The sequence below is a fragment of the Nuphar pumila genome, chromosome 16, assembly GCF_984573655.1.
Source record: "Nuphar pumila chromosome 16, dmNupPumi1.hap1.1, whole genome shotgun sequence".
Classification (NCBI taxonomy): Eukaryota; Viridiplantae; Streptophyta; class Magnoliopsida; order Nymphaeales; family Nymphaeaceae; genus Nuphar; species Nuphar pumila.
In genome coordinates, this window is record NC_143264.1 from 84192554 (window position 1) to 84264642 (window position 72089).

The 72089-nt window shown below is 38.1% G+C and overlaps 2 protein-coding genes across 4 annotated transcripts; one reads left to right on the forward strand and one right to left on the reverse strand.

Moving 5' to 3' along the window:
• The first annotated feature begins 8536 nt into the window (after window positions 1-8536).
• On the forward strand, window positions 8537-9557 carry LOC149813919 (ethylene-responsive transcription factor 1A-like). The gene has a single exon (XM_089991339.1). The coding sequence runs from the start codon at window positions 8582-8584 to the stop codon at window positions 9299-9301; it is 720 nt and encodes a 239-aa protein (XP_089847465.1). The 5' UTR covers window positions 8537-8581; the 3' UTR covers window positions 9302-9557.
• A 1031-nt stretch (window positions 9558-10588) lies between these two features.
• Window positions 10589-51955, reverse strand: LOC149813920 (COP9 signalosome complex subunit 7-like). Of its 3 annotated transcripts, none has more exons than XR_016428233.1 (9): window positions 51614-51955; window positions 45581-45656; window positions 34427-34515; window positions 16097-16186; window positions 12673-12717; window positions 12509-12579; window positions 11955-12019; window positions 11696-11833; window positions 10589-10869 (listed from the first exon to the last, which is right to left on the reverse strand). XR_016428233.1 is itself a non-coding variant. In XM_089991340.1 (9 exons), exons 1-9 carry the CDS (start codon window positions 51770-51772, stop codon window positions 10848-10850), a joined length of 768 nt encoding a protein of 255 aa, XP_089847466.1. In that variant the 5' UTR covers window positions 51773-51955; the 3' UTR covers window positions 10589-10847. The 3 variants fall into 3 exon arrangements, 2 of the variants coding, with proteins under 2 accessions (XP_089847466.1, XP_089847467.1); XM_089991340.1 differs by having other exon boundaries at window positions 11696-11778; window positions 11887-12019; XM_089991341.1 differs by having other exon boundaries at window positions 11696-11798; window positions 11887-12019.
• Window positions 51956-72089: the final 20134 nt, after the last annotated feature.

The following is a 72089-nucleotide window of genomic DNA, read 5'->3' on the forward strand; positions in this document are numbered from 1 at the left end:
TCGGTGAGCTTCCGGTGGGTGAGCTTCCATGGAAACCCATCTTGACCGTTTAGCATAGTGACAAGTATCGTGAGATTTATGAAAATCTCAAGACAATATCGCAAGAAATTGCCTGAAAGTTTAAAACGGCAATTTCTCGTGAGATTTTTTAAATATCACCAGATTTATGAAAAAACATAAATACCATGATTTAAATGCGATATTTATGTTTTAAACAGCTATTTATCATGAAAAATCATGTATTTTTATTTTTAAATAATTTTTATTAATATTTTCTTATAAAAATATATTTTATATTTTTTAATTTATTTTTTATTGCCAAGATTTTGACAAAAAATGCGAGATTTATGAAAAAGTTTCAAATTCTCGCGAGTGTTTGAAAAACGAGATTTTGCCGTTTTTAACGTTTGTCACTATCCCGTCTAGTCAAGTGACTGGATAATAAATGAAACCTACAATTGTGATCCACATAATTTCTTTAGTAAAAGAAAGGCTTTAGATGATGAGAAAGCGATTGATAAAGATTTTCAAAGGGTTAAAAAATACTCAAGCTAAAAGAGTGGCGGTAGTTAGACAAATTGATGTAGATTTGTGCTTTTCAATTCTTAAGTAACATCCTCCAAGGATATGTTTGAAAATGAGATACAAGATAAGAACAATCTTATGATATGGTCCTAAACAACTGTACGATTTCATATTAGAAATTATTTCACCTAAATTGGCGGAGAAGTTTTTCACCAAACTTTCCATATGATATATAGGAAATTGTTTGTTTTATGTCATTTTTTTTGAGAAATTGCCGAGCTGACATCCCTTTCCTTTCCTTTCTTACAATGGATGAAACAAACACCCAAACAAACACCCAAACACCATGGTGGGAAACTTTCGGGCTAACAAACAAGCCCCAGTTTTTTCCATCACCTTCCACTTTTCATGTGTACATTTCTTCATACTTTTTTTTTTTTTTGAAAGGCAAGCTGGTGTTAGGCAGACCTTCACCAGTTATTATTCAATCGTACCACTGGGGTTTTGAACCTGCAACGTCCCACCAAAGGGAGACGTGTACTGACAGCTCCTACCAACCACGTGGAGCCCGGTACTTACTCTCATATAAGAACAATCTTCTTATATTGTCCCAAACAACAGTACTGTTTCGGGAGCCAAGTTATTGTTCAAGGTCTGCTTAGGTACTCAATAAAATCTGGTAGGCACATTTTTGTGTTTGTTGCGGGGGACACACCAGTCCTTTTTTTTTCATAACAAAGCTGGGGAAATTAGGACTCCTTCCTTTTTACACATTTTACAAATAACATTTCTATTCATACTACCAGGCAGTTATTCAACTACCAGTGGGGTTTGAGCGTGCAACATCCCATCGCATGGTGACTTGCACAAACTGTTCATACCAAATGATCGGGCCCCCGTTGGTAAGACCACAGCAGTCCTTGCTTTGAGGCATTCTAGTGGGTGACCAAACTCTTCTAGCCGAATTTACAAGCTAAAGCAATACACATTATTATGTATTTTTAGCTAGGAAATGGTTTGGTGGACATGAAAAATCCAAATGAAAATATAGTAATGCATAAAAAAATGTCATTTTCATTTACTTGGAAACCAATAATAATAAATGATAAAAAGGGGTCCACAAGGGCTCTGAACACCTGGCTAGGTAGGTCAGCTTTAAGGCAAAATTAAAAGATGTCATGAGTTTGATACCCAGAGTGTGCATCAAAATAGCAGGCTCCCCAATGGCCATGTCTGTACAACCACAATCATTCTCAAACCCCACCATCTTTTTTTCAATATTTACACGAAGAAACCACCTCAGGATCAGACTTAGCCCACTAGGCTTTGCCTGTTGTACTTATGGTCACTGTCCTGATAGCGTAAAAACTCTGTGAGCTTGCTCCTTGCCCCAGTCGTTACTGCTCCAGCTTGCCAAAGGGGTGATGCTCATGGGATTTGATCCTAGACCAGATACCTAGGGCCTCATCCCACTGTGCCAAACCCCTTTGGGGCTCAAGCCCCACCACCTGATCTCAATAGATATTAAAAGAAAATGATGGAAAGGAATGTCATCATTTTAGCCTTACGACAAACTTGGTTACATCAGCGAGCCTAAGTCCTACATTTTACATAGGACAAAGTCTTGAAGCACATTGAAACTTGGCTCCATCAAACCAAATATCCAAATGGGACCCATAACTCACCACAACTATTTCCTTCCCAATGAAACGTCAATCGATAATTTTTGGAGCGTTTGGGCACAAGTGAAGAGATGGCTTTTTATGCCCTTGGATTCAGCACCAATACCATGTAACAAATATGGCCCGTGTTTAGAAAAATTCAAGTTGAAATCACAATATTTTTAACAGCCTAATAAGGACCAAAATATGTGGTATTTTCAAAATATCACCTGTTTTTAAGTCATCACGATATTAATGAGAAAATTATAGTTTACTATACGTTTCAAATTTTGTACTCCTGGCCCTATTTTTTCAAGATCTTTTTTGCGAAAAAAAAAATCAATACATTATTTTCCCTCACTAAGATTTGCTCGAGAACGGGGCACAAAACACGAACTCTATATCTGGTTAGGTGAGTCAGCTTAAGGCGTTCAAGTTGAAGGATGTTGCAAGGTTGTGTGCCCCTCGCCACAAGGCTAAAGCAGCAGGCTCCCTGGTGGGCAAGGGAGCGGCCTTGGGATTTGATGCCATCAAGTGTGGCAACCATAGCTCGGCAGGATTTTGTGCTCTTAGCCACAAGGCTAAATCAGCAGGCTCCCTGATGGGCAAGGGAGCGGCCTTTGGGATTTGATGCCATCAAGTATGGCAACCATAGCTTGTTAGGATTTTCTAGCACAACAGGTGTCTTAACCCGGCATCAGTTTTCTGCGGGCAGGTTATATGTTTCCCCTAAAAACATGCACTGTAGCTACAGTACGTGTTCTTGGGTCTCCACTGAGCGCCGCATGGTGCTCAGTGGAGTGTACGGGGGAGCCGTACACCGCCATATATCCTGCAGGCAGATGTACAGCGGTGTACGGCTCCCCCGTACATCCCACTAAGCGTCACGCGGCGCTCAGTGGAGACCCCGAAATATGCACTGTAGCTACAGTGCATGTTAGGGGGGTGCACACGCAACACCCTCTCCAATTTTCCTGTGTAATCAATTGATAGAAAAACACCTGACAGGGTTGCTCAAATGGTAGCAGGCTTGGAGAGAAGGTCCCAGGTTTAACATGTTGGTGACCTGGTTTTCAACGAGGGCTCCTTATCATCAAAAGGAATAAATTGAAAGAAGGAAAAAAAAGTCAAGCGGAATGAAAAAGCCGCATCCCTCCAAACGCCATCAAAACCAAACAGGGCGTTCTCAAGAAAATTGGGCAAAGGAACACCTCAGTCACTTTCAGGTCACAAGGGTGGCCTTTCCTGTCATTTCCTCTCATAATTGCGGCCACACGATAAATTTTCCATGGTCAAACCCTAACAATATGGTCAAATATTCGTATTTGACAATTACCTAGAGGATTTTCTTTTCAAACTTCAAACCTCTTTTTTCTAGTGAAACAAAATTCCCACCGTTCACCATCCCCGTGTTATATACACATACGTAGAAGATTGGATTTTGTTCTTTTCCTTGGAAAATTAAACATGATAAAAAAATATATTTTGTTGACAAAACTGTTCCTCTCATACTTGGGTGTCATCATTCAATCAATGTGAAGACTCCGCTACAGGCCTTGAACAGCAATGGTCTGCGTTTAGCCATTTAGGGTTCTGTTTTGGATGCACCCACTTGTCTCTTTTCAATTTTCTCTTTTATATTATGCCAATGTTTACCAAAGATTTCAATGTTAAAACTTTTATTTTTAAGTTATTGTGATATTAACCCCCAAGGGTTTTGGTGCAGTGGAAGGGGCCTTGGCCGCTAGACAGGTAGTCAGGGTTTCATTACCATGAATGTCAATACTCTTGCATTAATGAGGGCAAAGGATAAGCTTTTGCTCAGGTAAAATAAAATCAACCGACTCTTTCTGAGTGCAAGGGGTGTGCCACAGGTAAGGTAACCGCAGGTTGAGCCAGCGTGACTAGGTCTCTGATCCCAAGAATAGTTTTTCCATCTTTTATGAAAACAAAAATTATCGTGATATTTACACACTACAAAGTCCTGATAATGAGATATTTGACAGTTTTCATTTTTTTAGATAATTCAAGAAAAAACAACCCTCCATTCTTGACTGCACATTGACTAGCTAGCTTCCAGTTGATAAAACTCTTGAGGTCTCCCTGTCCACTGGAGAGTACACCGAGGTTCGACCTTATGGCAAGAGACGCTGCCCATGGTTCATATTTTATAATACCAGCTAAGAAGATGGTTTGTTTGGTGTATAGAGTAACCAACCAACTTGTTCCTACTCCAAAAAGGGGCCTAATGAGTTCATAAATCTGGTCACATTCTACAGAAAGATCAACAGTACTCATAAAAGACGCGCTGCTGGTAGGGTAGGCCGGCTGGAACCTAGCGTAGAAAAGTCACCAAGGTCAGTATGACATATATTGGCGATATATTGAAAAATATTGAGAAAACCATGATATCGTCGTTCTAAAGTCCAAAACATTATGATAACATTGTGATTTTATCATTATATTTATGTTTGTATCAACTCTTTTTTTTGTGTGTGAAAAATGGGTGGATTTCTTTTTATATGTTTTTTGTTAAAATATAATATATGTTTATTTTTGTTGTTAGTTTGCTAATGAAAAATGCAAGAAATATGACCATTAATTTTCAATTTCTCAGATACAGTTTCCGTCATTTTTTATTTTAAAAGTTGGTCACTATGAACAGTGCATGCTTCGCACCTTAGGCAATTAAAGGGCTTCGACCCAATCGCCCATTACAAACTCCACACACCTGACTAGGGTTGGGTCAGATTCAGGATGAAAGTTTTGTAATTTTTGGCTGTTTCGGATCTGGCCCAATTCGACTCTCTATATATTTAGTTGTTCTGGATCTAAACCATTTGCAGGGCTGGTAAACGAACCGACAAACTCAGGGCTGGGCTCCGTTTGGCTTGTTAAAATCCCGACATAAATAAATTAAAAAAAAAAAAAGTTGTTCTACCCAATGACACATTAGGAACGTAGTTATTCAACCTCTTTTCTCTATAGCCAAGCTGGGGTTGGGCATATCCCTACCCATTCTGTTTTGTGCTAAGGGAAAACAACCATCACCTACCGCACATTGGTGGGCACTCCAGTTGGTAAAACCCATGAGGTCCCTCGTGTGATACATTTTTTCAGTTCATTAAGGGCGTGTTTGAATCACAGGATGCACCCGAACGGGGACCGACCAGCCCCTACGAGGATGCTGTTCCGCGTTTGATACACGGGAACCAACTGATCCGGCAGAGACTCATTGCTTCCCCCACCCGTATGTATTTAAAATGGGTGGGATGGACAAACACCACCTGGCATGTCATGCGGTATTTTTCCAATGAAGCAAACACGCCCTAAATGATAATCCTACAGAACTGTTTTGGATGGCATAATTTTGATAGAAACCAGTCTCGTGGTTTGTCCTTTCATATTCTGTCATGACCTAGCACAGCTAGCTTTGTCAATCGTCTAAATAGATTATTACATGATTTAAGTACAAGGCAAACTTGAAATCTATGAAATCCATGGGAAAGATCTACGCTGCCACCCATGCAATGCCAAGATAAATAATCCACTAAAAAAATTTTATTGGCTACAGTCAATTATAGCATAGTCTCTAGTAAAATCCACACGTTTTTTTTAGCTTTTTTTAGGTAGGATGACACCCAAAATCCAGTTATAGGTGTAAAATGAGTTTTATGCTCAAAACCCAGGTTTTGGTGTGTTTGGATTAGGGGTGTCAACGGGCTTGGTTTACCCGAACTCGACCTGAACCAAACCCTATAGGGTCTGGGTATGGTGATAAATAAGAAAGACCCGATTAAGATTCGGGTCTGGACCTGATGGTCTGATGAATACATGGACCCAGGTATAGTTTGTGAAATTTTATACCAGACCCAGACCTAATCCGAGTTACAATTAAAACCTGCAATTTTTTAATGTAAAAATGATAAAAAATATTGTTTTACTGAGTATGGTTCGGGTTTGGTTTCATGTAGTTCTTATAGAGTCTGGGTATGTTTTTTCTTATAGTGGACCTGATTAGAATCGGGTTCAGACTCAAAACCATACCCAAAAAATCTGGTCCATGTCTGGTTTCGCCTGGGTCCGAACCAAACCTGACCGGTTGACTTGACACCCATAGTTTGGATGACACACCAAAATCTGGTTTCAAGACAGGTTTTCTAAAAAACCAGCTAAATGAAAAAAGGCCCCCTCTCCCAGGTTTACAACTTGGTTTATCAGGAGCCCCTCCCCCTCACCTCAACTCTCCCTCGTGAATCCAGCCACCTCCCGGCTGGTCACCGACCGGAAAGTGGCTGGAAGCATGTACGTTTTATTTCTTTTTAGAAAACTAATCTTCCGGTCATTTCCCGGCCACCCACTGGTCGGCAAATGGCTGGGATGTCATAGCTTGGTGTGGGCGATGCCATCCTAGCCATTTCCCGGTCACTGGGTCGCTGAGAAATGGCCGTCCAATTTTCATTTTTATTATCAATTTTGTTAGAAAAATTGTTGGCTGGCCGTTTTCTGGCTCGCCACCGACTGGGAAATGGCCAGCCTTGTGTCGCTTCTGCTGGGCGATACCAAGCCGGCCATTTCTTGGCCGGAAAATGGCCAGCCAACCATTTTTCTTTTTTCTTTTTTATTTTTTTCTTAAAAAATGAGGGCTGGCCATTTCCCGGCGGGTGGCTGGACGGGAAATGGCCAGCCTTGATTTATTTATTTTTATTTTGGGTGACCAAAAACCTGAAAACAAGGTTTTTGTCACCCAAACAGCCTTTTCCAGATTTGCTAAAAACCTGGGTTTTGAGCAAAAACTAGGTTTGCACCCTTGTCATCCAAATAGTCCCTTAATTTTTTTGTGTGTATTAGTAACATAAATAGTTTTTTTTTAAGTGTCAAAAAACAATGGCTCATGATGCACGAAAATCTTAAGAGAACAAATCCAGTTCTTATGTTGAAACCACTTGGAACAAAATGTGATCCATAATAAACAAACTGCGCCAAACACATTAGTGAGGTCAAATTGGTGATATAATGCACACATCTACGAGCTTTTTTGCTAGAAAACATGGTGGTATCCAATACTCTCTCTCTCTCCTCATATATATATATATATACTAAATGAGTTTTTCAGCTTTTTTAGGTATTTTTTAGTTACTTCTACCGGTAAATGTATTCAGCACGGTAGATTTACTAGGGAGCGACACCTAGATCATGTGTTTTCGATAAAAAAAACAAGAATTAGAGCTTCAAAAATTTACAAAAAAATTCAGGCTATTGATTTTTGGAACCATATGAAAACCTATTTATATGTCAGAATTGAATGCTTCAAGAGTTGATCCCTATTGAATCAAGCATATAGTTGGTATCTATACAATTAGAATTCAAAAATAAAATGAAAAATATCTTTAAAACACATTTAACATGTTTGCATCAAAAATCACATTTTTTTAAAAAAAATACAAAATCTAACAGTTGATTCCTAGCAAATTTACCATGAAGGCACGTCTACATGGTTGGATTTGCAAAAAAGTGTTGAAAATACCTCTATTTTTAGTTTTCTTTATATATATATATATATATATATATATATAGAGAGAGAGAGAGAGAGAGAGAGAGAGAATCACCGGAATATATGAAAAATATGAGAACTAACGTGTGAACCACTATTTTTATGGATTTTTTATTATTTTCTCTTGAATCTAACCATACGAATGTGATCTACGTGCATGGATTTATAAGAACCCGCTCTCGAGTCATCCAATTTTGACGCATAAACATGATTTTTTAAGATTTTAAAATCAATGACTCATAATCTTCATATATATAATATGTGTGTGTCTTTGTGCACGCATTATTATTGTGATAATTAAAGTAAATTTTCTTAATCACCACATTGAGCTCCAAGACTCGAGGTGTAAAGCTGAAAGCATCAAAGGATCCCAGACATATGATGGAACCCATCATACATTCAATCTTAACCGTCCAAACCAATGGTTAAAATTGATTCACATTCTCACTTGTATGCGGACTGATGGTAGCCCATAAGTTGAACGGTCAAGATCAATGCAGATCGGCCTGACATCATATGTTGGAGGATAAGATATTTTTAGCTGAAAGTTCCCGAATCAAAGCCAGACGTCGGCCTTAACCGTCCCCGTCAGACGAAGGCGGCGGGGCAAATAAGGCCAAATGGGACGGGCCCACAAACCTAGCGGACCCGTGGGTCTACCTCATCTTCTGGCTGACGACAGATCTGATTGCGTAAGCAAGATGGACGACTCCTCTAGTCGCTTCAAGGGCATGACCGCACGTGCTACCTTATAAAACGCACTCCGCCTCCCTTGAGCTAGTTCAGCCTCACCCCCTCTCTCCCTAGCCCACCTGAAACAAAACCGCCGATCACCGGCCAGATGATGTACGGTTGCACCACCACCACCAGCAGCGGAGACCAGGCGGTGCTCGACTCCATCCGGAGGCACCTCCTCGATGAGCCGGACCCCTTCCTGCCGGACTCCGTCGCAGCGACGCCCTTCCTCCGCTGCACCAGCTTCGGCTCCCTCTTCCCCTGCCTGACCGACGGCTGGGGCGAGCTCCCCCTCAAGGAGAACGACCCCGATGACATGGTTCTCTTCGAAGTCCTCCCCCATGCCGTCTCCGTCGGCTGGGCGCCCTTTCTTCCGGTTACGGCCGCTGCCGTCAAGCCCGAACCCGTCGAGACGTCGCCGTCTCCGCCCGCAACGCCAGCGCCCAAGGGAAAGCACTACCGGGGTGTCCGGCAGCGGCCGTGGGGGAAATTTGCCGCTGAGATCCGCGACCCGACCAAGAACGGCGCCCGCGTCTGGCTCGGCACGTACGAGACGGCGGAGGAGGCCGCGTTCGCTTACGACCGTGCGGCTTACCGGATGCGCGGCAGCAGGGCTCTGATCAATTTCCCGCTGGAGGTCGACTCTCTGGCGGTGGAGCCGGCAAAGAGGTCGGCGTTATCGTCGTCTTCGCCGAAGCGGCAGCGCCGGAAGCAGGTCTTAGCCGGCACCGGCTCCGGCTCTGCTCCAGCCCAGACCGGTCCAGACTTCGGCGGCAGGCAGGAAATGCTTCCGGCGAATCTCAGTGGGGCCACCTCTCTTTCCTGAGCGGCTAGCAGCTATTGGTGAATTAAAGAACGACGTCCCCACACGTCAACAAGAGGGGGTGAATCTTTCCTACGTGGCAAGCATGTATTGGTGAAGTAGGTCCACCGTGTGGATACTGGTAAAGACACGTGGCTTACAAGTGCGCCTCCACCTCGTGGGGAGGCTCAGAGAGGGCGGGGGGGCTTTTTGTAAAAGTGTCGCGTACGTTCTGGGTCGTTTGATAAAAATATATATACATGTTTAATTAAATTCTCTTTCCTCTAAAATGCCCTTCGACAATGCTCAAAAACGACACCGGGGAACTCAACAAAGAACAAGACTCGAGCAAGTACGGGGAAAAAGTGCACACTGCTAAAGGACTTTGTGCACTTTTTCCCTTAAAAATAATATAGAACGGCCAAAAGAGTAAATAGCAGTATCATTGTGACAGGTTTCAAAGCCCGGAAAGGTTCGACCTTTCGAGCCCACTGTCGGCTGAACCAACCAACTCATAACATCATTTTGTAAGACCAAAACCAAGCGGACTTCCAGTAAACATGCTAAGCCTTGCAAAATAAAGCAAAAGATTAAGAATCGAGTGAGATAGCTGAATGATAAGGTCGCACTATCATAACTCAGGGGGCTAAGGTTCAAATCTCACGGTCGCGAAGGTTTAGCCCACCACTTGCGACAAGGTGAGTACATAATGAATTGGTTAACGGCCATTGCCAAGGAATTTTTCCGAAGGGGCCAAATAAGATTGTTGAATTGTTGACATTATCAATGTCTTTCCCCAATCCTCATACTGGCACATTATGGCTCAAGAGTTCTCTATGAATTTGCGAAAGATGAAAATGCCACCTCCATTCACTATTAACTTCTCACAAAACCGTTGAAAAACATCACTTTGGAACCAGTCATGCCACTGCTAAGGAACTAGTTTTAGGCCGTACAGTGAATCAGCTTGTAAACCTCCTTCTTTCTCATTTCAGGAGTGACTAATCCTTCAGGCCATTACATCTCTTTTTCCAAATCACCGTTTAGGAAGGCTTTTTGCACATCCTACGATTATTCATCATAGGTAGCAGCCAAGGCAATTAACAGCCGTATGGAAGTGATCCTCGCTACAGGAGCAAAGGTATCAAAGTGAGTTTTTTCCCTTTAGCTACTAATCTGGCCGTACACTTGTCCAATGATCCAAAATAGAATTTTATCCAGATGAGCCACTTGCAGTTAAGTTGCACAGTCATAACCGGAGGGTTCTCAGGTTCGAATCCCACAGGATCTATCCCACCAGCACGACCATCCAAAAATAAAAGACTTTTCATATATATAACATAAAAAAAAACTTTTTTTAAGAAAAAAATTGTCAAATATAACTTCAAATTTCTTGTTAAGAACAAAGTTTCAGAGCTTATAAATGGTAAAACCATCGCCGTATATTTGAGACTCAGCACGAGAAGACGACAGATGTCAAACTGTCACCGGAATGCCATCAACAAAAAGAGCGAACCCGATGACACACTCAGATAATTCGCCCACAAAGAGCCCACTCGCACCCAGCATTCTACACCAATGGCTGCCGCCTCCTGCAAAGTTTCCACAATTTCGTGAAAATCAGTAACTCTGGATTTCGTGGTGCATACATGACTGTACAAGCATACAAGGGCATGTCAACCAATCACGAAATTGTGATAAACACCTGAATCATGCAAAAAGACCAGGCTAAGCAGCGCACGGACAACCAGGGGAGGAGCTACATATGGGCCAGGGTGGGCAAGTGCCCTCTCTCTCTCTCTGCCAGCGGGTCCATTGCCACACACACCTGGGACCACCCTAATTTGGATATCTGGCTCCACCACAGGATCAACAAAGTCCCTTGAGAACTACCAGTCTAGGGACGTGCATATCCAGATGTTTTTTGTGTACTACATGATATGGGAAGTAAATGACAAGATGCAAATGGGCCACAACCAATGAGGTTGAATCCACATCAAGACTACTCGAAGCAGAGCCAAGATTGCCCAAGTTCCACAGCAACTTAGCCAGAGAATTCCATTAATCTATAGTTCTATGAGGCTTAACATGAACAAGTTACTGATTCCATCCCATAAACCTTTTGGTTTAGAGAAGTAAACCACCCATACAAACAGAGGTACTTATAGGATGCATCAGTGAGCTAAGAAATTCAAATATGTACACAACCATATTCATAGCGTGATACATACAAACCAAGCAAATAACAGTTTGTGACCAAGTGATGACTACCAACCCTACATTATGTGCAAACATGAAGTTATGTACACAAAACTTAGATTTGTACACACTACTTGCATGGGTGCATTATGCATATATATACATGAAGGAGAGCTCGAGAATTTTTCAGTTCAGCAAATCATATCACAGCAAAGTTACCTCTTGGGTCGAATTCGGTCTTCATCATAATCCATCACTCCAGGCTCAGAATACTCCTCATGGCCTCGGAAGTCCATGTCGGCCTGCTTACAGTTTGTAACTTCTGCCATCAAGTAAGATGCTTTCGACCAACATATCCTGCACCCCGTAAGTATACTCTTTTCTTAAGATAGCAGATGAGTTTTACTGACCTTGATGTTCTTCTTTACTTCATCAATCTTATCATCGACCTCCTTTCGGTGTTTTCTTTCCTGCTCACCCATGGTATCAGCCCATCTGATTTTGTCTTGGATCGTCAATAACAGATTATCTGAAGTAGCTAACCTACAGAAGAACCCATGCAATTAGAAACTTCATCAACTGACCACAAACCAGCTTGTCACATGCTGCTTCGTTCAGATTCTTATTATGTATTCAAGAGCACTAAAACCTGATCCAAAAATCACTGCTTGGATCAAACTGCTAACCCTGGATCACTATACAGAATACTTAGCCAATGCAGCAACACACCAGATGGGTCAGTCTGGTTTTTTCCTTTGAGTCACTTGAGTGCTTTATTAGTTTTCTACAATGATCATGTTTCAAACATGGATTCAAGATGTCCATTAAACAAGAGACTACAGGCCACCATTACCAAGGAGTACATCATTCTTACATAGGGAAATACTCATAAATAGTGAAGGCATTTGGTCAGATTCAAGAAGCTTACACTATTCATGAAATGAGCAGCATATTTGGCATTTCTATAAGTTTATGATTTCTAAGAAGGCCTTTTACCACAATTTCTCATATGAAATCCACAAGAAAATTTACCAGCTTGACAGTGTCTGTATCATGCTATCAAGCTGTGCAGGTCGCAGATCCCTCCCAGCAGCAAATTGCACCTGTGTCAAAACCCAAAATTTAAACGCAAGTGTAAAGAAGCCGTTCTTTTCGTTTTCCATCTTCAAGACAGTTCCTGTAAAATCAGTCTTCACCTCAAAGTATCTACGCCACTGATCGAGCTTTCCTCTAACTATACCCTACAAAAAGGAAATAATATCAATATCCTTTATTTGTATAAACTGCAATAGCAAATAGTTAACCATACACAACATCAGGATGCAGATTGACATGCACAGCATGAATAAAAGAGACTGAACACCAATATGCAAACACTTAAGGTGCTCAGTCAGCGAATGCCTGTACTCACTAAAACTTAGTTTGTAGCTATTGGAGAAGGCCGCTCATCCCAAGCCCTCAAAGCAATTATGGAGTCAACCCCATTCATCAAGTCATTAGCAACCACACCATGTCACGTGACGCATTGCAATGACTTGTTAATGATGTAAAGCAGTGTTGTTAAAAACGCGTCTCAAGGCGCAAAAAGCGCGCCTCGCCTCGAGGCGAGGCCCTTTTCGCCTTGAGGCGCACTTAAAAAGTGCAACACCGTTAAGGCGTACGCCTCATGCGCCTTGAGGCGTACGCCTTGAGGCGAGGCGCGCCTCAAAGTGAGGCGCGCATTAAAAAACGGATGGCCCGGACCCGAGTTCGACCCGGATCCGGGCCCGTATTCTCGAAAGATCGAAGCGCCTGTGTCTTTAAAAAAGACACAGGCGCTTCAGGGCGAGGGAAAGCCCTCGCCCCTTCTCTCTCCACTTCGTCCCCTCTCGTCCCCCACCACTGTTGTCGCCGGCCACCACTCGCCGCCGGCCACCACCCGTAGCCGATCATCGTCGTGCGACCACTCGCCGCCGCCGTGCGACCACAGCCACCGCCGTGCGACCACTCGCCAGCGACTCACAGCCGTGCCAGCGACTCACAGCCACCGCCGTGCTACCACTCGCCGCCGCCACTGTTGTCGCCGGCCACCACTCGCCGCCGGCGCCCTCTGCGTTTTCCGGTAACAATTTTCTGGGTTTATCACCTTGGGAAGGATGAAGCGGTTGCTCCGCTCCCTTGGCAACCCTCATCTCGAGTTTAAGGTGCCACTCGAGATCAGAGCACCACTATGTCTAGTGCTTCCAAAAGAAAGCTTTTTCCGATTACATCCAAAGGCTGATTTTTTCACTCACCCACATAACGATTGTGTCTTATGTTCTTCTCTTCATCGATGGAAATACATTGGCTCATTGTTGTCGCTGAGATTATTTCTTTCTCGAGAAATTGTTTGATATTTTTGAAGACCAATTTTCACCATATTACATGCTAGGCTGCTTGAATCTTTATGTGCAATTGCTTGAAATTTCTATTTATGTTTGTTACAATAGTTGACATGAATTTGCTGAATTTCTCTCCCCTCCTTAAACTCACTCATTTGATTCGTTGTGCGTTTAGGCTGTCCACATTTCTGGTACCAAGGGAAAAGGATCAACGGCCCAATTTATCTCTAGTATATTGATGGGACCTTTCTCTTTTACTGTTCTCTTGTTTGTAATGTTCAGTGGACTTCACCTTCCAGAGTTCTTGCTTTTATGTTTGTGTGTTATTTCCTTTTGGTTTTTCCAACTGTAGCTATAGAAAAAGGCTCAAGTGGATGTTTATTGTTCTTTGCCATTTATGTTATATATTTCTTCTCTTCCATATAGGAAATAAATGTCTATTATGAGTTTATATCATAGTCACAAATATGGGTATCGGCTACACCTACGAGAGGCTATTTCTCGCAATATTATCGGTTTGGTGATAAATCCTGGGAAAATATGGGGACTTAAAAAATAAAATAATAACAAAAATAAGTAAAAAAATTTCGTTGGTGTTTTATTTGTGTTTTTAAGGATATTTTTTTGTCTTTTGTTGGTGCTTTTTTGTGATGGTATTCATTTCAATCGATGCAAAATTTGTTTGGAGTGCCTTGGAGTTGGTTGGTGTTTTCTTTTTGTTTTTGAGAAGAAATTTGGGATCCAAACCACTCCACTCTATCTCTACTATGTGTGTGTGTGGCTATAAGTGTTGCATTAATGTTACTTTTACATGTTAATCTCATATTTTTTTCGTATTTATTTGAGATTTTTTATTTCGTGTTGGTTGGCGCTTCATCAATAAAGCATTTCTTATTTATTTATAATTTTAGATCATTTTTATAGTTTTTTTTAAGTTTAAAAAAAAATTTTTTTTGAGGCTTACGCTTTGCGCCTCAAGGCTTACGCCTCGCCTCAGATTTTGGTGGAGCGCCTCGCTACGCCTCAACGCTTTTCACAACACCGATGTAAAGTCACATTTGTTTTTGAAATACCTGGGCACAAGTTATCTTAATAGCTAACAGCTGAAACAGTAACCAGAAAATCATCATAGCTCGTGATATCAAGAATCCAAATACTCTTGCAGACAGTAAAGGAGTAACTCTCCTATATTGAGGATACCAAAAGTTTCAGACATTCACACAGATTATAAACTATGACATATGCAAGATTTCATGTGAGTATGCAACATGTAGAGCTACCCAGTATACCACAATACACAACTATTGATGCATTAAAAAAAAACAGAGTTTTTAGGAGCATCCATTCATTAAAGGGCCATTGCTTTGGAATAAAGATCACTTATGTGTTAGTAACAAAAAAAACAAGGAAAACACATGCAAAAATTTTCACAGTTCCAAAACCAACACATGAGGACTCAAAAGCACCTCCAATAACTAAATTCTATGTCACATGGGTGCGGGTGCGGGGGTGCGGCACTTTCAAAAACCTTGGGTGCGGGGGTGCGGCAAAAAATAATATATATATATATATATATATATATATATATATATATATATATATATATATATCGGGGGTTCCCCTGGTGCGGGTCCCGCTGCACGGTCAGCGGTCCAGGGGGGGCACCCCTGGTGGGGGTTATAGGGGGGCAGCGCCCCCCCCCCCCCCCAATTTTTTTTTTAATTCCGCAGCCCATTTCATAGGGCAAAATTTAAAAAAAAAATCCAAAAATGGACCAAAATGACCCTGGGTGCGTTGACCGCATCCAGGGTCGGGTTGACCACACCGGGTGCGGCACCTGTCTGGCCGAATCCTTGTGACATAGACTAAATTACAAAATTCACATCTTTAAGGTTTGTTTATGACATTTAGGGTAAGTTTGGTTTGCTGGGCCTCATGTGATTCCAAATCAAATTTGATTTGGAGTCATGAATCAGAATCACAAGAGGCCCCTTGTTATTCTGATTCTCGTGTAAATGAGAAAACAACTCTCATTTTCAAAGGCAAATGAGTGTTAGTTTTTCACCACTCATTTTCTGATGTTTCTTTAGCCAATGCCAATGAGATTCATTCTCTCATTTGCATGAGATTCCGAATCGCATGAGCCATTAACAAACATGCCCTTATAATTCTCAGTCCCTTAATGTCCTTGGTACCATGCAAAAGGTGAATGATCAGAGATGGGAAACTCTGGTTAAATAGCAGAGTAGAAAGTGCTTACCGCATACATGCACTCATTGATAAGGAAGTCCTCAAGTTCGCGCACATTCGAAACATCTAGTTGTTGCATCAATTGATCATAAGGAAGAACCTGAGTTCAAAGGAAAAATAAAAGGATTGCCAACAAAAGGATTTGATAGATGATCTACCAACCATCCACTGATAAGCTTACTTCACAAATATGCACATGCTTCCTAAGGAACTTTATCAACAGTTTCTTATCACATGACGACTGAGAGAGCATCAGAATACATTAAAATAAACAATATGAAACATTGTAATACATGAGACAAATAAAAAGGACAAGGTAATAAGAAAATGGAAGAGTTTCACAATTGTAAGAAAAGAAAAGAACTTGAGGGTAAAAGAAATGCCTAAACTATCGGACAAATGAACAAATAAGTCCCATCAGTGTGTTACAACACAATATTTACAGCTCAGTTCCAATAGGAATATGAAACAACATAAAAATCAAAGAGCTTATCACAAATACCAAAAAGACAATCATAAGATATAACTTCGATATGTCCAAGACCAAGTATGTGCATGCAAGCATTGGAACCTTTTTAGCACAAGAAAAAATGTGATGTGAAAAGCAACTATTCGTCTTATTATAGCCCTGTTGGAGGGATAGTACCCAATGGGATTCAAAGCTGAGATGCCTCAATCAAAGATAAAGCACCTCTAGCAAGTCGATAAGATCCATTAATCTATCGTAATATCATAACAACACTACAAATATGAAGTTCACATATTATGTGAAAATTTTGTTCTTAACAAAACATAATGGAACCCATGTGGTGTGAAGTATGAACCAAAACTACAGAAATGCTATAAATGGTATCAGGAGTCACCAAAGTGGGCCATTATAGAAAGACGTGGTTGATGAGAAGAAACTGATAACTTAGGCTTGAGTTACTGGCAGAAAATCAAATGAAAAATTCAGCCCTTTGTACAAAATCCCTATGCCTACCATAAGACTGCAGCAGGTATCTATCACCTTGCCAAATTGGCAAGGACATTTAGATAAGTGACACCACCAAGAAGGGATAGCTACTTGTGTTTGGTAAACACTTTAGTTTTCTGGAATCAAATCCAGATGCTCCTCACTCCTGGTATAGCATATCTTTGCTGTTGAAGTTTGTCATTCTTTAGCAGCAAGAAATCTACTGACAATTCTAAATTGCTAATGAATGTAAATAAATTATTCTTCTTATTATGGCCAAAAATTGGGGGATAGCACCCCATGGGATTCAAAGCTGATCCCTCGGTTAAAGATAAAGCAGCAAATATCATGACAAAACTACAGTTTTGAAGGTCACATATTAGACAAAATTAGTTCTGATGAAAAACTTACTATTAAATTCCACCTGTTAGTGTCCATTGTGTTGCTACCAGCACCTACACTGGGATCTTACCATATCAGCCTTCCCAAGCAGATTCACATTCCATTCCTGCATTGATAACTATCATGTTGAACTCAAGCACTATCGATAAAGCCTATATCATCGGACACTGCAATTTAGCCTCTTCATCAGATTAGACGCCCTTAGTGGGTTGGTCACAATTTTCAAAGCCTTCAGCTTGTCAACCGTCAAGTATTTCTCACAGTTAAACCAGAAAGGCCTCAGGCAATAAACACTGTTAAAATGTAAACTGCAATATATATATATATATATATTATTTAATATTATTATATTTTCTTTTATTATTTTATTTTTCTATTTTTTATTTTCTTTTTTAGCATCTAGTTCAATAGAAACTAGATATTTTGATCCAGTCAAGTTCCTGTTGGAACTTGACTGTGCAAGTAGCTGTTGGACTGTAGTCCAACAGCTATAATAAATGCTGTTGGACTATAGTCCAACAGCTATAATAATAAATGCTGTTGGACTGTAGTCCAACAGCTATATTAAGAGACGTTGGAATCCAACGTCTCTTTTTGGAGAGCTCAAAATGAGCTCTCCTCTCTCTCCCATTTTTTTGTATATATAGGGGTGAACCCCTTCAATGTAAAGTACTATGCTTCTTAAGCATTTTGTTCATGAATAAAGTATTATTTATTTTTCAAGTGTTCTTCCCTTTATACCCTTTCAAGGGTCATGCTTGTAGTGTCTCCAATAGACACTTGTTTGTGAGTTATTTGTGCATTTGTTGAAGACCACCATTTTATTACATGGTATCAGAGCTACGAAATCCTTAGATCTTGAAGTGCTTCCGCCTCGATTTCCGTGCCACATTTACAAAAGGTGTTTCATCACCTTGTTCTTGGCTCAAGAAGATTGGTTTGAAGAAAGGCGAACTTGTGCTACAAAAAAATTTGGTTTTGTATCCTCTCTTATTCCTTTGTCTACTATTTTTCTTTTCTTTTTATTTTTCTCTCTCTCTCCTCCTATTTATTCCTCTCTTACCCTTGTAAAAGATGGATGACAATGATAAGATCACCATCATTCCTATGAAGCTAAATGATACTAACTATGTAATGTGGGCTTCGATTATGAAGCACCACATTTGGGGAAAAGGTTTATGGGGTATAGTGGATGGTTCCGATTTGGAACCTAAACTATCTCTTACCAAGAAAGAGGGTGATAAAGAGGTTCCTCTAACGGAAGAAGAGAAGAGTAAGGCGTTAGCCACTTATGAAAAGAAATGGAAAGAATGGAGGATAGGGCATGCAAAAATTATGTCATGGCTCATCAATAGCATAGACATTAAAAAATGCTCTAGTCTAGCTAAGTTTGAGCATGCCGATAAGGCTTGGGAATACCTCAAAAACATGTATTCCCTTAAAGATATTGCACATGTATGCAATTTACAAGATAAAGTTCGGACAATGACTCAAAAAGATAAAACTATTCGAGAATATTATAATGAGTTGTCCGAACTTTGGGAAGAGTTAGCTCTTCTTGAACCCAAATGGCATTGTGCCGAAGACATCGAGCTTCGCCAAAAGCAACTCGATATGGAACATTTCTATCAATTTGTGAATGGTCTAAGGCCGGAGTTTGAATCCACCAAATCAGCCCTTTTACATCGTGGAAAAATTCCTTATATTGTTGATACTATAGAAGAGCTCACTATGGAGGAAAATAGACTTAGAAAAAGTACTCCAAAAATTGATGATGGAGAACTTCTTGATGATCCTACTCCTTATAGACAACTTGTTGGAGCTCTTTCTTATCTTTCCATTACTAGGCCAGATATAACTCATGCGGTTTATACAGTCAGTCAGTTTCAGCATGCTCCCACCTCCGTGCACATGGGAGCGATTTTGCGTATTATTAGATACTTAAAATCCTCTCTTTCACGAGGACTCTTCTTGTCTGCTTCATCTTCATTAAATTTAATTGCATATACTGATGCTGACTGGGGAGGTGATCCCAATAATAGACACTCAACTACTGGTTTTTGTGTGTTCCTAGGTGAAACCTTAATTTCGTGGAGGTGCAAGAAGCAGCAGAAAGTCTCTCTTTCCTCCACCGAAGCTGAATACAGAGCCATGGCAACCACCACTATGGAGGTTGTTTGGCTCAGACGATTGCTAGCGGATATGGGAGCTAAAGCAACGCAAGCTTCAAAGATGTGCTGTGACAACAAAAGTGCGATCTACATTGCAAGCAACCGGACATTCCATGAGCGCACTAAACACATTGAGATGGACTGTCACTATGTCAGAGAGGAATACTTACATGGAACCATTGATCTGCCATATGTTACATCAGAATATCAATTAGCAGACTTCTTCACCAAGCCTCTCGCTGCTCCCAGATTTCACTTCCTCTTAGACAAACTTTCGCTCATTGTACCGTAAGTTTGAAGGGGAGTGTTAAAATGTAAACTGCAATATATATATATATATATTATTTAATATTATTATCTTTTCTTTTATTATTTTATTTTTCTATTTTTTATTTTCTTTTTTAGCATCTAGTTCAATAGAAACTAGATATTTTGATCCAGTCAAGTTCCTATTGGAACTTGACTGTGCAAGTAGCTGTTGGACTGTAGTCCAACAGCTATAATAAATGCTGTTGGACTATAGTCCAACAGCTATAATAATAAATGTTGTTGGACTGTAGTCCAACAGCTATATTAAGAGACGTTGGAATCCAACGTCTCTTTTTGGAGAGCTCAAAATGAGCTCTCCTCTCTCTCCCATTTTTTTGTATATATAGGGGTGAACCCCTTCAATGTAAAGTACTATGCTTCTTAAGCATTTTGTTCATGAATAAAGTATTATTTATTTTTCAAGTGTTCTTCCCTTTATACCCTTTCAAGGGTCATGCTTGTAGTGTCTCCAATAGACACTTGTTTGTGAGTTATTTGTGCATTTGTTGAAGACCACCATTTTATTACAAAACACATCATCAAAATTTGTGCCCTTATGCACACTAACATCCAGCATATGCTGATACACCAAACAGCATCTTAAAGGTCGTACATGAACAAGAAGACCGACAGATGGTAGTATAGAGTAGTTCAAAGCAAGGCAAGAAGCTAAAATCTGCAGTCAAGGGTGTATTGGACATTTGGACCACATTGGATCTTTGGTCCAACAGTTAAGTTGAGAATCACTCCATACCTTTCTCTTGCCATCAATAATTTGGTCTTAAGAACATACTAGATACAGCTCTAACGAAGAAGCTTATATGATACAGCTCCCTTCCCACGCTATATTGCATGGATCCTATTCTGGTGTTGCATAGCTCTTTGTTATTTTCTTAGCGCTCATGGTACCACAGTATTCTGGTTGCATATTGATAATACTTCCCAGACAAGAAGTGCCAAAACTCATATTGAACAGATCATCAATCACGCTCAGTCATGATCTATGAATTAAAGACCCTGGTCCTATGTCATATTCGTATTGGTATGAAGTGCCAAAACTCTCTCTCTCTCTCTCTCTCTCTCTCTCTCTCTCTCTCTCTCTCATACATATATATGTATGGTGGTCATGTACCATGACACCATATGGTGGTTGTATGGATCTAGCCACCAACTATGTAACATAGACACGCCATTTGGGGTGTTGTACCCGTGTCGACACGGCAACACATGGGTACGGGTACTGGTACTGGACTTGGGTATGCCCTGGGTCGGTCCCGCATTGATTCGGGTCGGGTCCAACTCAAACTAGAGCCAAACTTATGTTTTTTAGGGTTGTTGACCCTGGTCAAACCAAGGTCGAAGGGGCAGGGCCATTTTGGTCCTTCCCTCACCACGATACCCGACCCCCCACCCCCCTCTCTCTGGTTTTCCCTCTTGTTTTCACCTCTCTCAGAGAGAGAGAGGGAAGAAGAAACGAGAGAGGTGAAGACCAAGAGAGAGAGCGAGAGGAAGGAGAAGAAACGGAGGAAGAAAGTGGTGAGAGAGAGAGAGGAGGGGGGAGGCGTATCTGGCTTCTTCTCCTTCCTCTTCCTCTTCCTCTTCTATCGGTATTGGAGAGAGAGAGAGAGAGAGAGAAAGAACAACACACTTTATTTTATAAAAAAATATCAAACTGCCCCCTCATTTCTTTAAAAAAAAATCCATCCACACCCCCAATCTCCGCAAAATATATATATAACATATATATACAAGATAGATTTGGTTCAACCCAATCCAAAGTCCAAACAGATTATATATATATATATATATATATATATATATATATATATATATATATATATATATAGCTGTGTCTCCGTACCTGCAATTTTTAAAATCGCCAAGTCGTACCCTACGTACCCGCACTCTTACCCATGTGACATAGGCCACCAAATGTTAGATTTAACCATACATATGTTTTTAGCATCGCTTATTTACTGTGTTAGCAGGTTTTATCATGTCCTATGTCACATGGGTGCGGGTGCGGGGATTCGGCACTTCCAAAAAACCCGGGTGCGGGGGTGCGGCAGGGGCAAAAATGTAAAATATATATATAAGGGGGGTCCGGGGGTTCCCCCCCCCCCCCCCCCCGAATTTTTTTTTAAATTCTGCAGCCCATTTCATAGAGCAATTTTTTTTTTAAAAAAAAAAAACAAAAAAAATGGACCATCCCGCAGCCCATTTCATAGGGCAATTTTTTTAAAAAAAAAAAAACAAAAAAATGGACCAAAATGACTCTGGGTGTGGTCAACACACCCAAGGTCGGGTTGACCGCACCCGGTGCCGCACCCGCGTCGAGTCGAGTCGAGACGACGCGGGTGCGGCACCCTGCTAGCTGAGTCCCTATGACATAGATCATGTCTAATACACCACAAGTAATGTCACATAAGTGTGGGTGTAGACGAGGGTGTGACACGGCAGTTTCCAAAAACTTGGGTATGGTGTTGCATATATATATATATATATATATATATATATATATATATATATAGAGAGAGAGAGAGAGAGAGTAGCTTCCAAACCCTTTAAAAAACATATTTGCATGTATTTTTTGCTTAATCTATACTCAGATGTGATCTCTATGCTTTACTTAGTAGAAAATATATATTAGTTTAAACATTTTTCATGTTTAAATGTGTTTTTAACTCAACAAAAAAATAAACAATTCATATTACACTAAAAACTTGATTAATTAAAAATAAAAGAAAATCTTGTTAAATTGATTATATTAAAAAATTTGTTTTGTAGTGAATACGTAATGACAAACACATCTACAGGTTTGGATTAAGCAAAAAATGCAGGTATGTTTTTAAAAGGGGTTTGGGACGGATAAATGGACTGGAAGCTACATATTAATCTCTCTCTCTCTCTCTCTCTCTCTCTCTCTCTCTCTCTCTATATATATATATATATATATATATATATATATATATATATAACTAGACTTGGTTAGGGTTAACTGAGTTCATTTTTGGACAGAAATGAATCCAAAGCCATTGACCGTGGCTGACACGGAAACTATCCAAGTGTCACACCCATGGTTGTCAGTCGAGGAAGCGATACGGGAAGCGGAAGCGGGAGCGGGAAGCGAGGCACTTTCAAAAATTTAGGAAGCGGAAAGCGTGGGACTACTTAGAAGCGAATCACGAACCGTCTCGGAAGCGACCTAGGAAGCGAGGGGGGGGGGGGGAGCAAAAAAAGAAGAAAAAAATTTAAAAATAAAAAATAAAATGGAAAAAAGAGGGAAGTGTGGGGGAAGCGTACTTCCCAAAAAAAGGGGACGCTTCCCCATGCGTTTCGGAAGCGCGACGTTTCGCGCTTCCGAAACGCTTATCGGGGAAGCGTACTTCCCCTATTGTAGGGGTGCTTCCGGTAACTCTGGTTACACCCCACATGGACACAGGTATGTTGGCCTTTTAGAAGTGTCCATGTTATATAGAGCACAAGGTTCCATTTTTGTGATGGTGGAAAATCGACGACTCACAATTCATGAAGATAAGGGTACTTTAAAAATGCTATATAAAACATCCTGTTGGAGTCAACTTTAACACATGAACATAGTAAATCGAACATGTTAAACATGATCACATCCACATGGACATGGGTGTGTTGGCTATTTAGAAGTGTATGTGTCATATAGAGCACAAGGTTCCAGTTTTGTGATGGTGAAAAATTGACGGCTCACAATTTATAAAGATAAAGAGTACTTTAAAAATGCTATAAAACATCATGTTGGAGTTGTTAAAATGTAATATAGATATATATAATAATAATATATTATTATTATATATATTTATTATTTATTATTTTCTTTTAATTTATTGTACAATAAATATTATCTAGTTCGTATCAAACTAGATAATATCTAGTTTGGTTAAGTTTCACTTGGAACTTAACCAAATACTAGCTGTTGGAACTAGTCCAACAGCAAGATTTCTAGCGGTTGGACTAGTCCAACAGCCAGAAGGGAGAGCTCTTTATGAGCTCTCCCATTAGCTCTTGTATAAATAGGGGTGCAGCCCCCTTGTAAACTTCACTTCTTGTAATGCTTTTCAAGCATCCTTTTTACATAAATAAAATTATTTATTTATGTGTGTGTTGCTCCTATTTTACCCTTTTTAAGGGCTTTGCTTAAAGTGTCTTTTAGACACTTCGTTCGATCATTCCAAGGGCGTTCGTGGAAGACCACCATTTCATTACATGGTATCAGAGCAAGGTTAAAAAAGATCTTGGAGAAAAGTTGCTTTGGTTTCCGTGCCCTTTGCAAAAGTGTTTCGCCACTTGAAGGGAAGTGTTTTATCACTTCATTTGGAGAGCTCCCACATCTTGTATCCCTTTCCTTTTTTTATTCTTTTATTGTTCTTCTCTTCTATCCCTATTCTTTCTCTCTCCTTGTAATCGATGGATGACAATGATAAAGTCACCATCATTTCCATGAAGTTAAGTGATACGAATTATGTAACATGGGCTTCTATTATGAAGCACCATATATGGGGAAAAGGTTTATGGGGGATTGTGGATGGTTCTGATTCGGAACCTAAACTATATCTTACCAAAAAAGAGGGAGATAAAGAGGTTCCTCTATCGGAAGAAGAGAAAATCAAAGCCCTAGCCTCTTATGAGAAAAAATGGAAAGAGTGAAGAATGGCTCATGCAAAAATAATGTCATGGCTTATCAATAGCATTGACATTAAAAAATGTTCAAGCCTTGCCAATTTTGATCATGCCGATAAGGCATGGGAATACCTTAAAAATATGTATTCCCTTAAAGATATTGCACATGTGTGCAACCTCCAAGAAAATGTTCGAATAATGACTCAAGGTGATAAAACGATTCGTGAATATTACAATGGGTTGTCGGAACTTTGGGAGAAACATTCTCTTAGAACCAAAGTGGCATTGTGTCGAAGACATTGAGCTTCGCCAAAAGCAACTTAATGCTGAACACTTTTACCAATTAATAACTGGGTTAAGGCCAGAATTTGAAACCACCAAATCGGCCCTCCTTCACCGGGGAAAGATTCCCTCCATTGTTGAAACTATTGAAGAACTAACAATGGAGGAAAATCGTCTCTGAAAAGGTTCCTCTAAAACAGAGGATGATTCCGTCCTAGCTGTATCTAGGCCTGGAAATCACACTCGCACTTACAGGCCACCTCATTTTGAGAGGCAAAATGGCGAGTTTGATAAAAGAAAGGTGATTTGTCATCACTGTCATGAACTGGGGCATTATAGGCCTCAATGTCCAAAATTAAAGAAAAGAGATGAAAAGAAGGTTGCATCAGGTTGAAGAATCAAAAGATCAAGATGCACCTGTTTCTATGGCTCAACTTATAGAGATCCTTCAACCTCTTCTTCAAGGAGTCTCTTCTTCCATTGAAGCCTCAACTGCAGTTGCATCTGTTTTCGGTCCAGGTAACTTTCCTTGGCTTTTAGATTCTGGTGTCTCATTTCATATGACCCCACATTATAAATGCTTATCCGAATGTCTTAAAAATAACTCAAGTATTTCAAAAGTCTTTACAGCAAATGGAACATCTCTTGAAATAAAGGAAATTGGGTGTTTTGAAAAACACAAAACTTTTTGTGTTCCAGAAGTTAGATATATCCCAAAACTTAATTTGAATCTCTTATCTGTTTCTCAAATTTCTGATTATGGATGTAATATATCTTTCTCTTCTTATGGTTGCTGGATACAGGATCGCCAGTCAGGGAAGCTGATTGGAGAAGGCCATAGAGAAGGAGGACTATATTACATGGATTTTTTGGAGCTACCCAAGAATGTTTTTTGCTTAAATGTTCAGAAATTGGAAACAGACTTATGGCACAAAAGACTTGGCCATCCTCATATGTCTAAAATCCAATATTTTCCAAATTTGGGAAAGTTTTGTAAATCTGAAATTTTTGCTTGTAAAGACTGCATTCTTGGAAAAATGAAAAGATTATCTTTCTCTAGTAGAACTTTTGTCTCTTCAAAACCACTTGAGTTAATACATTCGGATGTTTGGGAACCCGCACCAGTAATTTATAAAGGTGGTTTTGCATATTATGTCATCTTTATAGATGATTTTACTAGACATACTTGGATTTATTTTCTTAAACATATATCCGAAGTTTTTACTCACTTTCAAATATTTCATAAAATGGTCACAAACAAATTTCAAAGTAATGTCTCCATTTTTCGCACTGATTTAGGGGGAGAATTTATGTCTAGAGAGTTTAAAAACTATCTTATTTCATATGGCATTATTCATCAACGATCTTGCCCAAATACCCCGCAAGAGAATGGTCTTGCAGAACGCAAACATCGTCACATTATGGAGACCACTCGGACTTTGCTAATAGCAAGCAAAGTGCCAAAAGGGTTTTGGGCAGAAGCAACTTTAACTACTACTTATCTCATAAACTTAATGCCATCTTCTTCTTTAGAAAACATATCTCCGGTTGAAAAACTTTATACTTTAGCTCCAGACTAAGAGTATTTGGTTGCAAATGTTTTGTATTTACAAACAAAAACGATAAATTCTCCCCTCGTGCAATCCCATATGCCTTTTTAGGATATGCCGAAAACCAAAAAGGGTACAGATGTTACGATGTTCAAAATAATAAATTATATGTGTCAAGGAATGTGACCTTTCTTAAAAAAGAGAATTTTTTTAAAAGTGAAAAACACAAGGATATTACTGAATATTCCTTTTTAATTGACTTAACTTCCAAATCTGATGAAGAAGATTTTGAATGTAGTTTTGACAATGACCAAAGCCCTACTAGCTTTGATCTTGATACTGAAGATCAAACTAGTAGGGATGTTAGTCTTCAGTATTCAAAACGAAGAATTGGAGAGCAACGCCCTCCATGCGCATTAGAAAGATTTTCTGAAGTTCCTCTTCGTAGGACTTCTAGAATCTCTAGACGCCCCGGGAAGTTTGTTCCTATGAATCTTTTTCACCCTCATATAGGGCAGCTCTTGCTTTAATTCAATCCTATGTTGAACCTTCCTCATATTTTGAAGCAAAAAATCATGTAGAATGGATTAAAGCTATGAAATTAGAGCTAGATGCTTTAGAAAAAGCCAATACTTGGTCCATCCAAGACCTACCTCTTGGAAAGAAACCTATAAGTTGTCGATGGGTCTATAAATTCAAAACCAAAAGTGATGGGACCCTAGAAAGATACAAGGCACGTCTTGTAGCCAAAGGCTACGCTCAAGAGTATGGCATTGATTACGAGGAAACCTTTGCTCCTGTGGCTCGAATGACCACAGTTCGAACTTTAATTGCCATAGCCTCTATTAAGAAATGGCCTATATTTCAAATGGACGTTAAAAATGCATTCTTAAATGGGAGCCTTGTTGAAGAAGTATACATGAAAGCTCCTCCTGGTATTAGTCTTCCTAAGGGTAAAATTCTTCGTCTTGAGAAAGCGCTTTATGGTCTTAAACATGCACCAAAAGCCTGGTATGACAGGTTTAGTCATGTTATGACTAATATTGGTTTTCGTTCTTGTTTGACTGACACTGCCTTGTTTATTAAGCAATCTCATGCATGTATCATTATCCTTCTTCTTTATGTGGATGATATGATCATCACTGGATGTGACAAACAGGGAGTTGCTAATATCAAAACTCTTCTTAAAACTCATTTTGAGATGTCTGACCTAGGACTATTACGATATTTCCTCGGCATAGAAGTTGCTTATTTCCCTAGAGGGTATTTGATTTCTCAAACTAAATTTGCTTTTGACATTGTTTGCAGGTCTGGCATCTCAAGTGAAAAGAAAGTAGATACTCCAGAAGTAGTTAATGTTAAGATGAAAATTGATGATGGAGAACGACTTGAAGATCCTACTCCATTTAGACAATTTGTTGGAGCGCTTTCCTACCTTTCTATCACTCGGCCAGACATTGTCATGCTGTCCACACAGCTAGTCAATTTCAACATGCTCACACCTCTGTTCACATGGGAGCAGTCTTACGCATTATTAGATATTTAAAGAGTTCTCTTTCACGAGGACTTTTTTTGTCTGCATCATCTTCTTTAGATTTAATTGCTTATATTGATGCTGACTGGGGAGATGATCCTAATGATAGACACTCAACCACTGATTTTTGTGTGTTCTTAGGTAAATCTCTCATATCGTGGAGGTGCAAGAAGCAGCAGAAAGTCTCTCTTACATCCACTGAAGCCGAATATAGAGTCATGGCAACCACCACAATGGAAGTTGTTTGGCTCCGAAGATTGTTAGCTGACATGGGAGCTGAAGCAACACAGGCCTCGCGCATGTGATGTGACAATAAGAGTGCAATCTACATCGCAAGCAACCGGACCTTTCATGAACCCACCAAACACATAGAGATGGATTGTCACTATGTTCAAGAGTACCTACATGACACCATTGATCTGCCATATGTTACATCTAAGTACCAACTAGCAGATTTCTTCACCAAACCTCTTGCGGCTCCCAGATTTCACTTCCTCTTAGACAAACTTTCGCTCATTGTATCGTAAGTTTGAGGGGGGGTGTTAAAATGTAATATAGATATATATAATAATAATATATTATTATTATATATATTTATTTTTTTATTTTTGTTTTTTTTCTTTTAATTTATTGTACAATAAATATTATCTAGTTCGTATCGAACTAGATAATATCTAGTTTGGTTAAGTTTCACTTGGAACTTAACCAAATACTAGCTGTTGGAACTAGTCCAACAGCTAGATTTCCAGCCGTTGGACTAGTCCAACAGCTAGAAGGGAGAGCTCTCCCATTAGCTCTTGTATAAATAGAGGTGCAGCCCCCTTGTAAACTCCACTTCTTGTAATGCTTTTCAAGCATCCTTTTTACATAAATAAAATTATTTATTTATGTGTGTTGTTCCTATTTTACCCTTTTTAAGGGCTTTGCTTAAAAGTGTCTTTTAGACACTTCGTTCGATCATTCCAAGGGCGTTCGTGGAAGGCCACCATTTCATTACAGGAGTCAACTTTAACACATGAACATAGTAAATGGAACATGTTAAACATGATCCAAAAGTTAGAATTTGCTTTTCGAGCTGAATGTACACTTATTTAGTCCAATGGGAAAACTATAAAATAGTTTTAAAAAAGGGACAATTCTATAATTTAAGAGAATTTTGTCCTTTCCTGGGGAAAACGAAAAGGAAGAAAAGGAAGGGGAGGGACGAACCACTCTCTCTCTCTCCTCATCTTCTCTTTGTCTCCACAACCAGCCTGTTCTCTCTCTCTCTCTCTCTCTCTCTCTCTCTCTCTCTCTCTCTCTCTCTCTCTCTCTCTCTCTGCAACCAGCCCATCAAGGGGAGGGTTGTTAAGGATGAGGAGTTGAGTTAAGGGTGGGACCAAAGTGGCTTCAAACCTTTGATCCTGGTCAAACTAAAAGAAGAAAATATATAAAGTGAGTTTACGGATCAGGATCGACCTACACCCAAGTGGTAGTACCTAGTACCCATACCCATGTTGAGCCATGCCAACACATGCACAATAGTCCTAGGGATGTATCTGAAAAGAAGTGACTAAACCAGACCTTTGTACTGGATCGGATCCAGATCCAAACATAGTGTTGTAATTCTATTTGTTATTAAAGGGTATTTTTGTACCCTAAAAGTATGTATTAGTTAAATACTCATACCCTAATACAATGAGCACACTTTAACGTGTTGTTTTTCTGCAGCCTCTTTTCATTATCGTGTTTTCACTTTTCTTGCACAGGTGAACCTGGAGATCATAGCATTCTAACATGGTATCAGAGCAGTGTTAGACTGGGCCTGAGATTGTTTTTTTTTTTCAGAAGGAATGATCACAGAGAGAAGATGATCTGATTTTTCCTCAACCCCGATTTCAACGTGCATCTTTTCCCACCTTTCTTCTCTGTTTGCAGATCTGGTAAGAACCCGATTTCAGCGTCTTCTCCCTCTTTTATTCTCTGTTTGCAGATCTGGTAAGAACCAGATTTCTGCATCTTCTTCCCCTTTTCTTCTCTGTTTGCAGATCTGGTAAGAACCAGATTTCAGCGTCTTCTCTGTTTGCAGATCTGGTAAGAACGTCAACGTCTTCCTTTTCTTATCTCTTCTTCAGATCTGAATCTCTAGAGATTCAGAATCAGTTAACCTATTCGAAAACCAAAGGGTCCTCGTTTTGGGTCTCTTGACGTCCTTTTTTGTGAGTCTCTCGACGTGAAGAGACATCAATCCGTTTCTGGCAGTCGACCAGAATCCTGTGCTTGCTGAAATTAATGTTTGGGAGTTTTCAGTTTGCATAATTGTTATCTCGAAATACTCGTATTCCTGTCTTTCATGTTTTTCTTTTTTCTTTCTTAATCTGGAACCTTTTTCCTGTTGATAGTCAGTTTTCTTTACTGTCGATCTGAATATTATACTCTCTGAAATTCATATTTCTGCTATCTCAGACTGCAATATTCTTCATCTTGAAATATTCATACTCTCGTTTCATCTTTCTACTTAATCTGGAACTGCGTTAATGTTGATATTCAGTTAGTTGATCAGTTTTCCTTTCTGATCATACCCGAATACAATATATCTGTCCAAAAAAAAAAAAGGGACAGAATATTCAAGTAACTGAGTTCCTTGTGAGTTAAAATTTTGGTTCAGAAATTTTTCTTGAAATTTCTCTTTCTTCCCACAATATCTTCCAATGGACTCAACTTTTCCACAATCAGGCCTCTCCTCTAACTTTCTTAGCCAATTAGTCTCTGAAAAGCTGAATAATTCAAATTTCTTGACCTGGAAAAGGCAGATTGTTCCTTTTATAAGGAGTCAAGATCTCTCTGGTCATCTGGATGGATAAGTCTCACCCCCTCCAGAGTTCACTTCGCAGGAAAAGCAGGACGATAAAGGGGCGCAATCTATTGTTCTTCTCAAAAATCCAGATTATGTTGCTTGGGTGAAAAGAGATCAAGCATTAGTGGCATACATAACCTCAACAAAATGGGATTGCTGAGAGGAAGCATCGACATATTGTTGAAAGTGCAATGAGCATGATGCATGGAAGCAATCTCCCTATCACCCTATGGACAGAAGCTTTTCACTCCACAGTCCATGTGATAAATCGACTGCCCATGACTATTTTAGAAAATAAGTCATCATTCTTCTCTTTATTTGGCGTTCATCCCGACTATCATGAATTACGTGTGTTTGGATCGGTTTGCTATGTTCACATTGATGGTTCATTGAGACATAAGTTTCAGGACAAAGCCTTAAAGTGCAGGTTCTTGGGATATGCTGAAGACTACAAGGGGTATAGGTGCTATGATCCATTAAGCAAACGTGTCAAAATATCAAGAAATGTCATGTTTGACGAGATGAATTTTGACAATACACCTGCTAATTCAAACCTTCATGTTGCCACTCCTAGTCCCAGTGTTGAGGTGTACTATCCATGGTTAAATTCAGAATTCTTCTCCAATACTAGGGATGATTGTCCTACAGGTTGCAGTCAGAAAGAGGTATGTGGGGAATCAGCAGATGACTCTCAACCAGAAAAGGTTACTACACAAAACTTTGAGCCAGTAAGGTATAAGGGTATTGTCTACACCCGGCGTGAGAAAGGCCCCTCATCCATCCCTGGCACCGATGTTGGTCCTTCTACTTCCGCTCCACAGATGTTGGACGTCAGGAGATCCACCCGGACCCGACATCCGCTTGACAGGTGGGTAAGCTATAAAAAAATTTCTTTGGATTTTCAACTGTTCCTAATGTCCATAAATAAAGAAGATGAGCCTCTCACATTCTATCAAGCTGCGAGTTCCAGAAGATGGATCGAAGCGATGAATGAAGAAATGGAAGCCTTACATGAATGTGGCACATGGGAAGTTGTGCCTAGACCACTAAATAGAAATGTGGTTGGATCGAAGTGGGTGTACAAGATAAAATATAAACTAGATGGGAGCATTGAAAGGTATCAAGCTAGACTTGTAGCTAAAGGGTTCACACAAGAACAAGGAAAGGACTTTGATGAAACTTTTAGTCCTGTTGTTAAGATGGGGACCATTCGTATTGTCTTGAGTCTAGCCATTGAACATGGATGGACATTGAGTCAACTAGATGTAAAAAATGCCTTTTTACATGGGGACCTAAAGGAGGAAGTTTATATAGAGCAACCCACTGGTTACGCAGAACAAGATGCCAATCAGTATGTATGCAAGTTGAAAAGAGCACTCTATGGATTGAAACAAGCTTCTCGGTCATGGTTCGAGAGTTTTTCACTAGAAATACAGAAGCACGGTTTCTCTCGATCTCTTCTAGATCACTCATTATTTATTCACAATGAACGAAATGTTACCACTCTTCTATTGATATACGTAGATGATATTATTATCACAGGGAACTGCAAAGGTCATATTGAGGAAGTAAAGAAGTTATTAAATCAAAGATTCAAAATGAAGGATCTGGGAGATCTGCGATATTTTCTCGGGGTGGAAGTTGATAAGACATGTGATACCCTTACTCTTACTCAACACAAATACACCATGGATATTCTTACTAGGGCAGGCATGAAAGATTGTAAGCCATTAGCAACTCCCAATAACATCCATCAGAAACTGAGTTCTAAAGAAGGAGATTTATATGAGGATCCCACTAAGTATCGCAGCATAGTTGGCATGCTACAATACCTAACTTTTACTAGACCTGATATCGTGTATTCGGTTAATCAGGTATCTCAATTTATGCATGAACCTCATACACTGCACATGGAGGCAGTTAAGCGAATACTACGGTATCTAAAAGGTACAGTTGGTGATGGACTAGTGTACAGGAAAAGTGAATCAAATCAAAATGGCCATGAAATCATTATTTATGTTGATGCTGATTGGGCGGGTGACCCAGATGAACGACGGTCAGTATCTGGGTATTGTAGTTTCATTAGGTCAAACATGATGTCTTGGAGCAGTAGAAAGCAAAAGGCGGTTGCTAGTTCGAGTACAGAGGCTGAATATAGATCGATGGCTGCTGCCATTGCTGAGGCTACATGGATAAGACATCTCTTAACAGAGATGGGAGAACCGATTGCTCGATCACTTCTGTTGTGTAATAATCAAAGTGCTATTAATATGTCTTTTAATCCCATCTATCACAGTCGAGCCAAGCATATTGAGATAGATCAACATTTCGTCAGGAAAAAGGTTGAAGAAAAGGAGATTGAGCCTATGTTTGTGCGAACCGATGAGCAAGTTGCGGATATTTTCACCAAAGGGCTCACAAAGGACAAATTCTGGTTTCTGAAAAGCAAGTTGTTCATGGTTCAAGACCATGCACAACTTGAGGAAGGCTGAAAAGAAGTGACTAGACCAGACCTTTGTACTGGATCGGATCCAGATCCAAACATAGTGTTGTAATTCTATCTGTTATTAAAGGGTATTTTTGTACCCTAAAAGTATGTATTAGTTAAATACTCATACCCTAATACAATGAGCACACTTTAACGTGTTGTTTTTCTGCAGCCTCTTTTCATTATCGTGTTTTCACTTTTCTTGCACAGGTGAACCTGGAGATCATAGCATTCTAACAGTATCATGTTTCTTAGGCCTGGTCCCTACAATCAATCCTAGCCTGTACTAAACAAGCAATTAGATCGTCTAATCACTGTGGAGTTTACTTACATAGCTACCGTGGTCTGTAGACCATCAACCATAATTTACACCATCTGCCACTGGTAGGCTTCAGGAAAACTACAAACCCTCCTATCATCGAAGATACATGAGATTCATAGGAAAATAATAATTCTTAACTTTAAAGACCTGTTATTGTTGAGTCAAGCAATACATGTACTTCATGGCCAACATCAGATATTAAAAGAATTCCCAGATATTTTTTCCATTTAAATTCCATTTTCTAAAAATAGTTGCACACACAAGTACTTGAGATGACTTTTCTATGGCATCATGAAAGCAGCATCTGCATCCACTACCTCCCGACATAAATCATTTGAATTCTTGATTGCAATTGCATTGCAGAAAAGCAAAGCATTATTACAAAAAAAACTTGCAATTAAATAACTAGTATGAAAAACTGAATCCAATATACCATGAAAAATAAAACACATTAAGTTCAATCAGCACTTCATTCAGGAAAAGTTCAAAGATAAGTTCAAACCAAACTGCTTGGAATTGAAAATCATGTGTATGTGGGTTCATCCCAAAGCATTTGATACATCATGTCTCACCAGTTTCTTAACAAGTTTCAAGTGGTAAAGATTTATCCACTATTTCCTGGGTATTCTTTGGAACATTAGTCATGCATTAGAGCCATTAGTGTGTCATCATCCTGGTTCTCACATTCTTATTTCTTTGTTAGTAACTTATTCAGCAACTTCTATCAAAGATGACATATTAAACTATATATGATCCACGCCTAGTAACATCTTTTGATGAACAATTTTGACAGTCATCAATATTCAAAGGAGGAAAAAAAATGCAGGCCAGTGTATACCTTGCTTGACTCAGCCAACGTAAGAACACTGAGTTGCTTTAGCTTGCGTACTTGATCAGGCACTAGCGGTGGAAGACAAGCAGCATTACCTGTAAAGAGCAAAAATTAACAGCTAAGACTGCCAGCAGTGACAGCATGGAAAAAGCAATTTTCAGACTGTAGGTTGCTACCAATGAATTACTATCAAAGAAAATCATAACAATTAGTCCACCAGAAGTATATTTGACACTTTAGGAGTAACAAGCATTTGCTTCACATTGAAAACGGAAAGTCAGACGTAATCCACTTTTCTTTACTAGAATGGATCTTCTCAACAGAAAGGAACACACACACGTATAATATATGTATGTATGTATGCATGCATGCATATTTATATTTTTTTATTTATTTTAAAAGATCTGCTCAAAGTAAATTACTGAAACTTCATCTAATAAATAGTAACAAGAAACAAAATCTTTGTAGCTAACTTTCTAGGAGCCTCCTTATAACACTGAATATCAGAATGTCTTTGGGAAATCAGATGGCTCTCCATACACCTCGAAACCATAGAAGAATGCACAGTAGCAAAAGCAAAAAAGAAAAAGAATATTAATCCTTTATTTCTTTGGACAACTATATCATAATAGCAAGAGATATAAGATCAGACACCAATCTATCACAGCATCAATATTAGAATCAGGTGGTATGCAGAAAGATGCCAAGAGTATAACTTCAAGTACTACAGTATCCTATGATCTAGACAAGACAGAAAACCTGGAAGAAAACATTAAAGACAAGGTAGAAGTAGAACATGTCTGTGGTATACTATGTCACATGGATACGGATGTGAGCACAAGACACGGTGCGGATACAGTTGGTGTGATACAATAATTTTCAAAAATTAGGACACAGGGACACAGCCCTACACACATAGATGTATGTACGTCAGTGTATAAAACAGAAATTCTGAATCACTATAATTAGGAACATCAATTAAACTAAGTTGAAATTGAAATGTAATGTAATTAATAACAAATTTTAAAGAAAACTCAAGTGAATACAAAATAGGTAAATAAGAACATAAAAGCAAATAGATAAAGTTAATGACACAATGTTCACTGCATGTGAAACTGGTTTGATTGTGTTCATAAAATGTCCAAGTGTCATGTTGTGTCAACATGGGATATGCATGCTAAGTGAAATGTCCGTGTGAGACAGGTGGTACAAAGAAAATCAATGTTGTCTGAGACCTGCAATTGTGCATCACCTTGTGATAGTCATGTCAGTTCTTTTACCATTCAGGGGCATTTTGGTATTTTCCTCTTTGTACGTATATGTTCCTTTTTTATTATTTTTGCTTGCTTGTGCATATATGTTCCTTCCTTGCCCTTTCCTTCTCTATCTTCTTCTTTATTCTTTTTCCTCTTTTTGAATCTAAAAAGGAACTCTAAGTTGACAAACACTTTTAATTAGTTGATAACTTTTTTTCCTTTTCAAGTATGCCTTTAACAATTTTAAAATGACCTTTTTAACACATTGAGCATGTCAAAAATGTTGTTTTAAAAGAACCCAAAACCCAATACCATACAGTAGACAATTTGGAGAACTTTTGAATCACTTTCAAAATCACTCAGAATTGTCTATGATTTTGGACAAATAATAAAGATTAGCAAATAAAAATTCAAGATTTTTAGATTTTATTCCATTTTAAACAATTTGAAAACAGAAGCTGAATATATAGAGTGCAAGTTTAATAGAGAAGCTAGTGAGAGCAATGTCATAAGAACACAATATATGCATAGTCAACAATGCCATAGGTTTCGGTATTTAGGGCCGGCACTGAGTTACCCAGGTGGTTAAGGCGGTCTTGGAAAAATGATGGAACCCCATCTTACCCAGGATTGATTCCCCCATGGGATCACACTGGTGGCTTGACCAGTGGGTGTCCTTTGCAGGCTACGACACTCACCTGGTATTTACTATGTAGGAGGTGGGTCCCATTAAGTGACCCTCGTTCCTATGCAGGTTCCTCGTCATAAAAAAAGGTTTCGGTATTTAGAGTCTATATCACAACAAAATGAAGAATATGAAGAAGATATCACCAATAGGATTAGTATCAATTGGGGATAAGTGAAGACAGACTAGTGGGCATGTTGTGTCATAAAAGAGTACCTCTATAGTTGAAAGAACATTTTTACAAGACATATAAGTCAAACATTATTATATATATGGCCGAATGTCAAACGACTAAGAAGCGACAAGAAGATAGAGTGCATGTTGCAAAGATGAGTATGCTAAGACAGATGTCTAGGGTTACAAGAAAAGATAAAATTAAAAATGAATATATCAAAATGCGACTAGGAGTCAGACCAATAAAAGATAAAATAAGTGAATGTTGTTTAACATGGCTTGGACATGTTGTACAAAGACCCATCGTGGTTCTTGTGAGAAAGGTTGACATGATACAAGTAGAAGGAACTAGGAAAAGAGGAAGACCAATGAAGACTTGGAAGGAGGTAGTCAAAGGTGACATGAAAGATTGTAAAGTGACCAAAGTTGTAACTTTAGATAGACAGGAATAGAAAAAAAAAAGGATTTGCAAAGCTGACCCCATGTAGGGGGATAAGGCTTGATGATGATGATGACGATGATGATTTCATTTTAAACAACTGAGACCAAAAATATTCAAAATCTCATAAATTTGTATAAAATATTCAACCTGATTTTATTTTAGAGCGAAATAAAAAAAAATGTGTGCTTTCAATCTTAATTTAGAAAATTAATGTTATTTTTATTCTTTTAGTTTTAATTTTTAACCTTAATTTTTTTTTCTAAGTTCTAAAAACAGAAAGTTATGGCCGATTATTTCATGCAATATTGTAATAAAAATATCATGATAATTTCGCTGATTTTTTTAATATCAACAATACTTTTGTCATTTTTTTATCATTATAAAAACCTACAGAAATGCAATAAATTCAAATTATCATGACATTTGTTGGCCATGATAGATACACGTTATAAATACATGAACATGCACGCACACACCCCATGAGATCCTAATGGATAAATCACAAAAAGAATGGCTTAGAAAAAATGTAAAAATTGCTGAGCAAAGTTTATGAAAAGTGTCCAATTAGTTATTGTATAACCATGTATATGACTCTGCATTTCATTTGTTGCCAAATATGGTGGAGATACTTTACATTCATCATTATTTGACACACTTGTTTGCTTTTCACCTTCTTGGTCGGATGTACATGGCATATATGGGATAAATTTGCAAACATATGAACTTTTTTCGCTTATTGATTAATGCATGTGTGGTCTAAGCTTATGTGAATACTAACAATAACAAGCATTTTTTCACAAGTTCATCCATCATACAATCATAGCTTGCACACTCCAACGGTTTTAAACTTGAAAAACAGCTCATTCAATGGTTACACACGAACTATGTGAATATGTTCCCATCTAGATAGCAATAAAGTGATTAGTTATGTCATTACTCCAATGAATACCCTATGCTCAACATGTGAAAATAAATCTAAGAACACATGCATACATTCAATAATAAAACATATATATTATTGCCAAGAAATTCAGGATAATAGTTCATTGCCAAATAAGTTGGCATTCATAAGGAGGATAACTAAACATCTCATCAGCTTTCATTCTTTTACGTTTTTCTAATAACCTCTCAAGCAAGAATAAGACTGCATAACAACTACATGGGTTGAGAAATTCACTCTCAAAACTCCAACAAAGTAAACCTAAGGAGTGTAAAGACAATTCCAAACCTTTGAAAGACATGATGAAACCATTAGTATTTGCACCCTTTTTTCGAAAAAATTAAAAGTTACTCCCAACATATTCAATGCATTTGTTCACCCAAGATGAACTTTTTATCAACTTAAAACCTGTATAGTCATTACCAATCACCACAGATGTCTGGAAAAGTTCTTAAACACAACAGTCTACCCACTTTATATTATCATGTTGCTTCCCTTACAAATTTTTCATTAAAATTTCTTTGTACATTTATGAGACACTAACTTTAAATTATATGCCGACCATTGAGACCAGCCATCAGCAATAAACATCACCACTTCCAACTGAAGCATGAAAACCTTCTAAGAAAACATTGAGCTCCTCCATCAAGCTTAAAAATCCCAATCCAGTCTATTAAATTTGACTTTTTTGCTGTCTCCAAAGGAGCCCATAGTATTAAAAGCTAAGAATGAATAAATAACAGATAGCTTCTTTCTGCCTGCTCTTTCCCTTTCTATCTTTGTTATTGTTCTTCCTTATCTGTTCTTCTTGTTCGGTCTAAAAAGGAACCCTAAGTTGACAATGTTAAATTGTATCGTATCTTTTATATATATTTGTATATAGAGAGAGAGAGATACATATACATATATATCTCGTATATATATATATATATATATATATATATATATATATATATATATATATATTCGTACCTGATAAGGGTATATTCGTCATTTCATCTCATTTTACACATTCTTTTTTATAAGAATATGTACGTAATTTTTATTTTTTATTTCTTTTTATTTTTCTTCTTTTTTTGATTTTTGCTTTTTAGCACATGGAGGGGCTCACCCAATATGATCGTTGGGCCCTCCAACGGTCCTAATTATGACCGTTGGAGGGGTCGCAACGATCATATTGGGAGCCCCTCCATGGTCTCCCATTTTGTATAAATAGGGGTGTTCCCCCTTGAGTTCTTTCATGCTTTTGTAAAGCCCCTTTTGGGACCCAATATATTGAAGTTGATATTTTTTTATGCTCTTGTGCATTTGTATCCGTGCACTTGTGAGAGTTCTCCTTTGTGCCTTTGTGCACACTTCGTGTTTCTAACATTGTGTTTATACACAAAATCTCTTTTCATAGAGATTTTCACATGGTATCAGAGCAAGGTCGCTTGGAGAAAGAAATTTGTGTCGTTCTTCACAATATCAAGTGCCTCATGAAGCGTGCCTTCAATCTTTTGGTGATTGACGTAAAGACCCTTCTTCATCCAATATTTTAGAAGATTACTACAACAAGTAAGATTTAAAATCTTATTGTGGTACGTCCCCTTTTCTCTCATCTTACCTCTCTAACGGGTGAAAAAGACTCTCATTTTTCTCTTGATTTCAAGCTAAATGGCTCCAATTATCACGTATCGGCCGAAAATATGAAAGCCCACATTAAAGAAAAAGGGCTTTGGGGTTACGTTCAAAGCTCGATTTCGGAACCAGAGCCTAAAATTACGTTGATTAAAGAAGGTGAAATCAAAATTCTTGAGGGACATGAAAGAACTAAGACTCTTGAAGAGTATAGTAGAAAACCTGAGGAGTGGGAAATGAAGAACTTCAAGATCTTGTCATAAATTTTTTCTTCCGTTGAGACAAGAATTAATGTCAATATTATAAAGTTTAAAAAGGCTTCTCAAGCGTGGGAGTACCTTGAGAAGATGTACACTTCTAGGGACTTGTCCCATAAGTATTACCTTCAAAAGAGGGCATTAACCCTTCTTCAAGGAGAGATGACTATAAGAGAGTATTTTGCCGAACTCTCTTCCAATTGGGATGAGTTTGCTATGCTCGAAGCCAAATGGAGTGAAGAAGCCATAGAGCTTCGTCATAAACAACTAGAAGAAGATCGATTTTTCAACTTTTTGAATGGGCTAAGGCCCGAGTTTGAGCAAATTAGATCCTCTCTCCTATCCTCTTTCACCCCTCCCTCTCTTGAAGACGTCATTACTAAATTAAGTGGAGAGGAAACTCGTATAGGCATTAACAAGCAAAATCTAAGTGTTCTTGCAATGCCCATAAATCAAGAAGAGTGTGATGGAGCAAATGTCGTTTCTAGACCCGGGAACAACTTGAGGACATATAAACCTCCTCATTTTAAAAGCCAAAATCAAGGAACCAGTGGTGGTCAAGGCGGAAGAAGGGACTATAGCAAAATTGTGTGTCACTTTTGCAAAGAGCCGGGTCATATCAAAACGGTTTGTCCCAAATAGAAAAAATTACTAGCAATGGCCACCACATCTCAACCACAAAAAGAGGAATCTACAAATGAAACTCTCTCTCTTAATCAAATTATGGAAGCTCTTCAACCTCTTCCTTAAGAGAGCTATTTTCGGTGCCGCCGTGTTTACTTCTCCTCCAGGTAAAACTTCTTGGTTTTTAGATTTGGGTGCTTCATTTCATATGTCTCCAAACATTTCCTCTCTTTTCGAATATTTTGAAAGTTCGTCACCATCTTTTGTTTCAACCGCGGATGGCACTTCTCTTGAAATTAAAGGAATTGAAATTTTTAAAACCCAAAACTTCTTTATTCTTAAAATTAGATTTAGACCAAAATTGAATTTAAACTTACTTTTCGTCTCTCAACTCTCGGACCTTGGGTGTGACATTCAATTCTCATCTAATAAATGTTTAATACAGGATCATCGGTCCGAGAGGTTGATTAGGGAAGGCTCTAGGAAGGGAGACTTATACTATGTGAACTCTCTTCAAAATCCTAAAACCCCATTTTATAATGTGGCCCAACATAAAAACATAAATGTTTGGCACAAAAGACTTGGTCATCCTAACATCACCAAGTTGTCCTATTTGGACTTTGTTAAAAATCTTTGTAAAAGTACTTTCTCTTGTAATGATTGCATTCTTGGAAAAATGAGAAGTATGCCTTTTGAACAAGGATCTATGTTTACTATTAAACCTTTTGAAATTATTCATTCGGATGTTTGGGGACCGGCACCTGTCATATCCAAAGGAGGTTTTGCCTATTATATGATTTGTGTGGATGATTTTTCATGGTATTGTTGGATATATTTTCTTAAACATAAGCATGAAGTCTTTTCATGTTTTAAATCATATCATATGATGATAAAAAATCAATCTAATAGTAATTTAAAGATATTTATGACCGATTCTGGAGGTGAATATCTCTCTAATAAATTTAAAAAATATCTTGAAGACTATGGTATTGTCCATCAAAAATCGTGTCCTAAGACTCCACAACAAAATAGTTTGGCCGAAAGGAAGCATAGGCATATCATTAAAACCACTAGAACCCTTCTTATTTCTCAAAGTATTCCAAAAAAAAAATGGACCAATGCGGCTCTTGCTTTCGTTTATCTTATCAATCGTCTTTCATCCAAAAATTTAGATAAAATCTCTCCTTTTGAGGCTCTATATGAAAAAGAACCCGATTATAATAGATTGAGAGTTTTTTGTTGTAAGTGCTTTGTCCTTACAGATAAAAATAATAAACTCTCATCAAAAGTCATTCCTTGTGCTTTTCTTGGCTATTCCGAAACCCAAAAAGGGTTTCGATGTTATGATACTAAGAATGATAAGTTATATGTCTCAATGAATGTAACATTTTTGGAAAATGATAGTGGTTTTGAAAAGAATGAATCTCATTTAGAAAATGTTGACTATTCCTTTCTTTTTGATCTATTATCTAAAGATAATGCTATCTCTAGTGATGATGAATCAACATATAACAATGACAATGAAGTGGTTGAAATCAACAATAATTCTAACCCTACTATCTCTTAAGAAGAAAATATAACTAGAGACCCTATCACCTATACTCATAGAGATAGACGCACCTTTAGAAGTGCTATTGAGCAATATAGTGAACCCAGCGAATCTATCTCCACACATGATTCAAACCTTAGAAGAACCAAAAGAACTAGAAGAACTCCCTCTAGATTCGTATCCTTTGATTCTTTCTCTCTTAAATATCAAGTTTGCTTAAGTGTCATTCACTCATATTTTGAACAGAAAATTTTTTAAAATGTCAAACGATGCATTGAATGGAGAGAAGCCATGGAGAGTGAACTCAAACCGCTTAGGAAAGCCAACACTTGGGAATTTCAAACGCTTCCCAATGGAAAGAAAACTATAGGATGTCGATGGGTGTTCAAAGTCAAAACCAAGAGTGATGGATCTCTTGAGAGGTAGAAAGCTCATCTTGTAGCTAAAGGGTATAGTCAAGAATACGGGATTGACTATGAAGAGACATTTGCTCCAGTAGCTCGTATGGTTACTGTCAGATGTGTTATCACCATTGCTTCCATTAGAAAATGAAATATTTACCAAATGGATGTCAAAAATGCATTTTTAAATGGTGATCTTAATGAAGAAGTCTACATGGACGCTCCACCTGGTATGGAAATTCCTAAAAATAAAGTTCTTCATCTTCGTAAAGCTCTTTATGGCTTGAAACAAGCTCCCAAAGCTTAGCACGATAGGTTTAACAATATAATGACTGAAAATGGTTTCTCTTCATGCTATACTGACATTGCATTGTTTGTTAAGAAATCTGATGGAGGGATTGTTATATTACTGTTATATGTTGATGATATGTTAATAACAGGTGATGATACCAAAGGAATCAAGAGCATTAAATCTATCTTGACTTCAAAATTTGAAATGTAAGACTTAGGATTTCTGACATATTTTTTGGGAATTGTGGTTGCCTATTCTCACAAAGGCTATTTTTTGTCTCAAACTAAACTTGTTTCTGAGATTCTTGACAGATCAGGAATCACAGATGACAAGGTCTGTGAAACTCCTGAAATAGTAGGTTCGAAGATGAAGATTGATGATGGGATTCTCCTAAAAGATCACACACCTTACCGACAACTGGTTGGATCTTTAACGTATCTCAGCATTACGAGGCCTGATATTTCTCATACAGTACATGTTGTTAGTCAATTTCAACATGCACCTACTACAGTTCATATGAGTGTCATTCTTCGCATCATCAGATACATAAAGGGTACAGTAAACAAGAGGGTATTTCTATCTTCTTCTTATGAATTGAATTTAATTGCCTATACTGACTCTGATTGGAGAGGTGACCCGAATAACCGTCACTCTACAACTGGTTTTTGCATTTTTTTAGGAGAATCTTTAATTTCTTGGAGATGCAAGAAACAACAGAAGGTCTCACTATCATCCACAGAAGCCGAATATAGAGCCATGGCATCTACTACCATGGAGATTGTTTGGATTCGCAACTTGCTGGAAAGATATGAATATTCAAGTTCAAGGTCCCACAAAACTATGTTGTGATAATAAAAGTGTAATTTACATTGCCAAAAATCACACATTTCATGAGCGCACGAAGCATATTGAGATGGACTGTCACTATGTTCGTGAAGAATACTTAAGAAGAATCATAGACCTTCCATATGTTACATCAGAATACCAACTAACAGACTTCTTCACCAAAGCGTTGTGCTCTCCAAGATTCAACTTCCTTCTTGACAAACTTTCGGTTATGTCACCCTAAGTTTGAGGAGGGGTGTTAAATTGTATCGTATCATTTATATATATTTGTATATATATAGAGAGATACATATGCATATATATCTCATATATATATATATATATATATATATATATATATGTATATGTATCTATCTAATTATATATATTCGTACCCATAAGGGTATATTCATCATTTTACCTCATTTTACACATTCTTTTTTATAAGAATATGTATGTAATTTTTATTTTTCTTCTTTTTTTTATTTTTGCTTTTTAGCACATGGAGGGGCTCACCCAATATGATCGTTGGGCCCTCCAACGGTCCTAATTATGACCGTTGGAGGGGTCCCAACGATCATATTGGGAGCCCCTCCATGGTCTCCCATTTTGTATAAATAGGGGTGTTCCCCCTTGAATTCTTTCATACTTTTGTAAAGCCCCTTTTGGAACCCAATATATTGAAGTTGATATTTTTCTATGCTCTTGTGCATTTGTATCCATGCCTTTGTGCACTTGTGAGAGTTCTCCCTTGTGCCTTTGTGCACACTTCGTGTTTCTAGCATTGTGTTTATACACAAAATCATTTTTTATAGAGATTTTCAGAAACAAACCCTTCTATTCAGTCGATATCTTTTTTCCTTTACAAGTACACCTTTAACAATTTTAAAACGACTTTTCTAACATTTTAAAATTGTCAAAAGTGCCCTTGCTTCAAATGAACCCAAAATCCAATATAGTAGTTAACTTGGAGTGCCTTTGGATCTCTTTCAAAACAAATAATCATTTTTCATGATTTCTGGATGATCAAATCAATTAATAATAAAGATTAGCAAATAAATAATCAATATTTTTAGATTTATTCCATTTCAAACAATTGAGATAAAAGATTTCAAAAGGTCATCAATGTTATGCTATGTCACATGGGTGCGAGTGTGAGTGCGAGTGTGAGTGCGAGTGCAAGTGCAAGTGCAAGTGCAAGTGCAAGTGCAAGTGCAAGTGCGGCACTTTCAAAAAACTTGGGTGCGGGGGTGCGGCAAATATATATATATAGTCCAAAAGTTTGACATAAATGACCCTGGATGTGTTGACTGCACCCAGGGTCAGGTTGACCGCACCGGGTGCCGCACCCACGTCGCGTCGATGTGGGTCCCAGTTGGCCGAGTCCCTGTGACATAGATTTTATGAAAAATATTTAACCTGATTTTGTTTTTGAGCCAAATCAAACAAAAATTTGTGGACTGTCGATCTTAATTTATAAAATTATCACCCGCTCAACTAAATGTGACCTATTTTTTGTCTTCAAAGGAGGCCATGGTATCACTCCTAGTCTTAATTAGTCTAATGCATCATTGGTCTTTTGATTTGTTTCACAAACATTTGCTGATAAAAGATTGGCTTACAAGTGTGGTTACTCTAATTCCCAGAGCCTTTGCAGCAGAAGTTCCCAAACTCCTAATTTGAAAGTTGCATTACTGCCTATAGCACGTCTCCATAAGGGTGACAGTGTTTCTTCCAAAGGTAGGATACCACCTTAGACACAAAGGGAAGGGGCATGTTATAGATAGAAATGCTGGTGAAATCCAACTTGATAAACGCTGCTCTACCATCCATCAATAGATTTTAATGGAAATGAGCCTCTTTTTATCTCAACTAAGCTTCCCAGGTAGGGAAGCAAATTTAACAAATTTGTTATATGTAGAAGAGTTACCAATGTTCCAAGAAAACTGAATCAACAACAAAGAAACAGCAAAATGAATTTTGGCGCACTATTTAAAGGAAAATGCAAATGCATAAACAATCCATTCAGAAGAAACTGTGAGACCTACAATCAGTGGTGAGTATTTAACCTAATATGCAATGCTTCAACACTTACTCTTGTAGTCATTCCATGTACCATGAGCAAACAACTGAAGCAGGTCTAAGTATTTTGAATGTTCAGTTCCTTGAAGCTGCCATTGTCAAGGGTAAAAAGAAAAAAGGTAAAATGCATCAAAATAAATACAAAGAAAAAGAAGAAAGGCAAGATGCATAAACAATTTTACAAGTACAATCAGCAATAAGGAGGTGAGGGGAAAAAAAGAAACAAATAACCATGCTACAATATACAAACATGAAAAATAAGTACAATAAATACCTGATCAGTATCTCAGTTACGTATACAGTATTTGGAAGTTCTCTATTTTCAGATAATTTAATAAAAATAATATCAAACAGATTGATGATTCAAACTATGACATCTATAGGGCTGGTAAACGAACCGTACAAAGGCTGTTCAAGTTTGGCTTGTTTCTTGTGTTGAGCCAAGTCAAGCTTGAGCTCATGAAAAGCATGAGCTAGCTCATTTACAAAAGTATATATTTTTTCAGAGTTGAAAATAATAGAATTTGGACCTTAAACCTACTAAGCCAAGCTCAAACTGGGCTCATTTACAAAATAAATAATTGTTTCAAACTTGTAAGCAATAGGTTTTGAATTCTAAACTTATCGCTTGCAAGCCAAACACTTCAACCATCTTCACTCTATGATATAAAATATATTTATTATTAATTAACAAGTTTATACAAGCTGAAATTGATTGTTCATGATCGAGCTTGCCGAGCCTATTTTACGAGTTTGAACGAGTTCTTTACGAGCTGAACATGAGCCAAGACACAAGTGGTTTATCTCGTTTCCCAGGCATAGACATCGGCAACAATAAGTACTAACAAAATCATCAGAATTCATGTGCACTAAAACATATAGAAGTTAACAAAAAGGCAATAAACCAGTGTGATCTGCATAGAAAGAATCATGAAAATGTAGACATTTCTAGCTTTTTGTGGCGCGCGCGCGCGAGAGAGAGAGAGAGAGAGAGATGATAAGACTCGAAATGTACATACAAGGGAAAACACAAAAAGACTACAAATATATAAAAAGGAAAAACACTCTAGCTTGGAACTTTTACGGTTGCGACTTTAACCATCCGTATTTCCAAAAATAAGAATGTAAAAGGATGATAAATGAACACTAAAACTCCCAAACCTATTAAACAGAACATTGATATGGATGCGTACATGCATGTGTAGGGACCAAAAATTTTACCCTGCTTGTACCAACAGTGATTTGTTGCGGCCGGTGTTGTAAGTATCGTATTGTATCGTATCTATGGGGTTCTCCAATACAATACACAATTGTATGTCGATACGGGTGTGCATCTTACAATACACCTCCGTATCTTACAATACGCCTATGTATCTCACAATACACTCCGATACGGGGCGTAAAAATATCATAAAGTGTTTTTCAATACTTAAAAAATTTTCATAACCAAATTTATTCAAAATTCAAACAAAAATGAATTAGATAACGTCAATCATGAGTATCATCATCATCATCATTCTCTTCCTTTTTTTGCAAAAAAACTCCCTAAATCACTCTTAAGCTCTTTAGGGATGAATATGAACTAGCCCCAAAGAACCTTATATGTTTTCAAATTTTTTTTTTAAATGAGTGCACTTAAATTGCATTTATAGCGTAACACACATTATTGTGAATCTTGTGACTTATTAGCTTAGATTCGTTATTTAATATGCATATTATTTCATAGTTTGCATTTTTCTTGTTAGATGTGCATGCCATCTATAGCATATTATTTTGATTATTGAATCTTCGATGTCTTATGCTTGCCATTCATTGCACATAATTGTTTTGATATGTCATATTGTAATTTTATCTTATGCTATTGATCATTGTTTCTTGGGTTATGAATCAGTTTTAGATTTTTCCTTTTTTTGGATTTTTTATTTTTTATTTAAAACATACAATTTTTTACGTATCTTATCTTGGGCACTCCCGATACGGGTTACGATACACTTTTTACAACCTTGGCTGTGGGTACTCTAGTAGTTATTATCCAGTAAAAAGTTAAAGCTACATATGTTATGAAGTAAATGGACCTAAAATAAATGTTTAGCATCGTTAGTTTAAAACAACAAGTATTTCAATGTAAACCTATCTTGAATCATTATCAGCAGAATATAAAACATTGTTTTTTGACATTCTTGAAAAACTATTTAAATATCGAAGTTGGCTAGTTTGAAGCTGTAAGTACTAAATAGACAATTGTGTTTTCATACATGGTCCAACCAATGAGACATTCTAGATTGATAGTATGTGGTAGAACTTACTAGATATTATATGCTAACAATAGTATCAAATATTATTTCTACATATGCAACCATTTAGGGCACGTAGGATGATGCACTAAACCAGGTTAGAAACCTGGTTTAATGATAAAATGGAGTTTAGGATGTGTAGTTGGGTTTGGTCATCAATTTGGACAACACCAAACCAAGTTCCAACGTAAACCATTTTTTTTTCTAAACAGGGTTTTGACTTCAAAAGCAAAACTAAAGCCTCGGTGAAGGGCAGCAGTGCACACACCCCCCCCCCCACCCACCCACCCACACTTATTGTGGCCCCATTTCCCTCTCTTTATGCACCATAACCCTGCCTCGTCGCTGCTCTCAACCCTGATTCGCTGGCAACTTAGCACCTTTGACAACCAGGTATTTCCTCTAATGTGACTCCATCAGCGACATTTTCTAACATGGGCACCCTCTTCCAGTGACCATGTGTGATTTCTTTCCCTCTCTTTCTGGCCAAAAAGGATTGCCAAGGGCCCTTTTCCAACAACTCTCTCTCTCTCTCTCCACACTTTTTTGGCCAGCTATTCACAAGGATACTCCATTTTGGGCCCCATACCATGCCCCCTTATATGCTAGTCATATTGAAAATTTCAGAAGAATGGTTGTATCCCCGTATCCGCAGCTATATCCATGTGACATAGCTGGCCAGTATCTCTCAAATCCTCTCTCTGGCCAAAAAAAAGGTCAGTCTGGCCTCATAAAAATAATCATATCCCCATATTCGTAGTCGTACCCATGTAACATAGTCAACTAGTATGTCTCTATCCCTTCTTTGGCAATGAAAGGGCCAGCTTGGTCCTTTTCTGGCCAGGCTCACTCTCATCCTATCTCTGGCCGAAAAAGAGCCAGGTGGGTCCTTTTCTAACCTGACTTTGTCTCATCCTCTTCTAGTTGGAACCTTCCCAGTCAATCTATATTTCCATCAAATTTTGTCATGTTTGCCACATTTTTTGAATGTTGATTCCCTCCTTTTGCTACTTGGAGTTCTATGAAATCTTTTTCCTTCTTGAGGCATAGAATTCATATTCAGTATCCTCTGATAAGGAGGATTTTCCATCTTTTGCTTGATGTCCTATTCATTTATAGCTTATTAAAGGCGCAAAAGTATGTCTTTTGATGCAAAGCCTGAGATTAGTTTTGAAGATGTTAGTGCTTATTAGTATTTGTTATATAGAAGCTACTGAAGCAAATTGGTTTCCCCAAGAAATTAAGCGAGCTAAAACCATGTTGCTATTCTACTAGGTTCAGTTTTGATCATGTCTATTCATCATTGGTCTAAAGATGATTGCTGGAAATATCTCTCCAGAGATGCTCCATTTCCACTTGTGCATCACATCCTCATATATAGTTTTTGACTATGATTATAAAAAATGCATTCACACATGCACACAGAGAAACCTGAAAAATTATACAGTTATATATATGCAGAATGTTGAAAGAACAATGACATGATTGTAACACTCATATATACCGTACTTAATGGACCCAACTCAACAAAAAATTACCACACTCCCTTCTCACTTATTTGATCCTTCTATGTGCACATACACATTTGCACACTCACAACTGCATATTTGTATGGCTGTATCCATGAAAATTTTTGAAGAATGTCCGTGTTAGGGAATTATGCTGTTGTTTTCTCTATAGAGCAATGAAATCACACTCTCCTGTTTGCCTAACTTCACGTCATCAGTAAGAACCACTTTAGTGCATGTTTGGGATTTGCATATCTGAGTATATTATTCACATATTTCTACTTGTGTCAAACCTAAAATGGACAGGGTATTAAAGGTGCTTAGGATTGACATGTCAAGTGGTTATAAAGAGCTGAACCTACCAATTGATCCTTAGCTTCTTGTTGTAATGAAACATATTTGAAGACTCGAATGATGGATATCTAAGAATAATATATGTTGTCATGTATCAACATGAAACTAGGAACTTTTGTTCGCACTATTTCATTGCACTTGCAAAACCATCCATTTCTTATGATTTTGATTGACATATATCCTTCAGCAATTAGTATTTTTCTTGGGCTCAGATTGCCATTTACGATTGTTATTTCTACGTATCTTTAATTTGTTAGATGAGTTTATATATATATATATATATATATATATATATATATATATATATATATATATATATATATATTCTATGTGATTGATAATGCATGGTGTATCCTGTGGATGAGAGTAGGGCCCAATGGAAACTTGAGAGTCAGATGAGACAGACAATATCCTAGTTGATATCATATTAGACCACATAGCACATGGAAAGAAGAGTAGGGCCCAATGGAAACTTGAGACAGACAAGATCCTAGTTGATATCATATTAGACCCCATGGCACATGGAAAGAAGTCTGGTGGTGGTTTTGATTCTATGGGATGGGACAAAATAAAAATGGAGTTCAATAGACCAATTTTCAATATGACATGGATCGACTTAAGAATCAATTTTGAGCTCTCAAACAACCCTATGATCTTTAAAGACAAGTATTCATAGCATCTTTGGGTGAAAAAATCGCAAAGAATCACAAAACCATTCCAAAAGTAAATGTTGTAGGCTAGTTTGGTGAAAAAATCAAAAAACCAGGTTAACTGTCATCCAAACAACAATTTTCAGACAACCTGCTTACCTATAGGTTAATCAGGTTAATGCACTGTCATTCAAATATTAAAACCAGCTTTTCAGGGTTTCAGAAAACCAGGTTACAAAACCACGTGCATCATCCAAAAGTATTTGTTTATGTCTCATAATGCCTGCTAAATAGGATTTAGTAAAGATTTTGCAGCGGGTTGCCACACAAACAACAACCCTCATCCCTTATTCAGATCTAGGACTTGCATTAATATAACCAAAAAGGGGGAAAAACATCAAAGCAACAATAATACCCAAGGATGACAGGATACATGTACACACAATTGAGAAAAGAATAAGACCACTGAAAACTTGAACGAGATTTCAAGAAGGCATGTGAAGGACTTTAAGATGACCCAGGTTTTACCACTAGATATGAAGGACTGCTTAAGCAAGGGCCATAAAGCCCATCCAATGTACTTAGTATAAGGCTTAATGATGATGGTTATGATGATAATCAACAAGAACCGTGTGTGATGGTCCAACTACATATTTTCACACTAAAAGACTAATGTCTGGTCTGCTTATTCCTCTCTCTTAACACTTGATCCTTCTTCTATTATTCAAAAAAAGAACAAAAAAAGTACAAGGATGATATACATAATTGTTAATAGCCAGTTCTTCGAAGTTCCAACCATTGAGAGCAAAAAAAACATACGAAATAAACCAACAACAAGCCCGATAACACATCCGAACGCTCTACTCGTTGCTCGAGAGGGCAGACTCTTTGTTTTCCAATAAACAGGACGCAAATGTCTGATGAATAAATTGGTAAACAGATAATCATAAACAATCAAATAACTATGCCTAACTCTCCGCAGTTCCAAACTGAAAACACTAACATGTTCCGCGTATTATTCGCTCTCAACACTCCGTTAACCTCTTTCTCTTCCATCAAACGACAAGGCACAAAACCGAAACAAATCCGACGAGTAGAACACCAATAATCAGACAAGCAAATGCAATGAACAAGACGCGCACTTGCCGTTTCGTCGATTTTTTTCGCAACAACGAACATTACAAATATCCCAAGAACGATGAGACCGTCCATAGATGGCAAGGGAGAAAACGATGCGTACCTCGGCGATGTTGGGGACGGAGAGGATCTCGGAGAAGGCGAATAGGGAAGGGTGGGAGGTGGCCTCGACGACGACGCTAGCCAGCGGTCCGCCGGTGAGGCTCTGCGCTTGTTTCACGAAGTGATCGATCAACTCGGCCTGCTTCTCTTCGATGTCCATCGTCGCGGACTCGAAGAGGTTTTTGAGGGGTTTTGGAAGGAACCTCACAATCGGCCGATCGCCGGACGCCTAAAACCCTAAGAGAGAACGATCGGCTGCCGATCTGCACCACCAGAATCGCCTCTCTCTTCGGCGAGGGAATTAGCAACGCAAAATATCAAGATTAGAAACCGTAATGTGGAAAAAGCTAAAGGAGAGAGGAAAGCCTTTTGTCATATACAAGTCTGTTTGCTACAGATCGGGTCTTACCCCAGAAGACTCGACCCGATATCACGGTGTCAGGGTTTGGAGCTTGGAGCTTGGAGATTGGAGATTGGGGATTGGAGATTGGACCTAGTAAAGCAGGCCTATTGCTAATAGCTAGGGCTGTCAACGGGTCAGGTACCCGAACCCGCCCAATTAAAAAGTGTCGGAGGGGTTTTCCGGGTCATGAAAATGAAATCTCAAACCCAGATCCGTGTAATTTCATAGGATTACTTTTATTTAAAATACATATAAAATGCTCAGGTGGGGTCGGGTAACCGACAAAAAAACTGGGTCGGATCGCATACCTGGCAAAAATCATAGCCCAACTGAATCGCATATTGCTCGGGTTAGGTTTGGGTCAGCCCAAATATTATTCGGATCCACACTTTTTATGCCCACACCTGAGAATTCGGGTCAGGTACCCGGTACAAACCTCACCCGTTGGCAGCCCTATTATTGGCTGATCGCATCGGAACAGCAAAATGTGAACAATAAATTGGCTCAGGTTCGGCTTGGAAATTTATATACACCGACCGGGTCTGTCAAAATGTTCGATGAAAATCCATAATACATGTGAACATTTTAAAACCACAGGTACTTTACTGGATCCGGTTCTTGTTATCCTCTCAAACCATGACCTCCTCCTATGTAAGCGAGAATAATCACCAATATCACCATGGATGTGAATGGTTCGCATTTGGATCAGATGTGGCCAATACCATATTAGACAAATACGGATGTTGGCTGAACAGATTCAGATTCGGATTCTAATGGTGAAAAGCTCATACCAGGTCCGCTTTTTCATGTAAAACGGATTCAGATATCCATCAACATTGGATATTTGTTGAATTCAATAGCAAAAAGTCAAAATCATATTTGCAGCCGATTATAGTCAGTTATGGTTTTGGCTTACCACATGCAACTAAATGGAATCCAATTGGGACGGATATCAAATAAAATCTGATTCATTACTGTTTTTTTGTAAAATATCTAAAACTCAATGTGATGTTTTCAATGACCATTATTTTTTTCAATATAAACATGGGTATTAAGGAGATAAATTTTCACATCTTAAATTTTTAGATTTTCATAATTTGCCTTTATATTTTTATGTATCTTGTACATTCTTTCTCATGTTACATTTGTCCAGTTATATAGTCGGGAGGCAGAGAGGTGGTACTGCCGGGGATGATCTTCGCCCGAGATATCGCCTTGGGGAGGAGAGGAGAGGGAGGGTTCAGGCCAGAATGAGTCAGAGTCAGTGGGTTACCCCCAATTCACAAGGTCTCCACTCTCTCCTCGTCTCAAAATCCTACCCTCCATCCCTGCACGGGTTTGGATTTTAACCTTCATCCTCGTCTCCATCCTTGTTTCATGTCCTCCATTCTCGGTCCAAACGGAACGAGGCCGGGTGGGACCCCGTTTCCCCTCGGTTCATTTTCATCCCTAAAGAAGGATTGAGGACGAGGCAGGGCAAAGATCGGGGCGGGGCGGGGAAAAGCGTAAGTCCATCCCCACTTTCATCCCTGGACGGGTTTTGATTTAAAACTTCATCCCAGTTTCATATCCTCCATCCCCTGTCCAGAGGCCCAGTCCTGCCTCCCGAAACAGTTAAAAAAAAAAATTAAAAGCCCAGTCCTAGCCTAGAGGAGGCGGGGCCCGTTTCCCTCCAGTCCACTGCCATCCTACCTCCAGATGTCCAAACTAAAGCAATGATTTCTCTCCATTATTAAAAATTAAAATAAAATAAAAACAATGACAAAAAGAAGGGTCCATAGTGCGCGTTAAAGAGAGTGAAAAGCAAAGATTTTTTTGTCAATGGCATTATTCCTTTGGGCTCTTCTTTTTTTCACATTTCTTTCCATCTGTATATGCTTTTAGAATAACGAGATATGGCCGAAAATGGCCTTATTTTTTCTTCATTTTAAAATGAGCTCGTTCCAACCACTTTGAGATTGTTGAAAGAAAGAATGTGGATTGTTTTCTATGTCAGATGGATACGCCCCAAAACGGCCAATCTCAAAAACACGGGCTTTCAATCCAATCGGGTCAGAATGCAAACGGTTCAGGCCCAAAACAGCTAAATACTTTAAGATCTCAGATCAAATATCAGATCCAAAACAGCCAAAAATTGCAAAACCTTCATTTTGGATCCTACTCATTTGCATAACTACAAGCGGAGGCACATGAGATGATGGGACCACATGTTGGTCCGGTTTGGTGAGGTTGTGGTAGCACCTTAAGGTCTGGCCAATACCAAGTGCGAATGGCGGGGTGGGCCCCACCTTAGAGAGGAGGGGACAACATGAGGCTGGCTTCATGGAGCAGTAACCACCTCCTGCTCTTCCACAGTGGAAGGACAACATATTATTACCCTCCTTCCTTGCTTGGCAACATTTTATTTTATCATTTTTACATTGAAAATTTATAGGTCTAAACTCGGGCCAGGTCTGGGTCTGGTATAAAATTTCATAAACTATACCCGGGTCCATGTATTAATCGCACGTTCGAGTCTGGACCAGGTCTTATTATTTATCACCCTACCCTGACCCAACCGGGTAAACCCGACCGGTTGACACCCCTAATCCCACCACAAGAACTCGTGCACCGACAGCTCCTACCTACCACGTTGAGCCCCATTGGTACAGGTCCAAGACTTTTCCTTCACAATCAACTCAATCGGTCCATTGGGTTGGATATGTATTTTTATATACTCATTTTAATTTTCTTATATTTTTGAATGATATATTAATTCTAGATTTTTTTGACACTTCCTGGAAAACTTGCTTCATATTCACAACATATTAAATATAGGCAAGATTTTGATAGTCTCATTATATCATCAAAATTTTCACATTTTATAAACATAACAAGATTTTCAAAATCTTGGTGATATTTGTAATTAACTAGTGTAACTAGCCATAGTGAGAAAAGTTTTAAATGGCTAGAAAACGACAGCCAATATCTCATGTGTAATATTGCGTATTTTTACACTTAGTCATTTTGAGACTTTTCAAAATTTTAGCTAATTATAGAAGAAAAATCTTTTGAACCTTGATATTATACTGATGTTTTTGAGTCTGGGTTTGGCCCAGGTCTCATCGACAAGGTCGAGATGAGTCAATTGAAATGTAAGAAAAAGTTTCATTTTTTACCCTCAAATTTAAGCAAATTTTGAGTTAAATTCAGGATATTTTTAGGCGAAATTCAAAATTTGATATTCATGTTATATATTGTTAGATGCGTCTCGGAGCGCCAAGCACAACGATATGTTACTTTTCAGAATTCGACTTCAGGTTGGTCCGAAAATTGTACTTTTTTAAAAAAGACTAGTTTATCAATTTGAATCCTAATTTAGATCGGACAGGATCCAATAGTTTTGATCCAAATTAACATGCATCTAGACTCTATCCATGACCCATATTAATCTGGATTTGGTCCAGTCTAAAATTCATTTGGATTTTTGAAGATGGATTTAGATCTGGATCCAAATCCAAGCTCAACATTTTTCTAGCTTTAAATTCAACAAAAAACATTAATTTGGGGTTTAATAAGGTTAAGAAGCCTTCTGGGTTAATTTGAATATTTTTTGAAGCTTTTAGATAATTTTTTTTAATTAATAATTAATTGTATTATATTATATTAATTTTGAATTTTATTTTTATGGCTGATTGGGACTTCTTAATAGAGTCTTCACTCATGCCTAAAAAGGCTTGAAAAGTTTTAAGAAGGGACTTTTGAAAAATTAAGAAATTTTGAAAAAAAAAAGACAAAACAAGACAGTTAGAAATTTTTTAGAAAGATTGGGAGAGAGTCCTAAGGAGGAAACTCTTGGAGAAGGGGGAGGGCATAACCCTCATTTTTTTTATAAATAGCCTAAAAAAAAAAGGAAAGAGAATGGAAGGAACAGAGAAAATAAAAGAAAGGAAAAGAGAAAGAGGGAGAGGAAGGACGAAGAAGAAGAACGAAGGCTTTCTTCTCCAGCCCATCCGGTCTTTTCCACCATTGTTTCTCATTGTTCTTTCAATTTTTGCAAAGGTACGGGTCTCCTCTTTTGGATTAAGTGAGAAATCAAATGCCAATTCGATTTTCATGCAATATTTGGTGTAAATCCATGGTCAAAGGGTGAATCTATATGTTCTCTCTAGAATACATGGATGGGGATCCATGGATTCTTCTTTCACATGTGTTTTCTTTGATTCTTTTCACACTTGCAAAAAAATAAATTTTTGTATATGTATTTTTTTGTGGGAAAACAGAATTTTATTCATGATAATAGTAGATTTATGAGTGCTTGTTCCATGGTAAAAAGAAAAAACTGACTTCCATGAATAGCATAAAGTATGGATGTTACGACGCATGTAGGCATGTGAGAAAAAAATATGTATAGATATGTCATGAAACAATGCATAATTGATTTGTGACCATGATACAAATACATATTTCATGGTGAGTTAATGTTTCATGAAAGGCGTCATAACTATGAGCACTTGATGTGTTTTCCTTGTGAGCATACTTGCATGTAGTTATGGATAAGTTAGCATACTTGAGCCATGAAGCTTGTAAGTGCATATATGTACAAACATGCATACTAGTATGACGCTTCATGTGCCAATAAGTACACCCTACATGTGTATTTATGTTTGTTTTTCTTGTATAGGACCCTGTTACTTATGCCCTTATTGTCCAGCCAAGCATGACTTGTCCGGCCAGACCTGGCTTGGCTTGCCTAAGGCACGTCAGGCCTAGTTTTAACAGGTCTGACATGGCCCACAGGGCCCAGTCGAGTGGTACTCGGCTAGGCAGCAGTCTCTAAAAAAAAAAATCTGTCTATTACATGTATAATACAGTCCTGCTTGCGTGCATATTAATGCCTTATTTGAATCTATATTTGTAAGTGAACAGGGTTTTCTAAAAATCTAATTTTCTAAAAACCCAGCCCCCTACTGTTGGTTGGGCAATCTGCCCAGTCAGCTCGGTTGATTGGGCTGGGTGTTTCGAAAAAAAAAAAGGGGATTTCCTTTGGATTATCCAAAAAAATAAAATTTATTATAAACAATGACTTGGCTAATTTTGGTATATGACATTTTATGGTTGTTCATCTCATAATAAAGTTGCTATGTTAGGTGGACATATGATACTTTTCATCACCTTATAGTATGATGGTGGAACATCTTAATTATTGAACAAATTCTTGTTTTTATTGTTGATATGGAAGAACGTACATAATTTCATGGTGGTTGTTCCAGTAGTAGAGATACACCAAGTATGTGTCAAAACCTTACATGATTGTTTCTTTGCATATTATTTTGTTAGTGACTGCTTATGCCCTCATCCTGGGCAAGCTCGAGGGAATAGAATTACCAAACAAATTTGGATCATTGGTCTCATTCATCTGGACTCCAATTATGAGATGTTGGCATAGTTGTTAACATGAAAGCATTTTTGCTTTTGCAATGGACTTTATCTAGGAAAAAAAAGGATTTTATTTTATTAAGAACAAATGTTTTTTTCAAGGTGATGATCTCTGTAGAAAATTCCCCTTGTTGGACTTGCTTTTAAAACATGTATTACAATCTATTATATTTCTTGGCTATTTTTATATCCTTTGTCATTTGTACCTTTATATTGATCTCATCCTGATGAATAAATGGGGTGCATAGGCCCAACCTGGGTCTTGCAGTACCCTGTCAGGCCCAACCGACTGGGTGTTGGCCTGGGTGTGTTACAAAAAAAAAAAAAACTATACCTCCCTGTGGTCTAGCCAGACTTGGCCAGACCTGGTTAGTCTCCATGTCGGGCTGACATGCCCAATTACCAGGCCTGTCAGGCCCTAAAGGCCCAGCCGAGTGGACTCAACTGGGTAAGTGGGTGTTATTAAAAAAAAAAAAAGAGAAAGAGTATATATATATGCCTTGTGATGTATCTAAAATTTTTCAGATTTAACTGAGTGTGTGCATTTTGAGTTGAGCACATGCCGAAAATGGGAATGCCTTATTCACATGTTCTGGTTTGACATGACATGGTTTAGTATTATGTCACTTCCAGGTTGTTATCAATCCATGTGCAACCCTAGAGTGAATGGGTTTGGCTTCGTCATAAGACTTTCAACTTATGTTGTAAATATGCACTTTGAATCTCATTTATATTGTGAATGTGATTTTTCAATTGTCTTGATGGGATATGACATAAGTATAATGTTAATATGAAGTTGGTTTTCAATGTTTGAGTATACATGAAATTTATGTGGGTTTACATGTATATAGTTGCATGAATGTTCACAGGTAGAAGAATGCATTGACATGAATATGTGCATTAAGTGAATGCGTGCACTTGTTATAAATATATGAATTGCGTAAAAGCATATGCAAAAATGACTGCACTTAAACACTTGAACATGGATGGTGAACACATGCATGTGATTATGGTGGCTCATGCACATTATCAAATTGATATATATAATTGTGCATTTGGAAACATGTTAACATCATTGTATATATTGCATATTGTTATGATTTTTGCATATGGTGCATTGATGATCGAAATGAATCATCATGGGTCTAGTGGGCCTCGAGTTTTGGTTCACTCCTTTATTTATTTTGCATGCATCACAAAAATCACATTAATATTATTGCATTGTTCTATGTTTTTCCGTGGGTGGTGGTTTCGTGATGGTTCTCGCAGGAGAATATGCGAGCTTGTGCCTATGCTTTTGCATGCTGATTTGCAAATTAAATAACTGGCCTTTAATAACAAGATAAAGATAAAAGAACCGTGTAATATACGTTCTGGGATCTCCTGTCGTTAGAATGATAATCTTAGAGTTTCGGTTTTGGGGGATCACGAAGATACAAAAACTCTATGTGCATTATTGATTACCCTTGAACCCAATATTGAGGTTCTTTCTCCTAACCACAGTTTTATAGAGAGTTCGCTACTTTACTTAGGGATGGTGTGTAGACACAATTATTATTTTGGAATACCAAGAAAGTGACACTATTAGATGTGGAGGTCCTTAGCGTCCTGATATTAGATGTAGGGGTCTAATATTTCGAAAATGATTCGATCGAGGGGTAAGTTTAGAATCGAGTAATAAAATACAACTTGTGTGATAAGTTACCCTGTGAACCCTACTTGACCTCAAGAATTTTACCTATTTGGTATATCTGCAGTCAACAATAATTAAAAAAAAGAACTTAATGGTGTGCATTTAATAGGGACATGCATATAAAAAGAAAACTCTAATACAACAACAACAACAACTACGCCTTCATCCCAAAACAATTGGGGTCGGCGATATGAACCAAAAAAGAAAATCATTCTGGGTCTTCCACATGAATCCTTCTCCTCCAATCATTTCTATCCAATGTCATGTCCTCGGTGAGGTTCAAAGCATTCATATCCTTCCCTATCATCTCCATCCAAGTCTTCTTAGGCCTACCACGACCTCTTTTAACTAATATATTTTCCCATTTCTCCATCTTTCTAACTGAAGCATCATTAGGCCTTCGCCGAATATGTCCAAACCACCGTAAACGATTCTCTCTCATCTTATTTTTAATGGATGCAACGCCTACCTTCTTACGTATCTCCTCGTTTCAAATCTTATCTTTTATTGTATTTCCACACATCCATCTGAGCATACGCATCTCAGCTACACTCATTTTTTGAATATGATGTCTCTTGGCAGCCCAACATTCCGTACCATATAGTAAAGCGGGCCTAATTGTCGTCCTATAAAACTTTCCCTTCAACCGCAATGGCATTTTACGATCGCACAACACTCCAGTTGCACTTTTCCATTTCATACACCTAACCTTTATCCTATGATTTACATCTCCATCAATTTCTCCGTACTTTTGAATGATAGATCCCAAATATTTGAAACAGTCATCCACCGGTATTTCTTGCTCACCAAGCTTCATTACACTCCCATCACTACTTCGTTGCTTACTAAACCGACATTCCATATATTTTGTCTTACTCTTACTCAACTTAAAACCTCTTGCTTCCAATGTCTGTCTCCATAATTCTAACTTAGCATTAACCCCAGCTCTAGACTCATCAATCAAAACAATATCATCAGCAAACAACATACACCACGACACATTTTCTTGAATTGATCTCGTAAGCTCATCTGTCACTATAGCAAATTGGAAAGGGCTTAATGTAGATCCTTGATATAACCCAACCGTTATAGGAAAATTGGTTGTCACCCCTCCACAAGTGCGGACATTGGTTACTACTTCTTTGTACATATCTTTAATTATACTAATGTACTTGAGAGAAACACCTTTCTTCATCATTGTCCACCAGAGAACATCCATAGGTACTTTATTGTATGGCTTCTCCAAATCAATAAAAACCATATGCAAATCTTTGCTCCTCTCTCTATATATCTCAATAAGTTGTCTAAGAAGATGTATAGCTTCCATAGTTGATCTTCCAGGCATAAAACCAAATTGATTCTCCGATATCATGACAACCTTCCTCAACCTATACTCAGTCACCCTCTCCCAAAGTTTCATAGTATGACTCATGAGTTTTATATCATGATAGTTTGTGCAATCTTGTATATCACCCTTATTCTTATATAGAGGCACCAAAGTACTCTTCCTCCACTCATTAGGCAACTTATTTGTCTGCCAAATCTTGTTAAAAAGATTTGACAACCATTCTAAACCTTTCTCACCCATGCATTTGCAAGCCTCGATAGGTATACCATCTGGGCCAACTGCCCTTATTGATTTCATTTTCTTCAAAGCCTCTGTAATTTCTTTTTTTTGAATCTTGCGCATGAAGTCACGATTCATCTCATGAAAAGGAATGGAGAAGTCTCCAAGATCCTGAGCATGACTTCCATTAAATAGCTTATCAAAATAATTTTTTCATCTCTCCTTAATCTCCTCATCTTTGACTAAAACCCTTTGCATTTCATCTTTGATACATCTAACCATACCCAGATCCCTCGATTTCCTATCTCTCATCTTTGCAAGCCTATAAATATCCTTCTCGCTTTCTTTGGTATCCAACTTGTCATAAATCTCCTTAAATACCTTATCCCTCGCGTTTCGAACTACCATTTTAGCTTTCTTCTTTGCTAAAAAAGAAAACTCTAATAAAAGATAATAATTTACTCATGCATTGCACTGAAGTCATGCATATTTATGTTATGCACTAGATCATGCATATTTACATATGATATATGGATGAATGCTTGATATGTGTTTTCTTTCGCATAATAGCATGTCTTTAATGCTTGATTAATGTTCTCTGTTGATATAAGATGTTTCCTCTTGTTTAGCATTTGTTCCTTATTTATTACATGCTTGCCCAAATTATGAATCTATCATAAATGTATTTTCTCTAAATTATTGCATAAATTTTTATCTGTATTCTTTATGCTCATTTATTTCATTAGAGTGATTTATATACAGAATTCTTCAGATTTTTGACACCCCTACATTTGTAGTTTTCACAGCCGCAAGGGGCCAGTGAAGTGACTCGCTTCTGAGAGAGCTACGAGTGCTACACGTTTGTTAGACAGCTTCACAGATGGACAGTGTGGCTCTGCTTTTCTTTACTTTTTCCTTACGTTTAATTGTCTATGCACTCTAATTTCTTATGCAATTGTCTCATGACTATTATTTCTTAATTAATAAAAGTTGGGTTGCTATGGTTTGGATGATAAGTGTAAGATCCCTTGTGGTTAGTTGAGTTATCCAATTGTGAGTGGAACTGTAAAGGCCCCAGGTCTCTGGAAATATTTTCGCAATGATTTAAAAAAAAAAACTGCATTTTTGAGAGGTATGAGTTTGGGTCGTTACATGTTTGGTATCAGAGCCACCATAAAATCTTACATTTTTTTTACCATCTTAGCATCTAACTTTTTAATTTCGGTATTTGAGCCATGTTCTGAAGTGTCAGGAAGTCGTGCCTCATGTTTTAGAGCAGTCACCTTCACTGGTAAGGCTATTGGATACTTTTATTTAAGTATTAAATTTCTTATGCTTGATTGCATTCATAGTTTAATTCTTTGTTGGTGTGAATTAATGATCTTTGATGTGAATGTATGAAAGAAATTGTTCGGGATCAATCCTAAGGGGGTAGGATCGATCAGAACATAACTTTGTAAATTTTTTCTTGTTTTATATTTATACCCACACTTATTCGGTACGTTCTAGTTTTTTGGACAAAATTCTTTTAAAGGGGTAGGAATGTAATATCACATATTTTTACACTTAGTCATTTTGAGACTTTTCAAAAATTTAGCTAAGTATAGAAAAAAAAACTTTTTAACCTCGATATTAGACCGATGTTTTTGAGCCTGGGCTTGGCCTAGGTCTCATCGACAAAGTCGAGATAAGCCAATTGAAATGTGAGAAAAAAGTTTTATTTTTGACCTTTATATTCAAGCAAAATTCGAGCTAAATTCAAGATATTTTCAGGTGAAATTTGATATTCACGTTATATATCGTTGGATGCGTCTCGGAGCGCCGAGCACAACGATATATTACTTTTTAGAATTCGAGTTGCGGTTGGCCCAGAAATCGCAGTTTTTTAAAAAAAAAAGGGCAGTTTGTCGGTTTATATCTGAATTTGGATCGGACAGGATCCAATGGTTTTGATCCAAATTAATATGGATTTAGACTCTATCTATGACCCATATTAATCTATATTTGGTCCAGTCCAAAATCTATTTGGATTTCTGGAGATGGATTTGGATCTTACATTCGGATCTAGATCCAAATCCAAGCCTAACATTTTTCTAGCTTTAAATTCAATAAAAAGCTCTAATTTGCAGCTTAATAAGGTTAAGAAGCCTTCTGGGTTAATTTGGCTATTTTTGGAAGTTTTTAGATAAATTTTAATTAATTAATTAAATTATATTAATTTCAAATTTTATTTTTATGGTTGATTGAGACTTCTTAATAGAGTCCTTACTCATGCCTAAAATGGCTTGAAAAGTTTTAAGAAGGGAGTTTTGAAAAATTAAGAAACTTTGAAGAAAAAAAGTTAAAACAAGAGAGTTGGAATTTTTTTAGAAAGATTGGGAGAGAGTCCTAAGGAGGAAACTCTTCATCTCCAGCCCATTTAGAGAGGACTGGAGAAGGGGGAGGGCATAACCCTCAACTTTTTTATAAATAGCCTAAAAAAAAAAAAAGGAAAGAGAAAAAGAAAGGAAGAAACAAAGAAAATGAAAGAAAGGAAAAGATAAAGAGGGAAAGAGAGGGAGAGGAAGGACGAAGAAGAAGAAGGAAGGCTTTCTTTTCCAGCCCATCCGGTCTTTTCCACCATTGTTTCTCATTGTTCTTTCAATTTTTGCAAAGGTACGGGTCTCCTCTTTTGGATTAAGTGAGGAATCAAATGCCAATTTGATTTCCATGCAATATTTGGTGTAAATCCATGGTCAAAGGGTGAATCTATATGTTCACTCTAGAATACATGGATGGGGATCCATGGATTCTTCTTTCACATATGTTTTCTTTGATTCATTTTACACTTACAACAAAAAAATTTCTGTATATGTATTTTTTATGGGAAAACAGAATTTTATTCATGATAATAGTAGATTTATGAGTGCTTGTTCTATGGTAAAAAAAAAAATGACTTCCATAAATAGCCTAAAGTATGGATGTTACGGCGCATGTAGGCATGTGAGAAAAAAATCAGTATAGATATGTCATGAAACAATGCATAATTGATTTGTGACCATGATGCAAATACATATTTCATGGTGAGTTAATGTTTCGTGAAAGACGTCATAACTATGAGCACTTGATGTGTTTTCCTTGTGAGCATACTTGCATATAGTTATGGCTAAGTTAGCATACTTGAGCCATGAAGCTTGTAAGTGTATTTATGTACAAACATGCATACTGGTATGACACTTCATGTGCCTATAAGTACACCCTACATGTGCATTTACGTTTGTATTTATTTTTTTGTATAGGACCCTGTTACTTATGCCCTTATTGTCCAGCCGAGCGGGACTCGTTGGGCCAGACCCGACTCGGCTTGCCTAAGGCACGTCAAGCCTGGTTTTGACAGGCCTGACATGGCCCAACAGAGCTCAGCCGAGTGGTACTCGGCTAGGCAGCAATCTCTACACAAAAAAAGAAAACTGTCTATTACATGTATAATGCAGTCTTGCTTGCGTGCATATTAATGCCTTATTTGAATCTATATTTGTAAGTGAACAAGGTTTTCTAAAAATCTAGTTTTCTAAAAGCCCAGCCCCCCTACTGTTGGTTGGGCAATCTGCCCTGACATGGCCCTGTCAGCTCGGTTGATTGGGTTGGGTGTTTCAAAAAAAAAAAGCAAGGGGATTTCCTTTGGATTATCCCAATTTTTTTTTTATTATAAACAATGACTTGGCTAATTTTGGTATCTGACATTTTATGGTTGTTTATCTCATAATAAAGTTGCTATGTTGGGTAAACATATGACAATTTTCATCACCTTATAGTATGATGGTGGATCATCTTAATTGTTAAACAAATTCTTGTTTTTATTGTTGATATGGAAGAACGTACATAATTTCATGGTGGTTGTTCCAGTAGTAGTGCTACACCAAGTATGTGTCAAAACCTTACATGATTGTTTCTTTGCACACTATTTTGTTACTAACTGCTTATGCCCTCATCCTGAGCAAGCTCGAGGGAATGGAATTACCAAACAAATTTGGATCACTGGTCTCATTCATCTGGACTCCAATTATGAGATGCTGGCATAGTTGTTAACATGAAAACATTTTTGCTTTTGCAATGGACTTCATGTTGAAAAAAAAAAGGATTTTATGTTATTAGGATCAAATGTGTTTTTCATGGTGATGATCTGCGTAGAAAAATTTTCTAGTTGGTCTTGCTTTTAAAACATGTATTACAATCTATTCTATTTCTTGGCTATTTTTATATCCTTTGTCATCTGTACCTTTATATTGATTTCATCCTAATGAATGAACGGGGTGCACAGGCCCAACCTGGGCCTTGCAGTACCTTGTCAGGCCCAACCGACTAGGTCAGCTGGGTGCTGGCCTGGGTTTGTTAAAAAAAAAAAACTATACCTCCTTGTGGTCTGGCCAGACCTAGTTAGTCTCCATGCCTGACTGACAGGCCCGGTTACCAGACCTGTCAGTTCCTATAGGCCCAGTCGAGTGAACTCGGCTGGGTAAGTGGCTGTTATTAAAAAATATTTTTATATCCTGTCATCTATACCTTTATACTGATTTCATCCTGATGAATGAATGGGGTGCACAGGCCCAACCTGGGTGCTGGCCTGGGTTTGTTAAAAAAAAAAAACTATACCTCCTTGTGGTATGGCCAAACCTGGTTAGTCTCCATGCCGGACTGACAGGCCCGGTTACCAGACCTGTCAGTTCCTATAGGCCCAGCCGAGTGGACTCAACTGGGTAAGTGGGTGTTATTAAAAAAAAAGAGAAAGAGTATATATATATATATGCCTTGTGATGTATCTAAATTTTTTCAGATTTAACTGAGTGTGTGCATTTTGAGTTGAGCACATGCCGAAAATGGGAATGTCTTATTCACATGTTCTGGTTTGACATGACATGGTTTAGTATTATGTCACTTCCAGGTTGTTATCAATCCATGTGCAAACCTAGAGTGAATGGGTTTGGCTTCGTCATAAGACTTTCAACTTATGTTGTAAATATGCACTTTGAATCTCATTTATATTGTGAATGTGATTTTTCACTTGTCTTGATGGGATATGACATACGTATAATGTTAATATGAAGTTGGTTTTCAATGTTTGAGTATACATGAAATTTATGTGGGTTTACATGTATATAGTTGCATGAATGTTCACAGGTGGAAGAATGCATTGACATGAATATGTGCATTAAGTGAATGCATGCACTTGGCATAAATATATGAATTGCATAAAAGCATATGCAAAAATGACCATACTTAAACACTTGAACATGGATGGTGAACACATGCATATGATTATGGTGGCTCATGCACATTATCAAATTGGTATAAATGATTGTGCATTTGAAAACATTTTAACATCATTGTATATATTGCATATCGTTATGATTTGTGCATATGGTGCATCGATGATCGAAATGAATCATCGTGAGCCTGGTGGTCCTCGAGCTTTGGTTCACTCTTTTTTATTTATTTTATATGCATCGCGAAAATCACATTAATATTATTGCACTGTTCTATGCTTTTCCGCGGGTGGTGGTCCCGTGATGGTTCTTGCAAGAGAATATGCGAGCTTGTGCCTTTGATTTTGCATGCTGATTTACAAATTAAATAATTGGCCTGTAAAAACAAGATAAATATAAAAGAACAGTGTAATATACGTTATAGGATCTCCCGTAATTAGAATGAGAATCTTAGAGTTTCGGTTTTGGGAGACCACGAAGATACAAAAGCTCTGTGTTTATTATTGATTACCCTTGAACCCGATACTGAGGTTCTTTCTCCTGACTACAATTTTAAGGAGAGTCTGTTACTTTACCTGGGGGTGGTGTGTAGACATAGTTGTTGTTTTGGTATACCAAAAAAGTAACACTATTTGATGTGAAGGTCCTTGTGTCCCGACATTAGATGTGAATGTCTAATGTTTTGGAGGTGATTCGGTCGATGGCTAAGTTTAGAACTTAGTAGTAAAATACAACTTGTGTGCTAAGTTAACCTGGAAACCCTACTCGACCTCAAGAATTTTACTCGTTTGGTGTATCCGCGGGCAACGGTAATTAAAAAGAAAAACTTGATGATGTGCATTTAATAGGGACATGTATATAAAAAGAAAACTCTAATAAAAGATAATAATTTACTCATGTATTGCACTTGAGTCTTGCATGTTCCTGTTATGCACTAGGTCATGCATATTTACTTATGATATATGGATGAATGCATGATATATATTTTCTTTTGCATATTAGCATATCTTTAATGCTCGATTAATGTTCCCTGTTGATATAAGATGTTTCTTCTTGTTTAACAATTGTTTCATATTAATTACATCCATGCCTAAATTATGGATATCTTATAAATGCATTTTCTTTAAATTATTGCATGAATTCTTATCTATATTCTTTATACTCATTTATTTCATTAGAGAGATTCGTACATAAAATATCTTGAATTTCTGACACCCCTACTTTTGTGATTTTTGCAGCCGCAAGGGAGCAGTGAAGCGACTCGCTTCTGGAAGAGCTACGAGTGTTACACATTTGTTAGATAAATTTATAGATGAACAACGTGACTCTACTTTTCTTTACTTTTTTCTTATGTTTAATTATCTATGCACTCTGATTTTTTATGCAATTGTCTCATGACTATTATTTCTTAATTAATAAAATTTGGTTTGTTATGGTTTGGATGATAAGTATAAGATCCCTTGTGGTTAGTTGAGTTATCCAATTGTGAGTGAAACTATGAAGGCCCCGAGTCTCTGAAAATATTTTCGTAATGGTTTAAAAAAAATTTTGCGTTATTGAGAGGTATGAGTTAGGTTGTTACATCATGAGAGATCTAAATATTTTTTTTCTTGCATTTTTTGGCCAAGCATCGACTAAAATAATAATATAAAAATTTGAAAATATTTATTCCAATCGAGTAAACAATCAAATATGAAAGTTCTTTTTTTGATACATAGCCCATAAAAATGAAAACATATACACTAAAAACCACGACAATAAAAAAATCATGATATTTTGAGATTTCAAAACATCTGGCGAAACTTCTCAAAGATTTTCACGATAATTTTTTAAAAGCACGCTATATTTGTCACTATGTAACTTGCCCATTGACAACCTTCAAACCAAGAGAGCAACTAGGAGAGCTGTTATGGACGTTCAGAGAAAAAGAACAACATATGTCACAGGGACACATCATTTTAGTCGCTTATCCCTTTGTGACAAGAATGAGACACACTTTGACACGCAAAAACATTATTCTAATATACTTCAATACTTTTTAAATGTTTATATTATACCAATAAAAATAATTTTATATATTGAAATATAAAAAAGGCAAAATTAAAAAATGGGCATGTCCTCATGTGCCGTAAAAAACAATCCAACTCGTGTCGTTGAACTCATGTTGCAAGTCGGGCCGTATCTGTGTATCCGAAAACAATTTGTCAGGATCAACGTTGTCAGTCGGTATCGGGCCCCTGAATCGTTTGGCCACTGATTCAGCTGTATTGGCTGAAACCGATACTCAAGTGAATTGTTCTGTATTGGCCAAAAAATAATAAAAAAGTGTCAATACATGTGTTAAAATCATTAAATAATATTAAAATATTGATAATTTAAGATCTTCGATGTATATTCCGATTGGGTTTGAACTTACGTGATTAGACTTTTTATGACCTATATTTCCAATCCAGATCAAATCTGATATGTTTGTATTTTCTACACGTAAAAGGCTAAAAGCTGTTGTTTTCAACATTCTGTTCATCGGATCCAGTACTGTTACTGAAAATTTTGACCCGGAATCAACTTTACCACATCGGATTTAGTTTAGATTCAAATTTTCTGCCCAATATTCAGAATTGGATCATGAACTTATTTTCATGGGACGTACAGTCTGTGTCCAACGACTCCAACCAACTTGCACTGCTAGATCCATTTGGTAGGTTTTCAAAGTATGCACAGGATCTAATTCTGGACGGACGGTCTCATTGGAAATACGGGCTTGAATTCGGACCAGGTTGGTAAGTCTCCAAATCTGAGATGGAGCTTGAATCTGGATCTGGTAAAGCAGATCCAATTAGCTCAGATGTGCATATAATGGATATCCAACTCGGGTCAGGTCCCTTTACATCCCTACTGTCACAGTCAAATAGGACATGGCGAAAAAGCATTGTTGCAAACGGATTTGGATTGATGAGATATCTAGTCCGAATCTGTACGGATTATCTTTGGATACAGACCCCTATATAAGATCCAAATGCACAGTTGGATTGGATTCGCTTCACTTAGTAGGTTGTTTTCGGATTTGGACAGGATTCAGATCAGTATTTAATGTTGGACCTATGCTCAGATCCGGTGATCAAATTCACTCCGTTTGTAGTTTTTATATGTAAAATGCCAGACGCGTTCAATCTTCTTTTACCAGTTTCTCTAATACCATTTACATTTCTGATCCAGATTCAATCCAACTTTAATTGATCTCATTAAATCCAGGCCCAGATTCGGGGCTATTGTAACGTATTTTGGACTCGGATTCTGATCAAACCATGCTTCGACCCATACACGATACGAGAGAGACGCAAGGGTGGCGTGCCCGTGTCATTTTGTCGTGTCTGTGTGACATATAAAGGGAGATCCATTTTGGTATTTGCGGATGAAATTAAGGATATATTCGTAATTGTGGTAGATGGGTGGTGGGCCATCCCGGCTCCATTGCAAACGGATCCAGCCGTGCGTGACAAAGCGTGGGGCCTCACATTGACGGTAACGACGACGAGAAACAAATATTCTGGGTACATAGAAAAGGAGCTCCGCCGTTAACTTTTGGACGGATTCGGTGGGAGAAGACGGAAAATTCGAACGTGGGTGAAGGCCCACCGCATGTGCGTGGGACTGCCCAATCTTCCACGCACGAGCCAATTTTCGACCCTTCCTTCCTGATTCTTTCCTTCTCCCAAGTCCTAATTATTGCAAAAAGGAGAAGGCACCAAGAGACCTTTGTTCCCGTTTGGGAATCAACTGAATCAGCAACTTGTTGGTTCTTGGCATAGTGACAAATATAGCGAGATTTATGAAAATCTAGCCATAATATCACGACGGCAATTTCTTGCGAGATTTTCAAAATATAACGAGATTTATGAAAAAACATAAATACCGTGATTTGTGAGAAAATTTTTTTCATGCATTTTTATTTGCAAAATCTTGGCATAAAAAATACTTTATTAACATCTTAAAATATATAATTTTAAAATTAAAACATGCGAAATGAAAATAATTTCTCAAGATGTTGCAGTAAAAATGTAGACATCATGATATATTCAGTTAAGCAATAAAAGTGCAACATTTTTCAATATACTCAATATATTGTACTTTTTAAACACGTCTGTCAAAATATCATTAACAATAATTTCAAAATATTGCCAATATTTGTCACAAAAGTTTAATACCTTTTTGGTGGATTCGTTTGAATTATTCACTGATAAAGATGAGTATCAATTGGCCCACAAGGGCCCATTCATATGATAGGGGTGACTTGTGAATGTCACCAAGTTGACAGGATGTCACAAGTTTGAAACCCATGGGTGGAGTCCCTTGCCCCAAGGTCCAAGGTCCAAGGCCAGTATTCTCTCTGGTGAGCAAGGGGGACCTCAAGGGTTTTACCAACCAGAGACCTGCCATTACGCAGCCTGTGATTGGTGGGTGGGTTTCCCTTTGACTATTATCCAAGAAAAAAAAAGAAAATAAAAAGAAAGAAAGATGAGTATCCAATATCTAACATTACTAAATCACTAAATGTCATTTGTGTCTATTCCAAAAGTTTAATTTCACTGTTTGGTTTTCATCCAAAACCCAGATAAGATTTTCTATGCCAAATTGAATAAAGTCACTCAAGAATGTGGGTTGAAATTCTATCCCAAAGTGGGCCCTGGATCTCCAGTAGTGCTAGCCAAGGTCCAGCACAAACAAGCAACCATAGAAAGACGTCTTTAGCCATTTGAAAAGTGAAATGCCAATATTGTCATATTACATCACCAGAGGATCAATACCAGCAGGAATATTCAGAGATGGACCAGAGTGAGGATCATTATAACAGCAAAAGCCAGAGGTCCATTATCGCTGTCCATCTCAACAATGGAGGGGGTGCTTAACTGTATTATGGTAGGCAACCACAGCAGCATTAAGCACCGTCCATCTCAAAGATGGATGACAATATTGGCTTCTTCACAATTGCACATGTAAAGATCCTCTACACCATCTTTTTCCCTCATGAATATTAATAACAAGCACTCTTCTCGGGGTTTTCTTGATTTTGATAAGAAAGTGGTTTCCTTTCCTCATTGTGGAAATGTCCCTCCCCACTTAAACTTTTGGAAAACCAAATCCCTCTCTCTCTCTCTCTCTCTCTCTCTCTCTCTCTCTCTCTCTCTGCGAGGAGTTGCTATGGCCAGAGGTGAGGCAAGCAGGCTCTCCCCGATTCATTTATCGAGATCTCGCCTCTCCTTGTCTTGGTGGTCATGCTGGCCACTCGGTTTTCAAGCCGTACGGAGATCGGTGGATAGCGTGGGTCCCTTTAGCGACGTTGCGAGGTCTTCTTGGGTGAGCAGGGATTTTCTTCGTCCGCTGTCGTCATCTTGCTCTCCTTCGGGGGCGTTGGGGTTCGGGCTACCGCGGCTCCTTGGCGGTGTTTGTGTCTCTGTGTCGGCAGGAGGCGTTTTGCAGCCTCGGGGTGCGAGTCTGCTGGCATCATCATCATCATCATCTGTAGTATCTTCCTTTATGGGCTCGTTGTTCGAAGCGGGGCGGGTTTTTAGGTGGAATGGCGGGTGTGACGAGGCATCTTGGCCTCGGTCAGGAAGATGTTGGCTGTCGTGGCTTCCCGGGTGGTCTGAGTCTTGGGCTATGTTGTTGCGGAACCTTTTGGTGGATCCTTTCTTCGAGCTTGATGGGGATCGGGGACCGTCAGGTGTCGCCTTGGCGTCTAAGGATTCTCTCTGCCACTCGACAGCTGCAACATCCTCTATTTCGTTTGCTTCGACCTATGGGGCATCTGAGTTTGGGCCTTTCTCGCGTAAGAGGTCACATCTCTCGGAGGACTCTCTCCTTGCTCGGGCCCACAGGTCGCCTATTATCGGAGTCCCGATCCGACAGTGTTTCTTCTTCAAGCTGGTTGATGGCCTTTCAGTCTTGGTTTCGTCTATCTCAACAAAGTGCATCGTCTGTCCAATTCGCCTGGTCTCCATCAGTTTGGTCAGTGCCCCTCTGTTAGCCGTGTTTGGCAGGGCTCCGTTTGCATTGAACACCTCCTCTTTCATCCGGGAGGGCGACTTCGCAGGCCTGGAGGGCTCCCCAAACTTGGTCTATCCGTCAATTGCGGGTTCGTCATCTATGAGTGGT

Coding starts and splice junctions, on each gene's coding strand:
- LOC149813919 (XM_089991339.1), top strand. CDS start 8,582: ATGATGTACGGTTGCACCACCACCACCAGCAGCGGAGACCAGGCGGTG.
- LOC149813920 (XM_089991340.1), bottom strand. CDS start 51,772: ATGGACATCGAAGAGAAGCAGGCCGAGTTGATCGATCACTTCGTGAAA. Junction 34,516..45,580: donor TACATGGAATGACTACAAGA/GTAAGTGTTGAA, acceptor TGCTCTTTACAG/GTAATGCTGCTTGTCTTCCA. Junction 11,779..11,886: donor AAGTAAAGAAGAACATCAAG/GTCAGTAAAACT, acceptor AACTGTAAGCAG/GCCGACATGGACTTCCGAGG.